Genomic DNA, 72,089 nt, shown 5'->3' with positions numbered 1-72,089 from the left:
GGATGGCTGCTCCCCGCATGCAACAGAGTGTTCCCATTGATGGGTTTCCTCTACAACTCAACCAAAACCTTAAATAGTTCCCTTAAGTGTTACATCCAAATAATTTATCTATGATTCACCATATTCAAAGGTAAATTGTAGATTTACACTATTTCGTTTCAAATATGTCACAAAGTCTATTGCTCTGTCTCTGCCCCCTTTCCAAACTATAAGCAAATCATCTATATAGCAACGATAGTATGCTATGTGGGACTGAAATGTATTACTATCTCCAAAGATGTGGTACAGCTCCCTCAACCCATATACAGGTTGGCATATGAAGGGGCCAACTTGGACCCATGGCTGTGCCACATCTCTGGAGATAGAACATCTGTTCGAACATAAAAAAGTTATGTGTGAGTAAAAACTCTGTCACTCTCAACACAAACTGTATGAACTCTCTGTCAAAGCTAGTGGATCTCCTTGGGAAGAAGGCAACAGCTTCCAAACCTCGATCATGTGGGATCAAAGAGTAAAGTGCTTTCACATCAATCGTAAGCCAACCATTGTGCTCCTCCCAAGGGATCTCCTCTATCTCTTTGAGAGGTTGCTTAGTATCATGCAAATAACTCAAAAGTTCTCCAACCAGTGGCTGGAGTAAAGTGTCCAACTATTTGGAAAGAGGTTCAAGTAGAGAACCAATCCCACTTATAATGGTTCTCCCTTCCACATTTTCTAAGCTTTTGTGGACCTTGGGGAGATGGTTGAAAGTAGGTACCCTAGGACACTGGGCATTTAAAAAGATACATGTTTCCTGATTTAAGAAGCCTGCTTCCCTACCTTCATCGATTAGTGACAGTAATTCCCTTTTAAACCTTGTTGTGGGATCAAAATGTAGTTTGGTGTACTGTTGGGGGTTATCCAATTGTCTGAGGGCTTCATGATAAAATATTCCCTATTCATAACTACTATCGAGCCCCCCTTGTCAGCTGCCCTAATTACCAAATTTTGGTTGTCACTCAATTTTCTAAGTACTGTCTTTTCCTTAGATGTAAGGTTGCCTTTCTCACCTGTCTTTATAGTGTAGGCCAACTTGTTGAGATCCTCCTCAACTCTTTTCTGGAAACTTTCCAGTAGATGGCCTCTAGACTGTATGGTATAAAACCTTGAGGCACCCCTGAGTTTGGGGTAACTAGAATTGATGGGATTCGATGAGTCTCCGTCTTGAGTCTGCCCTTCTCCCTGTAGTTTCTCAAGCTTTACCACATCACAACATTCACTGAATGTTAACCCAAAGTCTCCACCTCCCATATTGTCTCCCAGTGAGAAAATGTCTAAAGGATTGGACTTGAAATGTTTCCTTAATGTAAGTGTTCTAATCAATTTATTCACATCTATTAGTGTTGAAAACAAATCAAAATCATCTGTGGGTACAAAACTGAGTCCTAGACTCAAAACTTTTTCTTCAATGGCATTGAGACTATAATTGGACAAGTTTATGATGGGTGTCAATTGTACTTTCTTTGTTGGCGTCCCCTCTGGACTGGATATCTTTCTCTTGTGTGCGCTCCATCTCTCCCCCCCCTTCTGGTCCTATGGGGGCCCTGGAAAATACCTGTTCTATATTCACTCTTTATTTTTCCACTGTAGAGGCAGGGGTGGTCATCACCACATTGTGAGTGGTCTCAACATCTTGATATTTGGACCATCTGCCTCTACCTCTGGTCTTTGTTTTGAGTATGGGTGTACTAATCTTTGTGAGCACTGTGTTGGTCTGTGTATTCTCCTCCCCTGAGGACATGCCTGTATTGTAATTTTCATCTTGAAATTCCACTTCACTATCTGAGAAAGTGACCACTTTGTGTTTTTGTTTGTTCTTTTTCTCACCCTTATTAACTTTCCCCTTGTTCTGTTTTTTAGACTTATAGGACTGAGATCTTAACTTCCTATTCGATATGTATACTCTGTTACTATCATAGTCACTCTGGTCCCTTAAATATTTCTCATGTTTAACTTCCATAATTTTACCATTGGCTTCTATCAAAGAGCACTGTAAAATGTTATCATATTGTGCATACTTTACACTCATGCTACGTATACGCAATTCAGTTTGTAACAATTCTATTTCTAGGGACATATTAAATAACTGTTTTTCTTAAAGTCAATTAACATGGTAATTAAATGGTTAGAGCAGTCTGTAAGTATTGCATTCCATGCATTAATAAAGTCAGGGTCTTCCACAGGAAATGTGGGAAATTTGTTGACTCTTAGACCCCTTGCTATTATCCCTAATTTCAAATACTTTTGCAATGTCCAAATATCCCATTTCAAATGACATTCTTTAACCATAAGAAATTCAGCTTCCTCAAATAGTTTGCTCAGAGGAAACTTTGCACGATCTGTAACAAACAAAGTCTCAATTTCCAATTCATCCCTCCGTCTGTCCTCCAGACTTGAAAGTGAGTAATAGTTCAAAGGCACATCCAAGCTTTGATTTGTTTCCATGCTATAGTAGTTAACTAGACTATATTATGATGTGCAAAAACAGTGCTCGCAAAAAGAATCGCTGGGATAAGCAGTGAAAACGTACAAATATACACAGAGGTGATTTGCAGAACCTGTAGTTTGCACACAATTTTGCGTTAATGTTGCAAAGTCTTAGGTCCCACAGAGAATGTCAGTCATACTGAGGATCAAAGTCTTTACCCCTGTGAATAACAGTCCAATGTCTCGCTTCCCTCCCCGTATCGTCTGACAACTCTAAAATTCAAAAATGGACACATACAAATATACAAATTAGGAGTAAACAATAGCACTCACAGTTTCGATGCAAGGATCCGTAGCGGTTCTGGGTGAACAGTTCGTGGTTACCTGTTTTGAGGCGTCTCCACTCCAAACTGTGAACTCGTGTAGGTGAATGATCCCTCTAAGGTAGACCACCTAAGTTACACATCCATGTGAGTCCATCCTACTACTGCTTGTCTTTCAATGTTCTGTGACCGGAAGTGTGTGATGTCTGTTGGGGATGGGGGCAAGGGAGGGCTGGCAGCCCGCAACTTCCCAGTGACTCTGTTTCTTCAGGGGCAGTGACGCTGCCTGAGTCTTGGTCTATCTGTGCTCTCAAAGTATCCTTGACGAGTGCAAACAACAAACTTGGTAGAGAGCACCAGGTAGTGACCAAAACTATAGTTAACTATAGCTGCCTATAACATGGAAACAAATCAAAGCTTGGATGTGCCTTTGAACTATTACTCACTTTTAATTCTGGAGGACAGACGGAGGGATGAATTGGAAATTAAGACTTTGTTTGTTACAGATCGTGCAAAGTTTCCTCTGAGCAAACTGTTCGAGAAAGCTGAATTTCTTATGGTTAAAGAATGTCGTTTGAAATGGGATATTTGGACATTGCAAAAGTATTTTAAATTAGGGATAATACCAAGAGGTCAACAAATTTCCCACATTTCCTGTGGAAGACCCTGACTTTATTAATGCATGGAAAGCAATACTTACGGACTGCTCTAACTGTTTAATTACCATGTTAAATGACTTTAAGAAAAAACAGTTATTTAATGTGTCCCTAGAAATAGAATTGCTACAAACTGAATTGAGTATACGTAGCACGAGTGTAAAATATGCACAATATGATAACATTTTACAGTGCTCTTTGATAGAAGCCAATGGTAAAATTATGGAAGTTAAACATGAGAAATATTTAAGGGACCAGAGTGACTATGATAGTAACAGAGTATACATATTGAATAGGAAGTTAAGATCTCAGTCCTATAAGTCTAAAAAACAGAACAAGGGGAAAGTTAATAAGGGTGAGAAAAAGAACAAACAAAAACACAAAGTGGTCACTTTCTCAGATAGTGAAGTGGAATATCAAGATGAAAATTACAATACAGGCATGTCCTCAGGGGAGGAGAATACACAGACTAACACAGTGATCACAAAGATTAGTACACTCATACTCAAAACAAAGACCAAATTTAGAGGCAGAGGCAGATGGTCCAAATATCAAGATGCTGAGACCATTCACAATGTGGTGATGACCACCCCTGCCTCTATGGTGGAAAAAGAAAGAGTGGGTATAGAACAGATTCTTTCCAGGGCCCCCATAGGACCAGAAGGGGGGGGGGAGATGGAGCGCACACAAGAGAAAGATATCCAGTCCAGAGGGGACGCCAACAAAGAAAGTACAATTGACACCCATCATAAACTTGTCCGATTATAGTCTCAATGCCATTGAAGAAAAAGTTTTGAGTCTAGGACTCAGTTTTGTACCCACAGATGATTTTGATTTGTTTTCAACACTAATAGATGTGAATAAATTAATTAGAACACTTACATTAAGGAAACATTTCAAGTCCAATCCTTTAGACACTTTCTCACTAGGAGACAATATGGGAGGTGGAGATTTTGGGTTAACATTCAGTGACTGTTGTGATGTGGAAAAGCTTGAGACACTACAGGGAGAAGGGCAGACTCAAGATGGAGACTCATCGAATCCCATCAATTCTAGTTACCCCAAACTCAGGGGTGCCTCACGGTTTTATCCCATACAGTCTAGAGGCCATCTACTGGAAAGTTTCCAGAAAAGAGTTGAGGAGGATCTCAACAAGTTGGCCTACACTATAAAGACAGGTGAGATAGGCAGCCTTACATCTAAGGAAAAGACAGTACTTAGAAAATTGAGTGACAAACAAAATTTTGTAATTAGGGCAGCGAACAAGGGGGGCTCGATAGTAGTTATGAATAGGGAATATTTTATCAATGAAGCCCTCAGACAATTGGATAACCCCCAACAGAACACCAAACTACATTTTAATCCCACAACAAGGTTTAAAAGGGAATTACTGTCACTAATCGATTAAGGTCTTAGATCAGGAAACATGTATCTTTTTAATACCCAGTGTCCTAGGGTACCTAATTTCAACCATCTCCCCAAGGTCCACAAAAGCTTAGAAAATGTGGAAGGGATACTCATTAGTGGGATTGGTTCTCTACTTGAACCTCTTTCCAAATGGTTGGACACTTTACTCCAGCCACTGGTTGGAGAACTTTTGAGTTATTTGCGTGATACTAAGCAACTTCTCAAAGAGATAGAGGAGATCACTTGGGAGGAGGACAATGGTTGGCTTACGATTGATGTGAAAGCACTTTACTCTTCGATCCCACATGATCGAGGTTTGGAAGCTGTTGCCTTCTTCCTAAGGAGATCCACTAGCTTTGACAGAGAGTTCATACAGTTTGTGTTGAGAGTGACAGAGCTTTCACTCACACATAACTTTTTTAATGTTCGAACAGATGTTCTATCTCCAGAGATGTGGCACAGCCATCGGGGCCAAGTTTGCCCCTTCATATGCCAACCTGTATATGGGTTGGGGGGAGCTGTACCACATCTTTGGAGATAGTAATACATTTCAGTCCCACATAGCATACTATCGTCGCTATATAGACGATTTGCTTATAGTTTGGAAAGGGGGCAGAGACAGAGCAATAGACTTTGTGACATATTTGAACCGAAATAGTGTAAATCTACAATTTACCTTTGAATATGGTGAATCAGAGATAAATTATTTGGATGTAACACTAAAGGGAACTATTGAACAGAAGGTTTTGGTTGAGTTGTACAGGAAACCCATTACAGGGAACACTCTGTTGCATGCAGGGAGCAGCCATCCCAAACAGGTGTTTAGATCTGTACTAAAAGGATAGTTTACTAGAGTAAAACGAAACTGCACTAGGGATGAAGATCATTCCAGGCATGAAAATGAGCTAACTGACAAATTTCTTGAAAGGGGTTATCCCCAGCAAGAGACAGAAAGAATATGCAAAGAGGTAAAAGTAATTGAAAGATCTAGCCTTCTGAAAGACAAAGGTAGAAAAGAGGAGGTGGACAAAGGGTCTATGAGAGTAACTTTTGTTACCCAATACAGTAGACAGTATCACCAAATATGCAATATCTTACGTAAACATCTTGTAATTTTAAAGGCAGATGATGATTTGACAGAGGTTGTTTCAAAAGGTTGCCATTTTTCGTGTAAAAGAGGTAAAACATTAGGGAACTATCTGGCCCCTACTCAGCTAAAAGACAATAATAATCCTCTTGGTTAAGCTTCAAAGGGGTCTACAAATGCAGTTATAAGAACTGCATATCTTGTGAACATGTCAGAGTAGGCAGTGACTTTAAAAACACGCATACAGGAGAGACCTTTGTACACAAAGCCTGCTTTAATTGCAGGTCTACCTATGCATTATACCTGCTTAACTGTGACTTGTGTGATATTCAATATACAGGTTTAACCACACGTGAAGTAAGGACCAGGATATGGGAGCATATCAATAACATCAAACAGGGGGAGCTCACTACACCCTAGTGAACCATTTCAGAGAGGTGCATGCCAAAGACCCTAAATCACTCACTTGGACCATTATTGAAGTGGTCAAGATGGACAGGAGGGGAGGTGACAGAAAAGCGATTCTTTCGAAAAGAGAGGTATTCTAGATACACAGACTAAAAACCAAAGTCCCATATGGCTTTAATTCCGAATTTGACCTCATAAATCATTGGTGTTAGCCTGTGTATCCATAGTATATATAAGCGATCACATGCCATACAAGGCATTAGACAAGTAACAAACATAGTATTACTTACATCTTCACCTGTTAGACCTGATGACAGAATAATCCCTACAGCAATTAAAATATACTAACTAACTAGCCCAATATTGTAACCAATATGGATTATATAAATACACATATGACTGTGAAGGGACATCGCTAGATGATGGAAGAGTTGGTCTCCCATTGAATATTAATTTTCTGAGTTATTAGTTGGCCACAATATCATTGGGATGTATATTAGGGACTAGGGGCCAGTTTGTAACAAATTAATCACTCAGCAGGTCTATGACAGTGTCAGTGTCTTGTAGTGTTTACAGACAATTATTACTATATATGAGACCTCCAAAACATTTGAAATAGAGATCAATGAGATTGAGAATAAATTCAAAGCCATCCTTATGGGCGGAAGTTTCAAATAAAGATGTGGAGGTGTGTTTACCCATGTGGTTTGATTTTACCAATAGAAAAATGTTTTAGCATTTCAAAAGGTGCTAGTACGGTACCCAACAGCTACGAATGCAGCAAAAGCCGAAAACCGTCAGCGTTAGGGTACGTGGATACCCGCACTCTCTACCTTGCATTGAGGTTTACAGCTTTTTAACCTGTTTCCATGTGTTTTTATTCAATAAAGAGTTTTTGGTCACTACCTGGTGCTCTCTACCAAGTTTGTTGTTTGCACTCGTCAAGGATACTTTGAGAGCACAGATAGACCAACACTCAGGCAGTGTCACTGCCCCTGAAGAAACAGAGTCTCTGGGAAGTTGCGGGCTGCCAGCCCTCCCTTGCCCCCACCCCCAACAGACATCAAACATTTCCGGTCACGGAACATTGAAAGACAAGCAGTAGTAGGATGGACTCACACGGATGTGTCGCTTAGGTTGTCTACCTTAGAGGGATCATTCACCTACACGAGTTCACAGTTTGGAGTGGAGACGCCTCGAAACAGGTAACCACGAACTGTTCACCCAGAACCGGTAAGGATCCTTGCATCAAAACTGTGAGTGATATCGTTTACTCCTATTTTGTATATTTGTATGTGTTCATTTTTTAATTTTAGAGTTGTCAGACGATACGGAGAGGGGAGCGAGATGTTGGACTGTTATTCACAGGGGTGAAGACTTTGATCCTCAGTATGACTGACATTCTCTGTGGGACCTAAGACTATAGACTTTGCAACATTAACACGAAATTGTGTGCAAACTACAGGTGCTGCAAATCACCTCTGTGTATGTATGTAATGGAATAGAGACCAATCCAATAGAGAGCGTGTATTATTAATAATATAGGCAATGGGAGTGTGAGATGAAGCAAGAATCCCAAGTGTTCAGATCTATCTGAAGAGTGAGATGGTTCCACACAAACCCCTTAGGGTATATACTCACAGGATCAACCCTCAATTTTAATAAGGTAAGGATAAGGCGTAGACTGAGATCGGATTTAAGATCACACCCCTACGTCAAGGATGGAGCTGTATAGATACGCCCCCTTGAAAAACCTCACGATGAACCAGTTTCGGGCAATATGACCCATGATGAACCAGTCTCGGGCAATATATGAGAGTGGAAAACTAACCAGATACAATAATAGTGCAACACAGTTTAATGTGGTTTATTGAGCTACAAGTAAACATACACTGTGTAAAATTAGCAGAAATGTACACTCACATAGAAACCCTCAATGTAATGAGGCAATGAAAAATCCAGTAATAGTAATAATCACAATAGCAACAAAGCTGCGGTTAGGAAATCGGTAGTGCACTTCAGAATAAACACCTCTAGCGTGTAGATAACCATTTCTGTCGGTTTCTTTTTTCTATAATTTGGTAATAACCTGGTCTCCATCATTACTCAAAACTAGGTCCAAAACTCAATTTCTTTCCTACAGGATTTATGTGTGAATTTCAGATTGAGCTAATTCATATTACCAAACCTATTGAAATCTAGAATAATTCCATCCCCCCCTTTCCATATCATAACTATGTCATCAATATAGCGGCCCCACATAACTATATCTGAAAGAAAAGCGTTGTTGTTCCATATTTTACTATCCTCCCAAAACCCCATATATAGGTTGGCAAAGCTAGGGGAAAATTTTGTGCCCATAGCCATGCAGCTTGTCTGAAGATAATACTGGTTTTCGAAAAGGAAGAAGTTACGTTCCAGGATGAAGTGTATGGACTGTAAAAGAAACAACTGTGTATTATGGGCCAGCGTTTTTCTACATTTTAGGGTTTCTATCCAGTTTCACATAAACCTCTACATCTCCTAAAAGTCTATTTGTCTCTTTCAAATAATCACTTCTATCCTGTATTACAATCCCCTCCACCTTGTTGGCTTCCCTAATCACTATTGTGTTATCATTTTTTAAGAGATCCAAACATACCTTCTCTTTCTTGGTGAGATTACAGTTTTTAATCTTATATGAATCACACATTTTTTCTAGATCGGCTTGAACCAAACTATTAAATACTGGAATAAATTTTCCTTCGGAATGTACAGGGTAAAACACCGAATTTGGTTTGAACGTAGCATGTGAGTCATAAGTCAGCAGCAGATCTGTATCTCCCAGTTCGTACCTGACTCTATTCTGATCTTGCAAAGACTCCAAAACTTGGAGTGAATCTAGGTCATCAAAGTTCAATACATTACCTAACTCTTCAAGTTCCCATTGTGGGCCTTCAATTTTTTTAGCTGCTATTGTTGTGTATATATATATATATATATATATATATATATATATATATATAGAAGAAAGTGAAAAGAAACACTGCTCAGGTGATCCAAGTGCTGTGATAATCAAGATCGTTTATTATTCCACAAAGTAGGACATAGTCAGACAATAAGAGCACCTGACATGTTTCGCGCAGGTGTACCTCCGCTTCATCATATATATATGAACCTATATTAATACAGAGAATAGAGCGCCCTACACTAAGGTACAAAAATATCTATTATAAAAATATCTATATTTATAAAATTTAACCAAAAGGATATGCTGCTTCCAAATGGTAAAGCTTATTCAGAGGTTCAGGGTTGCTGCCTCATGAATTTCACGGTTTTGGGAACCGGATAAAAACTAAATAAAAAACATAAAAAAGAGAGACAGGGCGCAACTCCTCTAAGTGCAGTATATCAAAATAAACAATATATTTATTTACAATCACAATTTAAAACTCATAAGATATGACCTCAAACAAAATGAGGTATGAAAAGGGCACCTGGGAACCATATAGGTCTCTCAAATGATCTCCATCAGAGTTCCGCAATGGCAAAGTCTCTCAGAAGTCGGGTGTAAAAACAAACATACACACTCTATGTTCCAAAGCGCTACTTCTGATTTTCAGCCGGAATCAGGTCCTTCAAATCATCCCCAAGTTGAAGAGTCCAGATAAAATGAGTATGAATACTCAATTAAAAGACGCCGCACAACACTACAAACCAACTGTTTACAAGCATAAGGTGCCAGCGACCTGCAACTGCTGATCGTAGTAGTGTGATAGCGTGGGCGTGGCCTTATGCATTTCATAGGGATTCTCCCTACTTCGTCAGAGGCTGCCCACTTGAACCACCATCCATCATTATATACGTATGTAAGGACTTCCCCTTTAGAACATAATTTATTGCTATTTAACAGTGAAGATTTCACAGTACCTGATACTCATTGTTAAAGGGACACTGAACCCAAATTTTTTCTTTCATGATTAAGATAGAGCATGCACTTTTAAGCAACTTTATAATTTACTTCTATTATCAATTTTTCTTCCTTCTCTTGCTATCTTTATTTGAAAAAGAAGACATCTAAGCTAAGGAGCCAGCAAATGTTTGGTTTCAGAACCATGGACAGCACTGGTTTATTGGTGCTGTCCAATCAGCAAGGACAACCCAGGTTGTTCACCAAAAATGGGCCGGCATCTAAACTTACATTCTTGCTTTTCAAATAAACATACCAAGGGAATGAAGAAAATTTGATAATAGGAGTAAATTAGAAAGTTGCTTAAAATTGTATGCTCTATCCGAATCACAAAAGAAAAAATTTGGGTACAGTGTCCATTTAAGGAATATATTGTGCAAGGAGTAACGGTTGCAGTAACTCTTAATACTAAAACTACCACTTTTAGTTTGTCAGTATGGTTATATATGTCATAAGTTCACCAATATTATATAGCAAACTTAATCTGTGTACATACGTGCTGTCATTTAAAAATAACCAAACAACACTGTAAGTAAAACATCTGATAAAAATTACAAATACAAGTTTTTCATGCTGTTTCAAAAAACTGTGTTCAAATTCACAATAAAAACATTTATTATAAATAAATAAATTGATAAATAATTTGGGTAATAGTAATTAAATAAAGATATACATGAACACAAAAATATGTTTTTCAATATGCACGCTTATACATCTACTTAAAACACCTATACAGATCTAAAAAATGTTTTTGTACCAGATCTAACAAATCATACTAAAGCATTATTATATGTCAACTATAACCCAATCTTAAAAAGTTGATATTAAAAATTAATTTTCGTCACCTGGCAAATGTCTGCTTATACAAACCCATTTACATCAGTGCTAATATATAGGTTTTACAATAACTGTCTATTTGTATACTGTAAATTGTAAAAGAACTAAAAATAAGAGAAGCCTCTCGTTTCATCATTAGAGATGGTAACCCTACAAAGATAAATGCCACTCGGGCAAACTAATGTGAAAACATATGTAAGCTAAGTGGTTTAGATAAATAAGGGACTCCATCTTAACCAATACAGTGTTCATCAGAGCAGTATAAAAAATTGAGGCAGTCAACACCAATTCATCATGTCCTAAATATATCAACCATCCACGGTATTCTAGAACTTATTCATCAACCAGGAATGCAGCCAAATCAATCTCTCTATTCATACCTTTGGGTTCAAGGAATCCAAGTGTTCTGATCCAGTATGTCTCCCTACGCCATAGGGTTAGAGCCTATTGCCTCCTCTTATATCTAACTTTATTCTTTCTATCAACTTTGAGACTACTAGGGTCCTTGTTATGTGTTTCTAAGAAATTAGCTGATACTCCATGGGACAATACCCCTTAATCAAATTAACAAGATGTTCTCTAAAGCGGGTCTTTAACTCCTCTTAGTCCTACCAATGTAAATTCTCCCACAAGAACAAGAGAGGTGATAGACTACATGGGTGCTTTTACAGTTTATAGATTCCTTAATGGGGTATATTTTATTATCCCTTAGGGATTTAAAATCAGAATTCTCCTCGTCCATATGTATACAAATCAAACAATTTTTCCTCCCACATTTAAAGAAGCCAGTAGACTTATTTTGTAACCAATTTGTCTGTTTCACACTTCCTCTCAGTTTACTGGGGGCCAAGATATATATATACTGTATGTGCCTATATTTATATTTTTATGCAAGTTGTTTTATTCACATATATAGTATGTCATTTTGGTGCTATGCTTTGTATTGCATTAATTCATGTTTATGAGACTTTTGATTTATTTTCTCACATATATTAATAGATTTTAACAGTTTTGCCTCTCCCTTGGTGTTCGTGTGTCACCATATATAGCACTTTTCGCAGTTTCCACTTACTTGTTTTTTTATTGTTTTTGATTAGGAATATCTGGAAAAGGATATTCCGCCTTTGTGGTTTTCTAGTGCTTAGCTGCTCATATGGGAACATACTATAACTAAGTTTCCTACAAGGGGCTTTGTTTTCCACATTTTAAGCATACATGTTTAGCACACATTTGTGTGTGTTCATTTATGTACTTTGTCTTGTGCTCTTTAACGTATTTTATATATCTCTGGGTTGTGCCTACCCATTTATTGATTTTTTTATTTATTGGATTTTATATATTATTTATCCATTTATCTATTTATTCGCCTATTTTTTTATTTGCTATTATATTATATATTTTATCCTAGACATTTTTCTGTGATCCATTGCAAATGCGCTCCACTTGCTTCAAAGCTTATATCACTGCATGTCAGTGATATATTTTATTCTGTTTTTAGATAAATAAATAGAAATATGTATTTTGAATAAATAGAACATATTCTGCTATGTGAAGAACATTGGAATGTGAAATATTCATATTTTCAAGTCATGTTAGTGCACTTGAGAATATGCAGTCGTGTTTGGGTGCGAGTAGGGGAGTAGGTTATTGTGCATGCAATATTTTGAGTTCAGTTTTTTACACACGATGGGTTAGCACATGAGCGAAAACAGTTCACTTTTAAATCACAATATGAGTGCAACCCGACGCATGCAAAAAGCTTACTTCTAGTGCAGTTAGAGCTTGACTGGCAGCATTAAATAACGCTCAACTTGTAATCTAGCCCTTTATTAGTAATGTTTGTAGCCACATCTAAACATTTTATCTAGTGTCCTCTTCTAAATAAAGTGGCAAGAAATCAAAAGATGTGTGTACAACTGACAGCGAACGTGAATTTATTCATTCTAAACATAATACAGATTACACTATTGAAGGTAAAAAAGAAGACAGAAAGAATCTAAATACACTGGGTGATATTACATATGCGGCACAAGTTTCAGCGTAAATGCTGAAACCCCCGTCGCCCGTAAATTCACCTCGCACATTGGGTGAATCCCATAAATGGCACCGGCAGATTATATACTACTGTAATGCAATCAAACTTGCGAGGTTAAGAAATGTGCACAACTACACATTTCTGGAGTCGGCACTAATTTACGTCAGTAAATAATCTTGCGGCGCGTAACAAAAAAAATAAAAATGTTGAAATTACCTGTAAATATCTAAACAGGCTAAAAAAAATTAAACTGACACATAAAAACGCCATTCTTAACCCCTAATCTGCCATCGCCCCACATCGCAACCACTAATAAATATTATTAACCCCTAATCTGCCATCCCCACACAACGCAATCCACTATATAAGCCTATTAACCCCTAAACCACCAACCCCCCACACCGAAACTACAAAAATTAACCTATTAACACCCTCCACTATGCAAAGTACTAATCTAATAACTAGCACCAACTAAATTAACCCCAATTAAATTACAATTACAGAAAAATAAAAAAACTAAATTACTTAACCAAAACCTAACATTACACAATATAAAAAATCCAAAAAATTACAGAAAAATAAAAATTCTAACATTAAATAAAAAAACAAAAAAACATTACATTAAAATAAAAATAAATAAAAAAAGCTAACATTACAGAAAAAAAAACTACATTAGCCAAAATAAAAAAAGTTATTCCTAATCTAATACCTGCTTAAAACGGACGATCGCATGAAGAGGACCTCCACAATGGAATCCTTCGCTCCGCGCCACCGTGATGAAGCTTGCAGATGTCTGGAAGAAGATGCATCAACAGACTTCAGTAATGGTGAGTACCTATTTTGGGGTTAGTGTTAGTCTTTTTTTATTTTTTGCAGTGTTTTTTTTTCAAGATTAGGGCTTTTTTTATATTTTTAAGTGCAGTAAAAGAGCTGATCGCCCTTTTAAGGGCAATGCCCATACAAATGCCCGTTTAGGGGCAATGGGTAGATTATTTTTTTTTGTTAGGTTTTTTATTTGGGGTGGTTGGAGGGTTGTAATTTTAGGGGGGACTTTGTATTCATTTTGGTAAAAGAGCTGTTAAACTTATGGCAATGCCCTACAAAAGGCCCTTTTAAGGGATATTGCTAGTTTATTCTTAAATTAGGGTTTTTTATTTTGGAGTGGCTTTTAGTTTTTAAGGGGGTATTAGATTAGGAATATCTTTTATTATTTTGGATAATGTAGGTTTTTTTCTGAAATGTTAGCTTTTTTATTTTAATGTAATAGTTTTTTTTAATGTAATGCTATAATTTTTTATTTTATGTAATGTTAGGTTTTTGTTTAAGTAATTTAGTTTTTTTGCAATTTAATTGGGGTTAATTTAGGGGATGTTAGGTTAGGGGGCTTAGTTATTAGATTAATACTTTGCATTGTGGGGGTTGGCGGTTTAGGGGTTAATATGTTTATTAGGTAGTTTGCGATGTGGGGGGTTGGCGGTTTAGGGGTTAATAGTTTTAATAAGTAGATTGCATTGTGGGGGGTTGGCGGTTTAGAGGTTAATACATTTTATTAGTTATTGCGGTGGGGGGATGGCGGATTAGCGGTGGATATTGCGCATGCGTTAGGTGTTTGATAAGGCTTCCAGGGAGTTACGGTAATAATATACTCAGTGCAAGGCTTGCTGTACCTGCCTATGTTTGGCGAGGTGGATTTGGAGTAAAATGTCTCCATCCTTGGCGCGTAAGTCCTTATGCTGAATATGTGATACTGACTCGCGACGCCGGTTCTATGTTATTTTTTGGGAGTAAAAACTGAGGACGACAGGTAAAATATAAAGGTATAACTGTATGCGGCGCTGTATATGTGATCGTTAGATCCGACTAAAAATTGGCGACGCCAATTATATGTAATTATATGTAATTTCGCTCACTAATTCTGATGCTATAAATAAATATAAAAACTTAGTTAAATAATTCAAACCATTACTCTCTGTAGGTAAACCAAAGCTTCCTTCCCAGAAGACATTGGGGAAAATACAAGAACAGGAGGGCAAATGGCAGGTACTCCAATGACCAGATAAGCGCAACTATAATCGATAAAAAATTCAAAACTTTAATGAAAAAATATTTAAAAATTGTATATAAAATACACAATCAAGCTGGACACAAAGACAGGGGGTGAAAAAAGACAGGCCTGACGCGTTTCGCGCCCCCTAGTGGCGCTTATTCATAGGCTGCAGCACCTAGTGTGTGGTGCCTTTTTAAAGGGCAAGGAAAACCATTAACCCTTAGTGTGCAAATCATTATTAAAAACAGTGACAAAATAAAAACAACAACAAATTTACATTGGGATTACTTACAAAAAATATAGATACAGATTCAGATTCAGACATACCTGAGCCAGTGTGTGGAATAATGTAATACCTAGACATGATAATAAAAAAATTAACATGTACCAATTACCTAGGTTTGGATACTAATAATTAAGAGATATCCTAGTTTTCTTAAATATGTATGGACCAACTACTTTTGGGAGATGACATTCTCAAACCATTTGTAAATAATTTCAGGTACGTCCCTAAAAAACCAAGGACATTAGGGAAAGTACTTGCTCCCAGCTTGGTCACTGATACTGCGAGTGTCCCCTCAGGAGACTGGCTATCAAAGAAGGGGCTATACAAATGTGGTAGCAGGGATTGTTTAACTTGCCCTAACCTCATTAGGGGTACACACTTCTACTCAAGTGTAGATAACAAACAATATGTCATAGATTTCTATGCTAACTGCAAAACCAGATTTGTCATCTACCTTTTAACGTGTAATATCTGTAAAAGTCAATATGTAGGTAAAACCTCACGCGAAGTCAGAACCAGGTTTGGGGAACATGTTAGGGACGTCAAAAACTATTCTAAGGACTCCGCAGTCGCTAGTCACTTTAATGGTTTACATTTCACCCACAAGGCTGACATGTCAGTTCAAATCATTGATATCGCTAAAATTCCAATTAGAGGAGGCAATAGGCAAAAAATCTTAGATAAGAAAGAAATATTTTGGATATTAAAGCTTAATACATGCCAACCACTAGGAATGAATAAAGCATGCAATATTAATTACTTCACGGATAACTGAAATGGCACTGTGTAGCTATGAGACTATTAATTAATTATATATTCCCCTTACAATATTAATATTGTGATATCCCTATAGTGTACAATACTAGTTGGTCCATACATATTTAAGAAAACTAGGATATCTCTTAATTATTAGTATCCAAACCTAGGTAATTGGTACATGTTAATTTTTTTATTATCATGTCTAGGTATTACATTATTCCACACACTGGCTCAGGTATGTCTGAATCTGAATCTGTATCTATATTTTTTGTAAGTAATCCCAATGTAAATTTGTTGTTGTTTTTATTTTGTCACTGTTTTTAATAATGATTTGCACACTAAGGGTTAATGGTTTTCCTTGCCCTTTAAAAAGGCACCACACACTAGGTGCTGCAGCCTATGAATAAGCGCCACTAGGGGGCGCGAAACGCGTCAGGCCTGTCTTTTTTCACCCCCTGTCTTTGTGTCCAGCTTGATTGTGTATTTTATATACAATTTTTAAATATTTTTTCATTAAAGTTTTGAATTTTTTATCAATTATAGTTGCGCTTATCTGGTCATTGGAGTACCTGCCATTTGCCCTCCTGTTCTTGTATATACAGCGATTTTGAGTTGATCGCTGGCTACGGCACTCTGCCAGACCATTCCATTGGAGCATTTTACCTACCATTACCGGTTCCGGTTCCGGACGCCGCTACACCGCGCTTACCCACTGTGTATATTGGGGAAAATACACCCTGCGGCTCAGATGATCCATTCCCCAGTACTTTTTCTAATATTTCTTTTGATTTTTCAGACAATGCAATTTTTGTACATTAATAGATTCCCTTTATTTAACCCAAGTCTAAATACATTGAGAAATAGTTACATAGACCTTTAATTTAAAGAGAGGAATAAATTAAAGGGACACAAAACCCCAAAAATGTATTTTATGATTCAGATAGAGAATCCAATTTTAAACAACTTTTCACAGTACTTCTATTATCTAAATGCTCGGATACATAATACACCAACCCATACTCACACACCTACATTAGACACCAAACACAAACACATTGCACACACAATACTCACACACATATACAGACACACTCACATACACACCAACCCAAACACAAACACCCACACTCTCAAACACACTCACTCATGCTCACACACCCACACTACACACCACACACAAACACAAAACACACACCATAGTCAAATACATGAACACACAAACACCCACACTCAGGCACATACACCACAAAAACACGCTCATATACAAACCCACACTCACATACACAGCAACCCATAGTCATGCACACACAACCCCACCACACACCACACATAAATACAATACACACACAACACACTGAGATACACACTCACTCACGTACATGAACACACACACATCACAATCATATTCACAGGTGCCTACATTCATACACACACATATCCACACTCATTCACACATACACATGCACAATAAACACACACACACATACACACACCACACTAACATGCATGATCACTTACATACATGAACACTCACATACCCACACCACACACAAAGACAATACACACACACCACACTAACATACATGATCACTTACATACATGAACACGCACACAAGCATATACATCACATGTTCACCTACACACAAACCCACATTTATATACACGCACACACCCACACTCATTCGCACACAGACTCACATATCATATACAAACACAACATACACTCCACATTCACAAACACAAATACCCACACTCACAAACACATGCACCCCACATACACATACTCACATACACACAACCACCCTCACACACACACAAGCTCTCACACACATAACACAAAAACACAACACATACCATACACACACATATACACCCACACTCACATACTGAAACACAGTATATACTGATTTTACTGTATTATTGCACTGTCTCAGCATTATATGTTAGAAATGCTGCAGCTTTAAAATCAGCTGACCACACCCTCTGGGCGTGTCTGTGCCTCTGTGACACTATTAGAAGCCATGTTTAGTTTTACTGAGGGACCTGTTTATGAAGGAGCCATATGTTGAAGTGGAATAAAAGTTTTACTAATGTGCATGCTGCAGAGTCCAAGTGATATGTGCAAGACAGCACAGAACTAAATGTTATTATTGTGACTACACAGGGAATAAAACAAATGGCGACAAGCATCTATGGTCTGTCTCTATAATGGCTCTCATTGGCACCTTACCTGTGTTTGCACTAGACACAGACAAATGGGACACATGGATTGAACAATTTGAGCTATATTGTACAGCAAATAGCAAAGGAGCAGATAAGCAAGTGGCAGTGTTTCTGACAACTATAGGCCCAGCTAAACCCCTGTCTGACCTGATCTGTCTGTTATTTGACCACTACCTATCTAAGGGCTCCATGTACTAAGCTGTCTGTGAGGTCTTCATGACTATTTCCGTCTAAATTTCTGCGTGCGGATCGATAATCGTATGTACTATACCATGAATCCATTGAAAACCTTACATTAACATATGTCGAGCGAACTTGTCCGCAACTCTTGAATTCCAGTCTTTTTTGTAGCTCAAAAATACTCGCTCGACATAAATCTCGCACAAAACAGTAATTACTAAACTATCTATTTATACGCTCGTGAATTTTTCCGCACCTACCTTGTGAAAAATCCCTCGCCAGCTAATAGGTGGCGAGCACCATAATAAACAATAGGGTCTATAAGATAAACGCCTACAACTGATTTAAAAGAGGGATAAAATTGAATCATTACTCACTTTTAATCCTGCTAGCCATGGAGACACTTCTTCAACTTTATATTATTCGTCTGATGCAAATCAGGGGTAGAAGGCAAATTCGTCAACCTGATGCCCCAAATCCGGTTAGAAGAAGGAGATTACGAGTACAGCGGGTATTCCTTCCTCGGGTTCCTTTAGATGCCCTTTCCGATAGAGAGGTTATTCAAAGGTTTCCGTCTGGATCGACATTCAATATTGACTTTATATGCTCAAATAGCACATTTTCTAGAGCCTGTGACGGCTCGTTCAAGGGCCATTCCTGGAATCCTCAAGTTTCTTGCTGCCTTGCACTTTTTTGCCACCGGATCATTTCAGGCAGTGTCCAGCGTCATCATTGGTTTCAGTCAGTCTGCCTTTTCTCGTCATCTATCCAAAGTTGTCGATGCACTCATGCATATATTCCCCAAATATGTTTGTCTACCATCTACCACAGAAGAGTGGCAATCGATAAAGTCGCAATTCTACAGTGTGCCGGAATGCCAAATGTTCTTGGGGCAATAGACTGTACACATATTGCAGTTCGACTGCCCCGTTTACGGGAGGAGATTTACCGGAACCGAAAGTCATGCAATTCCTTGAATGTACAGATGGTGTGTGACCCGAAAATGAGAATAATAAGTGTGAGATCAAATTACCCTGGCTCCTGCCATGATGCTTATATCCTTCGGCAGACCGGACTGTATCAAAAATTTGAGAATGGAGAGATGCCAGAGGGATGGTTATTAGGTAAGCTTAAAAGGAACTATAAACCCTTTTTTTCATGATTTAGAAAGAGCATGTCATTTTAAAAAAAATTCTAATTTACTTCTATTATCGAATTAGCTTCATTCTTTTGATATCACTTGCTGAAAAGCATATCTAGATATATGCTCAGTAGCTGCCGATTGGTTGCTGCACATAGAGGCCTTGTGTGATTGGCTCACACATGTGCATTGCTATTTCTTCAACAATGGATATATAAATAATTCTTAAAAATAAATAATACAAGTAAATTGTATAGTTGTTACTATAAATTAATACTAATTTGACGCTAGCCTCGATAAGTAATAAAAATACTTTTTTTGTTTGAACGAAAATTGAAAATTGACTTACTTTAATAATTTTTTTTTTTTTTTTATTACAGGGTATGCCGGTTACCCTTGTTATGAATGGCTTTTGACACCCTATAATAACCCTCAACTTAGGAAACATATTCGTTTTAATGAAGCACACAAGAGCACAAGGGGTGTCATTGAAAGGACTTATGGATTGTTGAAAATGAGGTTCCGATGTCTGGACAGATCTGGCGGTGCAATGCAGTATTCTACTGAAAAAGTAGCAAGAATCATATTAGTTTGCTGTGTTTTGCAAAATATTGCCACAAAAAGAGGATGCCCCATTGCTGAAGATATTGCCATGCCTTTCAATAATTTTCCCGAAGAAATTTGCAGAGAAAACACAAATAGACATGGCATGGCCACAAGGGATATGGTTTCTAACCAATATTTTGATAATTGATCTTTATCAAAGAATTACTTCCTTGTATGCAAATTGTGTGCGGCAGTTATGGTTTTTTTTTTGTTCAAATAAAATTTTTGTGAAACATCATCTTGTTATTTCTTTTTAGTCCTTTTTATAAACAAACATTATTTGCATTGATCACACCCAAAAATACATGAAACAGAAGTTTATTTTTGTAAAAATAATCTAATAACTATTTATTTAAAGAACAAAAAGCAACAATAATAAGAATTATAAATATTTTTATCCTAATAAAACTAATAGATTTACATAACAAAAATAGTACAACATTTATCTTTAAAAAGGTTACATATTAGACATACTATTCTACATTTAACTAGTGATTTTGTAACATAGTAATGGGATGAAATATAAATGAATTACAATCTTTGAGAATCTATATATTAGTAGTGTTAGCTATGGTCAACAACCTTGGATATAGTGATGTTTTAAAAAATCAGTTATCCATGACGATAAGTATTTCACATGTGCTCATTCATCATGCAAAATTTATCATTCCACACAAAATTAAATATAATTGTTGTTAGTAACAGTTAGTCGGATAAACAATATTCTTAATTTTCAATGTATTAAAAAAAATCGAATAAACCAAAAATAGTGCTACATAGTAAAAATTGTCATGCGTCAATTTGATTGACAAGTATAGTTGTGACGTCAGATACTAAAATGTCGCTACAGGAGCCTTTCACTGCTGGAGAAATAGTCATCCTGGTATATGCTATGGAACGCTATTTTCCTCATCGTATGGGAGGAGTTAGATTGGTAAAGCAGGACAGTCGTGATCATATTATATATGAAATGATAAGAAGGATGTATAGAGTATCAAAGATAAAAAGGACAAGACGTCAATGCCTAAGAAAGTACAGCAATTTGAGGCATAGGGAGACTATTATAATTCTATTAAACATCTAATTAGAAACTGTCAGTATAATTGTTTAGCGTTATTGATAGTAAGTTTAAATTAAAAGCGTTATTGATAGTAATCGTAATAACTGCGCCATCTTTTACCTTTCTTCCTTGATTTAATTTCAATAAATTACATTTTAATCAACTTTTTAATTTGTTACTATTATCAGATTTTATTCATTCTCTTGTTAACTTTTTTGAAAATCAATAATGCAATTTTAGATGTTAGAATAATTTTGTTGTCCTTGATGATTGGTGGATAAATGCATCCACCAATGAAAAAAAGTTGTACAGAGTAGTGAATTAAAACAAATAGATTTATGAGTTATTTTTCAAATAAAGATATCAAGAGCATTAATATAAAATGATAATAGGAGTTAATTAGAAAGATGATTAAAATTTAATGTTCTATCTGAACATTGAAGACAAAATTTCTGTTCAGTGTTCCTTTAGGTTTAATAGACTGTATATTTAATTTGTATAACCTTGTTTATAATAGCTTATTGTTTTTCTAAATGTATCCACCAATAAGTAAGCTATATACTTGTTGATTAACCCGAAAATGGACTGTCTACTAAGCTTTAAATTAATTATATTTACATAAAGATATCACAATATCAAATTTTACATTGATAATAGCATTCAATAAGCAATTTAATCATATATTTTTATGATTATTAATCATGAAATGAAATGTTTGTGTTTAGTATACCTTCAACTTGCATATATGAAATGAAAATTAACATGTATTATTCAGTAAAACTATAAAATGTAAGTTAATTTTTACAAACAGATATGAAAAAATCAAAATCAAAGTCCCAAACAATTCCACGTTATTTACGAGAAATAAGGATTGAAACTCCAAACAGTGGGATCACTTCACCACCCCTTCCTTTGACACCTATGGACATACCAATGACTCCAAAAAATAGCAGAGCAGTGAAAAAATTGTCTGTCAACACTCAAAAAGGTACATAACGATAGAACAGGGTTAACAAGGTTTTAGAAATTGACAATAAAAGAAGTAATAATTAAATAATTGCATCACAATAATTTTAAATTAATTAAATCTGTTCTGTTTAATAATCTAATGCACATGTAGATATCCCGGGATGTTCTTATGAAGATAATCCATCGTTTGAACAACAACAAAATTATTACTTTGATCTTGAGGTAGATGACACATGCCCAAACGATGATGATACAAATGTTGGAAGAGGTATTAGATATTTTTCCTTTTTTTTTTTTTTTTTTTTTTTTTAGGAAAGTGAAATATTGAAAAAAATAATGTGATATTAATTTTCATTTTTTCTAAATTTATAAAAAGGTCAATTTTTTGACAAAGCGGTACAAGTGGAAATAGAATTGGATGGCATGGGATCACCAAAAAGTAATATGATGGGACAAAATATGGTTCCTCCTACAAAAAATCTGATAGACAAAGGTATATTATTTATTTACCTTTGTCAAAAATCGAAAATATTTCAAAGCAATTAATGATAACTTAAAAATTATATTTATTTATATTACTATAGCCTCTGGTTCAAACAATGTTTCCATATTAGAGGAAAAAATTGTTCAGACAGAAAATTATATGGATATCATACCTCCAATAGAAAAAGAAGGTATATACAGATATCTATATATTGTTTATATTTTGCTATGTGATTAATATGTAAATTTAATTTATTTTTATTTATTTTAAGGTATTGAAGTTTTTGAAGAAAAAATAGATGAAAGCACACAAACATTTATGGATGATAACTTCAAAATTAAATAATTCAAAAATAAGGTCAACAATGGGAATGTTGATGGAGCAAGTAGATTTTTTGTACAAAAAATATGGCATTTAAAAGCATTTTTTAAAAATAATTTTTTCAATTACTTTGTATATGTTGCAAAAAGTTTTACTTTATGAACCATCAAAAAAAAATTATGTGGATTTTATTTTTGAAAAATCTAAATTTGTTTACCACTTAATAAAAAAGAAATTGTAAAAAATAAAAAAATATTTTTCACAGAAAAAATAAATTGGATTCCTTGTTTTTTTCAAATTTTATTAAAAAAATAAAAAAAATTAGATAAGAAATGTTAATTTTTAAAAAAAATATTATTGGAACTCAAAAATACAAAATTATATTGAACAAAAATATAAAATAAATAAAAAAGTGCAAAATCACTAACAGTGTGAACTAGATGTATAAATCAAAAAAAAATTGAAGGCTATCACTGATGTCCTGGCCTATTGGGGTCCGAAGGAGCCTGTCTTTCACGAATAATGGACAGGAGAGCATTCATTGTGTGTTCTGTGAGGCATAATGAATGATTTATCTGTTCGTTGTGTTCCTCGTCCATTCGCCTCTGCCAATCAAACCTCTCTCTGTCTAATTGCAATTGTCTTTCTGCTAATGATGCACTTTGGTCCAGGTGTGCGATTATAACATTTTGTAACTCTCTATGATCCACCCTATATTGTCTAGCAAGAGAGATCATTTAATTGAGACAGACATCATCAAGTTGTTGTTCAATTTCAGAGTTGCCAGGTACCACTGGTCTTTCGAGAGCTTGTGGTTGTGCTGGCTGTACATTTCCTTGAAGTGTTGGTTCATGAACTTCTGATTAATCAGGAACAGGTTGATGGATTTCCATTGGTTGGGCATCCATGATTTAATCCAAATATTCCGGGGTCTCACTTCCAGGATCCCTGGATTGATGTTCCTCCACCTCTGGTATTTCTGGTTCTACAGCAACCATGTTTAAAATTACCTCCCTTGATGATTCTTCTGTACCTGTGAAAATTACAAATGAAGAAATAAATATATATGAATATATTAAGATATATATATATATATATATATATATATAAATATACTGTATATATATATATATATATTAATAAAAAAATATATATAAAAAAATATATATATACACACATATATATATATATATATATATATATACACACACATCTAACAGAATAGCACTCTAATATGTTTTTTACAATTTTTTAAGTATATTAGTTAATGTTTTTTGGTCATAAACAACCCGTCCTCAGGCTTACACGTGCGTCTTTGTAAGTTTGTGGATGGGTAGTTTGTTCAAAGTGATGGAAAACAGCACACCTTTATCTTCTTTTGTGGGGCATGGAGTAACAGACTTGCCAGGTCTCTGTAGAATCCACAAATTTCAAAAAACTCCAGCCACCAACTTCATTAAAAGACCTTTATTATCTTATTCTGGGTCCAAGTATACAACGTTTCAAGCCAACATTAAGCTCTTAATCATGTACATCTTAATTATACAGGTACCTGCTTTTTATACCCTCACCTGTTAATTATTCATCTGCTGTTCATTAACCCCTTCTATGAAAAACACAACTATTGCAATTGCAACAGTGACATCTTGTGGTTGTAACATATAGTACATCAATTCTTTATTTATTATCGCTTTTTTGTTTTTCAATAGAATGGGTGAACAGTGTCCGTATACCATTAAAAAAACAAACATAAAAACCTATATACAATGTTAAAAGAGGAGCATAAAATCCAAACATCTACAATGCCAAAACAGTCTGCAGAGTACATTTTCATCAATCAGAAATTTATTTCTAAACAGAATGTATTTTTATTGAGAGAATCCTACTTTAAAGGAGAAACTTTTTTTCTTTTTTTCTTCTACTTATTTCTTTATTCTCACATGATAGAACAACCTGCTATCCAAAGCTCTTTTATGTGCCTATAATCAACATATATATAGACAAAGCATATCCTCCTGACCCATCCATGTATGATTCTTATTAAGATTCCTGCAGAGAGGGAGTGAGAGGATACTGGTGCCTCCTTGTTTTTGCACCTTATGTTAGATTTGTGTTCTGTTATCCTCTCCCTTACCTCTCTGCAGGTCTCACCAATGTAGATAAGTCCACATGGACATTTAATCATGTAAATAGCGTAAGTTGCTCTACATGTAAAGTGTTTGTGTATTGTGAACTTTCTTCCACATGTTGGATGACAAAAGTATTTCCCTTTTATCATGGAGCTACAATGGCTACAATTCAAACATGGATAGCATCCATCGTTACTGCTACCTATTGTTGATTGGATATTTCTCTTTCCAGAACCTATGTAAGTATGTACAACCAAATCCCTAATACTTCTGTTCCTCTTATATGCCATCATCGGTTCCTTTTTAAATTCTTCAACCTGTGGATTACATTCCCTTATTATGTGCCAAGGAAGGGGGGGGGGTGATAGAGAGCATCTCCTAAAAATTAGGTAGATGTTCTAGATTTATAAACTAGATTGCCTAATACCCAAGGGTCTTAATAAAGACTTTGATTGGAGCCTGTTTTACTAGGAATCTTAATAAGAATCATACATGGATGGGTCAGGAGGATATGCTTTGTTTATATATATGTTGATTATAGGCACATAAAAGAGCTTTGGATAGCAGGTTGTTCTATCATGTGAGAATAAAGAAATAAGTAGAAGAAAAAAAGAAAAAAGTTTCTCCTTTAAAGTAGGATTTTCTAAATAAAAATACATTCTGTTTAGAAATAAATTTCTGATTGATGAAAATGTACTCTGCAGACTGTTTTGGCATTGTAGATGTTTGGATTATATGCTCCTCTTTTAACATTGTATATTGGTTTTTATGCTTTATGTTTTAAATGGTATACAGACACTGTTCACCCATTCTATTGAAAAACAAAAAAGACATCATAAATAAAGAATTGATGTACGATATGTTACAACCACAAGATGTCACTGTTGCAATTGCAATAGTTGTGTTTTTCATAGAAGGGGTTAATGAACAGCAGATGAATAATTAACAGGTGAGGGTATAAAAAGCAGGTACCTGTATAATTAAGATGTACATGATTAAGAGCCTAATGTTGGCTTGAAACGTTGTATACTTGGACCCAGAATAAGATAATAAAGGTCTTTTAATGAAGTTGGTGGCTGGAGTTTTTTTAAATTGATGGGTAGTTTGTGACACACAAATGTCGAATAACAAACACTTGATATAAAACCTTTGTACTGCTACTCAGTTTGGTGTTTATACTTATGCTTGATCAGCACCCAAGGCATTTTAGCAACATATTATCCAGAGTGCAAATTGTCTGTATATATATATATATATATATATATATATATATATATATATATATATATATATATATATATAAAGCAAAGTCCTGTGTAGGCATGCACACCATATATTTAGGGTGCAATGTCAAAACAGTATGTACTATGCAAAAAAGGCAGCACTCACTGGTCATTTGTAAGTAAAATTTAGCTTTTAATAAGACAAAAATTAAAATTCTATGAGGAAAATTTTTTTTTTTTACAAGATTTTAAGCTTTTGTATTATTAAACTCTAAATTTTAATTACAAATGATGTGTGAGTGCTGCCTTTTTTTAATATATATATATATATATATATATATATATATATATATATATATATATATATATATATAGAATATATATATAGAGAGATATATATATTTTATATTTATTTATATAAATATAAATCTATATATATAAAAAAATTAAAATATATTTGAATATCTTTCATTGTCGATATAGATGGCTATAAAAAAAAAATTGGAAAAAAAAATTATTGTTATGTATTAATAGTAGAGATACTCACCATCAAACAACCGTGGAGAACTTCCCGTCATGGTCCTAAAAAGATGTCCAAGGTCAGCTGTGATTACAAATAAAATAAAAATATATTAACATATAATTTATTTATTTTATAATAAAATAAAAATGAAGTCTGTTATATCAATGTTATCTATATGGCCTTTCTGAGCTAGCTCTACCATGCTTTAAAAAAAAAAAAATTGGCCTTCAAGGAATTAGAATTTTGGATATAAACCTTATTAGGTTTGCTTTCCAATAGAATACCAATAACAGAAAAAAATAATAGAAAACAGGTATTCATATAGTGTCTAGAAAAATAGATTTCAAAACTTAAAATATGTATATACAGCCTTTATAATACACTCCATTTCATGTAATCAAAAAAATATACAAATTTCATGCAAAAATGTTTTCATTATTTCTAGAAATATTTAGTATGACCAGTGGAGAATGAAAAAAATGTTGCAATATTTTTAATTAAAAAAAATATGCACAATTGAAAATTAATGTATTACACACCAACAATTTAAATGGTGGTGTTTTAAATATATATAAAAATTATTAATGTGTCTATAGTTATAGTTAGAAAAATATGTCAATTTAAGAAATTAAGAACTATTTGATTATTTTATTTTTTTACCTGTACCTCTACCAACACTTGTTTCAGGGGTGCTGGTCTTGATATCTAGAAGTGTATGAGCTGATAACAAGGTATGGCTAGTAGATGATGTGCTGCGTATCAATTGTCCAGTAAGGACACCACCACTTGTCATCGACGTTCCAGAGGAGGTTGACGATCATCACCACCCCTAGCCGTCACCGATTGTGGTCGAGCTGTTAACAGATAAATGATAAATAAAATTAAACGTTAATCATGTTTATATAAATACAAGATTAATAAACAAATACAATTTTAAATATTAATAGTGGTTATTGAAAGAAACAGTGTAGCACACACAAAATTATCCAGGTTGACTAATTAGAAATTAATAATAAACAAAGGTTAATATCTTTATAGTAACCAATGTTTAATATTTAACAAACCTTAATCCTAATTTTATTTAAGGACATTAAAACATTTTAGAGACACTCAAGGTTGTTTGTATTGAAAATTTTTTTAAAAGCTTGTTGACACGTAATTGAATTTATTGCCTTGTTAACAATTAACTGTAAACGAAAGAGTCGTCTGCTCATTTGCTAATTAAATGACAAGTTCAAAGACTACTTATAACAGCTTGTTGATACATAATTGAATTTATTCCCTTATTAGGATTCATTGTTAAAGAAAGAGTGATTTCTTCATGTGCTAATGAAATGACAAGTAAAAAGACAGAATTCTATTCACTCGAATTCTTTTGTTCTTTGAAAGATTACATAACCTCAGGACTATTCTTTTATGTAAAGCCAAGTCCTGAGTATTTTTTAAATAATAGCATTTAAACACTGAATAATCCACTTTCACACCAATATCATGTTAAGTCTAGACTATTTATTTAATACTAGCATTGTAGACAAACACTCATTAATCCACTGTAAAACCAATATCATGATAAAATTGTTATCTATGTACGACCCCAAAAAAAAGTGGGTGTGTATATGCATGTATAAGTGTATGCTATGTAGTCAGTGTTTCTACATGTATAATTTTAAGATAATAATTGTGAGTATCTGCATGTATAACTGAGTATCTTCATTTATTGAGAACATCTGCATGTATAGTGTGTGTGTATATGCATGAATTAAGTATACACTACTGTTGTGAGTGTGTATCTGCATGTGTAAGTGTATGATATGTAGTGTTTGTGTATCTGCATGTATAAGTGTATATGTTGTGTGTGTGTATATGCGTGTGTAATGTATACTGTAGCGTTTGTGTTTCTGCATTTGTAGGTTTATACTATGCAGTCTGTGTGTATATGTATTTTAATTGAATTTTAAATAATATATTATTAAAACCTAAATTTGGGTACAAATATCTAGCACTGTATCTGCAAACGTTAATTTAATACAGAGCTCACATAGCAATACCATTGTTTGGAGCTGCTTTTGATTTGATGAATAGGGACATTAAACCACAAAATATTAGTTCATGAATCAGAAAGAAAATAACATTTTAAAATACATTCAAATATACTTCCATTAGAGGCATCTATGTTCAAGCAGCTAGTAAGCATTTCTACATATGCTTTACAGCAAAGGATATCAAGAGAATTAAGTAAATTAGATAACAATTGTTATTTTTAAAGCTATACAAAAATAAAGCAGTAATAGGCCTATATTTTACATAATCAAAATTGACGCCAATAAAAATTGATTTGCCAAAATATCTTTAAATAATAAATATTTTGATAAACCGACTATACTGGATAATTACAATATGATCATCATTCAATTTAAATAATAATAATTAATTAGAGTTAGGTTTTACCTCTTAGGTTGCTATCACAATCATCTGTGATCCTGACGTTTACATAACATAAGTTATTTGGTAAGCTATACAAAAATCTAGCAGTAATAGGCCTAGATTTTACATAATCAAAATTGTCGCCAATAAAAATTGATTTGCCAAAATATCTTTAAATAATCAATATTTTGATAAACCGACTCTACTGGATAATTACAATATGATCATCATTCAATTTAAATAATACTAATTAAATTTATGTTTTACCTCTTAGGTCGCTATCACAATCATCTGGGATCCCGACGATTACATAACATAAGTTATTTGGTAAGCTATACAAAAATCTAGCAGTAATAGGCCTAGATTTTACATAATCAAAATTGTCGCCAATAAAAATTGATTTGCCAAAATATCTTTAAATAATAAATATTTTGATAACCCGACTCTACTGAATAATTACAATATGATCATCATTCAATTTAAATACTACTGATTAGATTAATGTTTTACCTCTTAGGTTGCTATCACAATCATCTGTGATCCAGACGATTACTTCTGGGCCTAGACGCTGCACCAGTCTCTGCTCGTAATCATTCAGATCAGCGACATAAGTTGTTCCACCTCCGGTAGCACGAGTAGAATTTTTTTCTTTTGCCAATTTGGCTTTGGCAAATCTTTTTATGTCGTTGTACCTTTTTTTGATTTGGTCAACGTCCTTTTTCGCAGGTCCCTGAGCACTGACAGCATAGCTTATCCGAGTCCAGATACTTTTTTTACGGATACTCGAAGTTTGCTTCGCACGACAACCAAATAAGTAGTCATGCGAGTCTAGAACCATATCGACAAGAACCAGGTTCTGCTGATGTGAAAAGTGTGGATTCTTCGTTTTGGACTGTGAATCAGATCGAGAAGTAGCCATACTTAATTTATCAATAACAATAAAAGTCAGTAAAGCTTCAAGTTCGGGAACTATGCAGTCTGACAAAATTGACAAAATCTACTTGATATAGTGCTGCAATATGTTCCAGCGACAAATCTGACGTTTCTGACACCTTACAGTCACGTGGGACAAACATGACTGACAAGTTGTAAGCGAATAATAGTACATTCGCAAATAGCGAGGCGTCATATGTATGAATCATTCGCCAGTGCTCGATGCGGATTAGACGCGCAATTTTTTGGGATAGTTTTTAGTACATATGGTGGGCGGGCAACATCTCGCTAGCTGCGAGTTGAGCAGACACGTTGTCGGCGAGAAAATTGACGCTTTAGTACATGGAGCCCTAAGCCTCTAGAGATAGCAGAACTCTTTAAATTGTACGCATGCAAGCAACTGCTGAATGAGAACATTAAAACATATGTGATCAGTTTAAAAAAAACTAGCAAGTACCTGCAGATTTGGGGATTATTTAAACACTGCTTTACATGATATGTTTGTTATTGGACTACTGGAATGTACAGTGCAAAATAGACTATTAACAGAGGAGGATATTAAAGAGTGCTATAGATATAGCTACAGTGACGGAATTTGCTACTAAAGATGCAAATGCTCCAGGCCCCTGCACAGGCAGTGTGTGATAAGGAAAAGAAAATGAAGTAGATGTTTTTCATACAAGTATGCACCACAATAAACAGTTTCCAACTAGATAAGGGCCACAGACAGCATGTTACCGATGTGGTGACAAAAACAACATGGCTAATACCTGCAGGTTTAGGAACAGCACCTGCTATATGTGTCTGAAGATTGACCATACAAAAGAGCATGCAGACGTTCCTTAGAGATAAAACTAAAAAAGACTGCAAGTCACATTCAGCTTTTCATGTCCAAGTAGATAAACAGCTGATGATTCGGACCACCTGGGACTAGAGCAACCAATTGCTCCAACAGCTGTCTCAATGCAAACATATTCAAATGAAATAATAAAACCTATTGGGAGTGCATCACCTAAAGTGACATTAAAGGTATAACTAAAAAGCTATGTCTCTACATTTTACCCAAAAAAGGACCACCTTTGTTTGGTAGATCCTGGATCCAAGCATTGAGCATGCCAATGTTACCACAACAGTTACCACTTAATAAACTATTGGACCAAAGTGGCAGTTCAAATTCTACTTGGATTAATTCAATAAAGCACAAATACAAGACTGTATTTGATGAGACCCTAGGTTTAGTTAAAGTCAAGCAGATTCATCTTTACTTAAAATAAAATGCTATTCTAAAATTTTGTGAACCAAGAGTTTTACCATTCATACTTAAATCTAAAATTTAAGGTATTATTGTTTCAATTTCTAGCAGTGAATGGGGACATTAGAATCTGCAGAGATTTCAAAGTTGCACTAAACCCTCAATTACTTGATGATCAGTATCCTTTGGCACAGATTAAAGAATTGTTTAGTTCTCTGGCAGGTGATGAAAATTTAACAAAAATTGACTTACATCAAGAGTAGTTACAGATAGAGTAAATCCAGACACTTGTTAACTATCATCACTCAGAAAGGACCTTTTCAGTATACGTGGATGGTGTTTGGAATTGTCCCAGTGCCTGCAGTGTGGCAATGGAAAACGGATGAGATTCTGGCAAGTATTCCACATACCCATTGTATGTTAGATAGCATGCTTATAAATGGTGAAAATGATGCTGCTCATAAAGCAAATGTTGAAGCTGTTTTACAGCACCTACAGGAATTCGGACTGAAAAAGTATGAGTTCTTCTGTTGACATGTAGTGGATAAGATTGGTCTCCACATGACTGAGGAAAAGGTGAAAGTGCTAGTTCATGCTTCCACTCATGTTAATGTATCCCTGCTATGTTCTTTTTCTCTTGTTAAGTGTATCCAGTCCACGGATCATCCATTACTTATGGGATATTAACTCCTCCCCAACAGGAAGTGCAAGAGGATTCACCCAGCAGAGCTGCTATATAGCTCCTCCCCTAACTGCCATTACCAGTCATTCTCTTGCACCCAACGAATAGATAGGATGTGTGAGAGGACTGTGGTGATTATACTTAGTTTCATACCTTCAATCAAAAGTTTGTTATTTTATAATAGCACCGGAGTGTGTTATTCCTTCTCTGGTAGAATTTGAAGAAGAATCTACCTGAGTTTTTCTATGATTTTAGCCGGAGTAGTTAAGATCATATTGCTGTTTCTCGGCCATCTGAGGAGAGGTAAACTTCAGATCAGGGGACAGCGGGCAGATTAATCTGCAAAGAGGTATGTAGCAGCTTATTATTTTCTGACAATGGAATTGATGAGAAAATTCTGCCATACCGATATAATGTAAACTCAGCCTTAAATGCAGTAGCAGCAACTGGTATCAAGCTGTCATGTATGTATATTTTACACTTCAGTATTCTGGGGAATGGCACTTCACTGGAATTATACTGTATGCATAACATTTTAGCCTAATTTGCAGGGACTAGCAACAGGCTTTTTAATAACACTCAATTTATTAATGTTAAACGTTTTTTGCTGGCATGTAAAATCGTTTAATTTTCTGAGGTACTGGGTGAAAAAATGTTTTGGGCACTATTTTTTTCCACTTGGCAGTCGTTTTTTTTAATTTATGACAGTTTACTGATCTCTCTCACTCTTATGTGTGAGGGGGAGGGACCTTTTTTGGTGCTTTTGCTACGCATCAAAAAATTCAGTCAGAAGTTTATTGTCTTCCCTGCATGATCCGGTTCATCTCTACAGAACTCAGGGGTCTTCAAAACTTGTTTTGAGGGAGGTAATCACTCACAGCAGAGCTGTGAGATTGTAGTTGACTGTGATAAAAAAACGTTTATTTCTGTATTTTTTTTTTTCTGCTATCAGGGTTAGTTATCCTTTGCTAATGGGAACAATTCTTTGCTAAAATTGTGTTTTTTACAAAGATTTGATGATATAACTTTTCAGTTTATTAATTTTCAACTGTCATAACTTTTTCTGTGCTTCTTATAGGCACAGTACGTTTTCATATTATAGTAAATTACTTGAAAAGTATTTCCAAGTTGCTAGTTTATTTGCTAGTGTGTTAAACATGTCTGATTCAGAGGAAGATATCTGTGCTATATGTGCTAAAGCCAAAGTGGAGCCCAATAGAAATTTATGTACTAACTGTATTGATGCTACTTTAAATAAAAGTCAATCTGTACAAATTGAACATATTTCACCAAACAACGAGGGGAGAGTTATGCCGACTAACTCGCCTCACGTGTCAGTACCTGCATCTCCCGCTCGGGAGGTGCGTGATATTGTAGCGCCGAGTACATCTGGGCGGCCATTACAAATCACATTACAGGATATGGCTACTGTTATGACTGAAGTTTTGGCTAAATTACCAGAACTAAGAGGTAAGCGTGATCACTCTGGGGTGAGAATAGAGTGCGCTGATAATATTAGGGCCATGTCAGACACTGCGTCACAATTTGCAGAACATGAGGACGGAGAGCTTCATTCTGCGGGTGACGGTTCTGATCCAAACAAACTGGATTCAGATATTTCAAATTTTAAATTTAAGCTGGAAAACCTCCGTGTATTACTAGGGGAGGTGTTAGCGGCTCTGAATGATTGTAACACAGTTGCAATACCAGAGAAAATGTGTAGGTTGGATAAATATTTTGCGGTACCGGCGAGTACTGACGTTTTTCCTATACCTAAGAGACTTACTGAAATTGTTACTAAGGAGTGGGATAGACCCGGTGTGCCGTTCTCACCCCCTCCGATATTTAGAAAGATGTTTCCAATAGACGCCACCACACGGGACTTATGGCAAACGGTCCCTAAGGTGGAGGGAGCAGTTTCTACTTTAGCTAAGCGTACCACTATCCCGGTGGAGGATAGCTGTGCCTTTTCAGATCCAATGGATAAAAAGTTAGAGGGTTACCTTAAGAAAATGTTTGTTCAACAAGGTTTTATATTGCAACCTCTTGCATGCATTGCGCCTGTCACGGCTGCAGCAGCATTTTGGTTTGAGTCTCTGGAAGAGACACTTGAATCAGCTCCATTAGATGAGATTACACACAAGCTTAAAGCCCTTAAGTTAGCTAACTCATTTATTTCAGATGCCGTAGTACATTTAACTAAACTTACGGCTAAGAATTCCGGATTCGCCATTCAGGCACGCAGAGCACTGTGGCTAAAATCCTGGTCAGCTGACGTTACTTCTAAATCTAAATTGCTTAATATACCTTTCATAGGGCAGACCTTATTCGGGCCCGGGTTGAAAGAAATTATCGCTGACATTACAGGAGGTAAAGGCCATGCCCTGCCTCAAGACAGAGCCAAACCTAAGGCTAGACAGTCTAATTTTCGTTCCTTTCGTAATTTCAAAGCAGGAGCAGCATCAACTTCCTCTGCACCAAAACAGGAAGGAGCTGTTGCTCGCTACAGACAAGGCTGGAGACCTAACCAGTCCTGGAACAAGGGCAAGCAGGCCAGGAAACCTGCTGCTGCCCCTAAGACAGCATGAATCGAGGGCCCCCGATCCGGGAACGGATCTAGTGGGGGGCAGACTTTCTCTCTTCGCCCAGGCTTGGGCAAGAGATGTCCAGGATCCCTGGGCGTTAGAGATCATATCTCAGGGATACCTTCTAGACTTCAAATTCTCTCCCCCAAGAGGGAGATTTCATCTGTCAAGGTTGTCAACAAACCAAATAAAGAAAGAGGCGTTTCTACGCTGCGTACAAGATCTTTTATTAATGGGAGTGATCCATCCGGTTCCGCGGTCGGAACAAGGACAAGGGTTTTACTCAAATCTGTTTGTGGTTCCCAAAAAAGAGGGAACTTTCAGGCCAATCTTGGATTTAAAGATCCTAAACAAATTCCTAAGAGTTCCATCGTTCAAAATGGAAACTATTCGGACAATTTTACCCATGATCCAAAAGGGTCAGTACATGACCACAGTGGATTTAAAGGATGCTTACCTTCACATACCGATTCACAAAGATCATTACCGGTATCTAAGGTTTGCCTTTCTAGACAGGCATTACCAGTTTGTAGCTCTTCCATTCGGATTGGCTACGGCTCCGAGAATCTTCACAAAGGTTCTGGGTGCTCTTCTGGCGGTACTAAGACCACGAGGAATTGCGGTAGCTCCGTACCTAGACGACATTCTGATACAAGCTTCAAGCTTTCAAACTGCCAAGTCTCATACAGAGTTAGTACTGGCATTTCTAAGGTCGCATGGATGGAAGGTGAACGAAAAGAAGAGTTCTCTCTTTCCACTCACAAGAGTTCCCTTCTTGGGGACTCTTATAGATTCTGTAGAAATGAAGATTTACCTGACAGAAGACAGGTTAACAAAGCTTCAAAATGCATGCCGTGTCCTTCATTCCATTCAACACCCGTCAGTAGCTCAATGCATGGAGGTGATCGGCTTAATGGTAGCAGCAATGGACATAGTACCCTTTGCACGTCTACATCTCAGACCGCTGCAATTGTGCATGCTAAGTCAGTGGAATGGGGATTACTCAGACTTGTCCCCTACTCTGAATCTGGATCAAGAGACCAGAAATTCTCTTCTATGGTGGCTTTCTCGGCCACATCTGTCCAGGGGGATGCCATTCAGCAGGCCGGACTGGACAATTGTAACAACAGACGCCAGCCTACTAGGTTGGGGCACTGTCTGGAATTCTCTGAAGGCTCAGGGACAATGGAATCAGGAGGAGAGTCTCCTACCAATAAACATTCTGGAATTGAGAGCAGTTCTCAATGCCCTTCTGGCTTGGCCCCAGTTAACAACTCGGGGGTTCATCAGGTTTCAGTCGGACAACATCACGACTGTAGCTTACATCAACCATCAGGGAGGGACAAGAAGCTCCCTAGCAATGATGGAAGTATCAAAGATAATTCGCTGGGCAGAGTCTCACTCTTGCCACCTGTCAGCAATCCACATCCCGGGAGTGGAGAACTGGGAGGCGGATTTCTTAAGTCGTCAGACTTTTCATCCGGGGGAGTGGGAACTTCATCCGGAGGTCTTTGCCCAAATATTTCGACGTTGGGGCAAACCAGAGATAGATCTCATGGCGTCTCGACAGAACGCCAAGCTTCCTCGTTACGGGTCCAGATCCAGGGATCCGGGAGCGGTTCTGATAGATGCTTTGACAGCACCTTGGACCTTCGGGATGGCTTATGTGTTTCCACCCTTCCCGATGCTTCCTCGATTGATTGCCAGAATCAAACAGGAGAGAGCATCAGTGATTCTAATAACGCCTGCATGGCCACGCAGGACTTGGTATGCAGATCTAGTGGACATGTCATCCTGTCCACCTTGGTCGCTACCTCTGAAACAGGACCTTCTGATCCAGGGTCCCTTCAAACATCAAAATCTAATTTCTCTGAAGCTGACTGCTTGGAAATTGAATGCTTGATTTTATCAAAACGTGGTTTTTCTGAGTCAGTTATTGATACCTTAATACAGGCTAGGAAGCCTGTTACCAGAAAGATTTACCATAATATATGGCGCAAATACTTATATTGGTGCGAATCCAAGAGTTACTGATGGAGTAAGGTTAGGATTCCGAGGATATTGTCTTTTCTACAAGAAGGTTTAGAAAAGGGTTTATCCGCTAGTTCCTTAAAGGGACAGATTTCAGCTCTGTCCATTCTTTTACACAAACGTCTGTCAGAAGTTCTGGACGTTCAAGCTTTTTGTCAGGCTTTAGCTAGGATCAAGCCTGTGTTTAAAACTGTTGCTCCACCATGGAGTTTGAACTTAGTTCTTAATGTTTTACAGGGGGTTCCGTTTGAACCCCTTCATTCCATTGATATCAAGTTGTTATCTTGGAAAGTTCTGTTTTTAATGGCGATTTCCTCGGCTCGAAGAGTCTCTGAGTTATCTGCCTTACATTGTGATTCTCCTTATCTGATTTTTCATTCAGACAAGGTAGTTCTGCGTACTAAACCTGGGTTCCTACCTAAGGTGGTCACAAACAGGAATATCAATCAAGAGATTGTGGTTACATCTTTGTGTCCTAATCCTTCTTCGAAAAAGGAACGTCTGCTACACAATCTAGATGTAGTCCGTGCCCTGAAATTTTATCTACAGGCAACTAAGGATTTTCGACAAACGTCTTCCCTGTTTGTCGTTTATTCTGGTCAGAGGAGAGGTCAAAAAGCTTCGGCTACCTCTCTCTCCTTTTGGCTTCGTAGCATAATACGGTTAGCCTATGAGACTGCTGGACAGCAGCCTCCTGTAAGAATTACAGCACATTCTACTAGAGCTGTGGCTTCCACTTGGGCCTTTAAGAATGAGGCTTCTGTTGAACAGATTTGCAAGGCTGTAACTTGGTCTTCTCTTCATACTTTTTCCAAATTTTACAAATTTGACACTTTTGCTTCTTCGGAGGCTGTTTTTGGGAGAAAGGTTCTTCAGGCAGTGGTTCCTTCCGTATAAAGAGCCTGCCTGTCCCTCCCGTCATCCGTGTACTTTAGCTTTGGTATTGGTATCCCATAAGTAATGGATGATCCGTGGACTGGATACACTTAACAAGAGAAAACATAATTTATGCTTACCTGATAAATTTATTTCTCTTGTAGTGTATCCAGTCCACGGCCCGCCCTGTCACTTTAAGGCAGGTAATTTTTCCATTAAACTACAGTCACCACTGTACCCTATGGTTTTCCTTTCTCTGCATGTTTTCGGTCGAATGACTGGTAATGGCAGTTAGGGGAGGAGCTATATAGCAGCTCTGCTGGGTGAATCCTCTTGCACTTCCTGTTGGGGAGGAGTTAATATCCCATAAGTAATGGATGATCCGTGGACTGGATACACTACAAGAGAAATAAATTTATCAGGTAAGCATAAATTATGTTTTTTGGGGTTGTTCAATTACTATCACAGATTTGTATCAAATTTGGCTGATTTACTATATCCACTAAACCGCATTTTAGATAGTAAAAAGTGGGGTGCCTGAACTGACATGTGTACACAGGCATTTGAACGCTCTAAGCAACTTCTTCTGGAATCAAGGCTCCTTGTTCACTACAACCTTAAAAAACCTTTGGTTCTAGCCTTTCACATATTATGCCCAATGGTTCTGAATTTCCTGTGACTTTAGCATCCAGATCTCTAACTCCATCTGAGAAAAATTATGCCCAGATTGATCGGGAAGCTCTAGCAAAAATTTGGGTTGTGAAGAAATAAGAAAAAAGCCCTCAATGGTGGGTAAACCGCATCAATAAATTGTGGGCACTTGTGCTACAACATTTCCAAGCATTTGCAAGCTAAAACAAAGCTAATAAACCAAGTTTAAGAGACGATTCTTACATCCAATCATGCCTCCCCCTAGAGGTCACTTCACCTTCTCCTAGCTACACTGAGAGACACAGTGAGGAACATAGCACTGGAACAGTGGGTCCTGTAAGCTGTAAGTAATGCTTTGAAGATCCTTTTGTGGTTGGTAAGGAACAGCGATCTGGAGGGTGGAGAGGAGCTGGAGGTAAAGTGAGTGAGTGTGAGTAATTTGTTTTTGGATTGGGATTTGCCTTTTTCCTATCAACTGGCTTTAAAGATAATAGGTGGTTTTGGAATACATGGACTTGTAAACTCTTTGCTTCCAATGGCATTAATTAAGACTAAGGGGTATATTTATTAATGTGTGAGCGGACATGATACGATGTAGCGTATGATGTCCGCCGCACATCGATAAATGCCGACAGCATACACTGTTGGCATTTATCATTGCACCAGAAGTTCTTGTGAACTGCTGGTGCAATACCGCCCCCTGCAGATTCGCGGAAAATCGTCCGCTAGCAGGGGGTGTCAATCAACCCGATCGTATACGATCGGGTTGATTTCTGTCTGCGGCCTCAGAGCAGGCAGACAAGTTATGGAGCAGCGGCCTTTATGAATACGGAGCTTTTACTGTATCATTGTACTAACACTGTCTCAGCATTACATGTTTGAAGTGCTGCAGCTTTAAGATCAGCTGACCTCACCCTCTAGGTGTGTCTGAGCCTCTGTGACATCATTAGAAGCCATGTTTAGTTTTACTAAGGAACCTGTTAATTAAGGAGCAATGTGTTGTAGCTGAATACAATTTTACTAAAGTGCATGCTTTAGATTCTCAGTGATATGTGCAAAACAGCAACTGAAACAAAGTAACAGCACAGAACTAAATGTTATTATTGTGACTACTCAGGGAACAAAATATATACACATACCCCACACACACAAGAGACACACACCAGAGACATATACTGTACGTATACAACACAAACACACCACACACACACACAAACACACATACAATCACTCACACATACACTCACTTAAACATGCACACTCACACATACACAAACTCATACATGCACACACACAAACACACTCACACATACACTCACTCACACATGCACAAACACAATCACACTCACTCACACATACACTCACACATACAAACACACTCACACATGCACACACACACACACAAACACACTCACACATACACTCACTCACACATACCCCTCACTCACATATGCACACACACATACACACACAAACACACTCACACATACACTCACTCACACATACACTCACTCACACATACACTCACTCACACATGCACACACATACACTCACTCACACATACACTCACTCACACATGCACACACACATGCACACACAGACACATACTATTTTGGAAAGTCAGAAGGGCAGACCTACCTACCCTTTATACCCTTTTACATTCCCCTGCACTTATTAACTTATCATATGGATAGTGCCTTTCACAGGATACAGGGCTTAACACAGAAACTTAGAAGAGAGATAGAAGTGGAACACAAGGTAACCTGGCAAGTACAGAAGAGAAGCAGTTGTGCTGGCGTACAGTGCAAAAAGGAAGAAGTGGCTCCCAAGATGAGGCCTGGGCCTGAATCCAACATACAACCAGGCTTCAGTAATATGGGGTTTTCCACTTTGCAAATGAGCATTTTTATTTATTCAGAAAACCAACATGAAATACATGTTTCTTGCTTCTTTGGGCTCCATTTATCAATCAGCCGATGCCTGAAATGAAAGTTAAAAAGCAGCGGCCATAAGATGATGATTGAAATCATCCCGATCCGATTGATTGACAGGCCCTTCTAGCAGTTGACTACCCATCAGTGAGAGGGGGGGGGGGGGGGGGGCAGCATTGCACAAGTATTTCTGATTAAATGCTTGTGGAATGATAAATACAGACAGAGCATGCTGTCCGCCTGCAGCGATGTCCAGCGGACATGATTCTCTAGAGCAATCATATCCGCTGCACATTTGATAAATCAAGCCCTTTGTCTGTACAATAGTCTTAAGCTACATTGTGTAATTATCAATGAAAATCTGAATTCTGCAAAATCTTTACGTTTTTCTTTCTTCAAAATCTGTAGTTTTTCTTTGCAATGCTAAGCACATTAGCCTTCTGTCACAGCCAGTTGAATAAACTGATTTCCCGAGGCTCTTCTGTCAAGTCTCAGGGAAGTTGCTGAAGTCTGAGCATTAGCCGATGTGGCATGAGTGCTATGGATAAATGATTTGCACCCTGCTTAATCAAATAAAAGCAGCCTAACATTGATATAAGGTGTACTGTTACGTTGTCTGTTTACAGTGAATCATATTTTTCCATTATATTAAGTGACACTGAGCTATATATATATATATATATATATATATATATATATATATATATATATATATATATATATATATATATATGTATTATATAGCTCCATGATCAGTGAATCAATCTCATTACTAAAGATTTTTTATTTTGATTTAAAGCATTTAAACAACAGAAACAAAGTAAGAAGAAGTTTTATTCCATATGTATTACAATTCATTTCTTGTAATTAAAATATTCCAATTTTTATAAACAAACACCACAAAAAAAGATTTGTGCCTTCAAATAGCTTTAATTAGTCGCCAAAAGCTTCTCATTTATTATTTGTAAAGTTTTTCAACAGCTATTCTTCTGAAAGAGATGGGAAAAGGCAAACTGCATGTGAAATTATTTAAAGTGGCATAAAAGAGGATATTTGATATTCAAAGCAGAACCATTAAAATTCCTTTAGAAGCACAATGCAATTAATATGCTTATGTCTGCAAAACAAAATGCTTCTCTGAAAAGCTATAAAGCTATCACTCCTTTAGTGATAGCTTTTCTTGCGCTTGCAAACTGTGGTTGACGCTTGTGCAAGACATCACAATTTTTGTCACTGCCAGCACAAGAGCCATGAGCAAGTAGGAGAAATGCACTTTACATAGTTTAACTTCATCTCAATGACAGTGTTCACACAAAAGTTATCATTAGCATATTTTTTTTATGCATAAATGATCCCAATGGAATCTGAAATGCACTGTTCACCAAAAATATTCCCATCCCTATTATAACACTATTAATATAATTTTCTACATGTTTTTCCTTAAACTGTTTTTCATATGCTTTTACCTCTGGAAATCCGATTTGGGCATTATTATATGGTACAGCTTGACTTTTTTTGGGGGTTGTCAATCTTACTTATGTTCAGTTCATATGTGAATAAATACGACTATTTCCTTTTTTAATTCAAATCTTAAAATAGTTAACATTTTAGTACAACACTTAGAACAACACAAAAAGACATTTTACCATAAAAATAAAATGTCTTTTCCTATAAATGCATAGTCAAAGTTGGAGTCCTGGAATATGTAAGATATGGTCAGTAATTGGACGAAGCAGATGCATGTCTACTTGTCAACTTTGACAATGTATTCAACCACCTTTCATGTGTTAAAAACATAGTTAAAAGAATTTATTTAAAAAAAAATGCCCTAACAAAATAGAGCACATGTTTTTTACATTAAAGTTTTGGACAAAAAAAATTGAAATTATATTTTCACACAAAATGATAAGGGTTAATTACACGCATCATGAATTAATCTTGTCAGGAGACCATAACAACCTGCGAACAAACACCCAAGGCAAAAACTCCTGTTACATACAGGTTTTTTTTCTTCTGAAAATAGCAAATCCAGCTGTTCCATAATTACTGCAGACATGTCTTGGGCAGGCTAACTAATTCAAACAGATGCACTTTGCTTTGATTGGAATACCATTAGCGAGAAAGACATACAAATTAGCCAAAACTGAGAAAGAGGATTTTTCATGGCAAGTTTTAACAGATTGGAAATTAGGCCAGTGTTCCAATCCAATAGCAGCATTCAGCTCTCTCCAGTTCAATATAGCAAAGTTACAATCACTGTTAAGTCTATTAAGAAACAAGAAAACATTTCCTAAATTGCTATATATAAATGTTATCTAGACGCATATAAATAAAAAGTACATATATGTAAGAGTCTTAAACATTATTAAGCAGCCAATGAATAGGTCTATTTAAAAAGGGCATTTATTTGACAAACGTATTGCTTTATACCGTGTATTTAGTACCAGCATTAGCCCTTTGAGTACTAAGCACTTTCCCACCTAGGTGCTAAGCTTTTTTAATGTTTTTTTTATTTATTTTGTTTAACACTTTTTTTTTGTAACTTTTTTTAAAAAAAACTTTTCAGACCCCCAAGACTTACATTTTTGGAAAGGTTAGGCGATTATCTTTCATTACCTTTCCAATGGTGGGTCTTGGGGGTCTGTAGCTGCTTAGATGCCTGAAATACAGGCTTCTAAGCAGCATGCCCCCTGCTCCTATACTTAACATTGTTAAGTATAAATAAAGTTGCGCTGTGACGTCACCACGCAAAACGGGAAGCTCCGGCGATGCCTGTCACTCTACAGGCACGATCCCCGGGGTAGGAGAGGGTGGGAGCCCCCAGATCTCCCTCAAGGTGGGAGAGTGCTAGTGACGGCTCTGAGCCGTCATTAGCACCAGAGTGGGAAACTCTGTGACAGCTTAACTTTAGTTTTCTAGATCAACTGTCTAAGTAAATGGTAATGCAATAAAAAAAACTAGAAAGCACCATTCCGAATTCTTATTCTGCAGAAATGTTTCCAGAGAGGGCACAAAAATTTAATGCCCCAAACATAATATCTGTGCCAACATATATAGTAGGAAAGAGTTGTTTGGTGTACACATGAGCTTTATAGCATTTTTTAAAAAGATGGCATATTAACAGATTTTAAATCTATGGGATGGAACATATTGTAACACATTAATTATGTCCTAGACCTACAGGTGTATAATTAGATTTTTTTTTGTCTGTTTTCAATTTTTTTTTTTTTTTTTAATAAATACAATGAAATGAGAATTTATTTTGAAATTCCATATTTAGTCTACATGTCTATGAGAAGGTCATACTGAATTCTGTTATCTAAAAGAAAATATAAATTTTGATTCTATTTAGCCAAATCCCAAACAAACTTACTTCCTTTCTTACAGTTGTTTTAGAAACGATTTAGAAGATTGGAAATGTTTCCCAGACAGACATTGTGTCTCCAGGATTTCTGCATCTTGTTAATTAAGTTATACGCAAAAGCACCATTTTTTACTCTTCCTCATATAAGAAATATATACATTTTTTGATCCAGGTATAACTTCAGTTCTCAGCAATTTTGTAATGTGCAACCCTTTTTTATTAATTGCACAAAAAATATAACGTGGCATAAATAGTAGGAAAATGATAAGCTAAGCTGCTAACATTGCAGTCAAATGTTTTTTTGTGTGTTAAAAGGACAGTAATGTCATAATTAGACATTCATGATTCAGACAGAGCATACAATATTAAACTACTTTACAATTTACTTCTATTGAAATGTTTATCTAGGTAAGATCAGGAGCAGCAATGAACCTAGGTTCTTGCTGCTGATTGGTGGCTGCATATATATACTGATTGTCATGGGCTCACCCATGTGTTCAGTTAGAAACCAGTAGTGCATTGCTGCTCCTTCAACAAATGATAACCAAGAGAATTACACAAATTTGATAATAGAAGTAAGCTGGAAAGTTGTTTAAAATTGTATGTTCTACCTACATCATGAAAGAAAAAAAGTTGGTTTCATGTCCCTTTAACCCCTTAATGACAACGGATGTACCAGGTACGTCACTCAAAAATGGTCACTTAATGACAATGGACATACCTGGTACGTCCGCAGGTAAAATGAGCGCTGGAAGGGATCCTGATCGCTTCCAGCCACTTTCCGGTTATTGCAGTGATGCCTCGATATCGAGGCATCCTGCAATAACAATACTTAGTCATCCGATGCAGAGAGAGCCACTCTGTGGCCCTCTCTGCATCAGACATCAATGGCCGCAATCGTTGGTGGGTGGGAGCTGATGTGGGAGGCGGGTGGGCGGCCATCGATGCCGTCTAGCGTCAAGAGGGGGGCGGGATAATGGGCGGGGTTGCCAGGGTCACATGGACATGCACATGTGCACAGGGGGTGGCGGGCGCGTGCACGGGGCAGGAGCAGTTGGGAACCCCTACACTATGAAAAATGATGTCCATATTAAGTGGGAGAAAGGGGGGTGGGAATTGGAAATATAAAAAATCTAAGGGATCTGGGAGGGGGTGGGGGTTGGTCTTTGGGGGAGAAGCTACACTACAGAAAAAAAGTTAAAAAAAATATTTTTTTTTATTGTAAACTGGGTACTTGCAGACAGCTGCCAGTACCCAAGATGGCTCCCAATAAGGTAGATGGGGAGGGTTAAAGAGCTGTTTGGGGGGATCATGGAGGTTGGGGACTAAGGGGGGATCCTACACAGCAGAATAATTTAAAAACAAGAAAAACAACAACAAAAAAACTTTTATTTTAGTACTGGCAGACTTTCTGCCAGTACTTAAGATGGCGGGGACAATTGTGGGGTGGGGGAGGGAAGAGAGCTGTTTGGAAGGGATCAGGGGGTCTGATGAGTCAGATGGGAGGCTTAGCTCTACACTAAAGCTAAAATTAACCCTGCAAGCTCCCTATAAGCTCCCTAATTAACCCCTTCACTACTAGACATAACACACTTGTGATGCGCAGCGGCATTTAGCGGCCTTCTAATTACCAAAAAGCAACGCCAAAGTCATATATTTCTGCTATTTCTGAACAAAGGGGATCCCAGAAAAACATTTACAACCATTTGTGCCATAATTTCAGTGAGAAAAAGTTTGTGAAACAGTTTTTATTCTATTGCATTTGGCGGTGAAATGGTGGCATGAAATATACCAAAATGGGCCTAGATCAATACTTTGGGTTGTCTTCTACACTACACTAAAGCTAAAATTAACCCTACAAGCCCCCTAATTAACCCCTTCAGTGCTAGACATAATACACGTGATGTGCAGCAGCATTTAGTAGCCTTCTAATTACCAAAAAGCAACGCCAAAGCTATATATGTCTGCTATTTCTGAACAAAGGGGATCCCAGAGAAGCATTTACAATCATTTGTGCCATAATTGTACAAGCTGTTTGTAAATAATTTCAGTGAGAAACATAAAAATGTGAAAAATTTAACGTTTTTTTAATTTGATCGCATTTAGCGGTGTAATGGTGGCATAATATATCCAAAATGGGCCTAGGTCAATACTTGGGGTTGTCTACTACACTACACTAAAGCTAAAATTAACCCTACAAGCTCCCTACATGCTCCTTAATTAACCCTTCACACTAAAAAAATATACATGTCAAGGAATATTTAGGGATTCCTGAAAGATATCAGTGTCCCAATGTAACTAGCGCTAATTTTGAAAAAAGTGGTTTTGAAATAGCAAAGTGCTACTTGTACTTATTGCCCTATAACTTGCAAAAGAAGCAAATAACATGTAAACATTGGGTATTTCTAAACTCAGGACAAAATTTTAAAACTATTTAGCATGGGTGTTTTTTGGTGGTTGGAGATGTTTAACAGATTTTGGGGGTCAAAGTAAGAAAAAGTTTTTTTTCCATTTTTTCCTCATATTTTATCATTTTTTAATAGTAAATTATAAGATATGATGAAAATAATAGTATCTTTAGAAAGTCCATTTAATGGCGAGAAAAACTGTATATAATATGTGTGAGTACAGTAAATGAGTAAGAGGAAAACTACAGCTAAACACAAACACTGCAGAAATGTAAAAATAGCCCTTGTCCTTAAGGGTAAGAACATTGAAAAATGGTCTGGTCATTAAGGGGTTAATGTCATTACTTAAAGGGATAGAAAGGTCAAAACTGAAATGTGCATGAATGAATTAAAATTTTATATAGGAGCATTTGTACATTATATTTTCATTAGCAGAAATGCTTCTAGTAAAAGTTATTACTGTTTTTCAGTCGCATACAAACATATGCTGTGAGTGCTTTGTGCATAAGCATTCAAACACCACACCTTCTAAGGCAGTAAGCAGTGGCTTGTATAACATAAAGTAGGTCTTCCCCTTTCTCAGCAGGCCTGGTGTTTGAATCCTGATGCTCTAGTCACACATATACAAGGGAGACTTAGGAATTGACAACATTTTACCTAGGAAATAAACAACCTATACAGTAGTTACTCAAAAATATATTTGGACCATGCCAACAGGGTACACGCTCAGTAATTTAGTATACTGTATATTTGCTCACATATTTTTTCAGAAATTGTTCAGCTCTCTACTAAGACAAAAGTAGCTGCTTTGCCTCACGGCAGTGGGTCTTGGCCATTATAGAAGAACACTGCCCTAAGCCAAGATGAATTAAGTTTAGTATTTCATCAAAATTCCACATCTCACACAAGCTAAATTACCATGACTCTACAAAATACCTGTATTTGTGCTTATGTTAAAATATAAACTCATATATACTCGTGTACAGTTGTAAGATACAGCTTTACAGTATGGGATCTAGCCTGGATTATCCAGGCAAGCTACCTACACTTCCATTCTTACAAAGCTAACTAGTGAATGAACACGAATAAAATGTATGCACATATGTTTATAAAGATGTATAGTTAGAGAAAATGCAGATTTGTTAACATAATAAAATATAAGTGCTGATGGTGAATATCAGAACTTGGCATTTAGGTTCAGTTGTTAAGCTCTATCTGTTAGAACTGGACTTGAGTATCACAAACTATTAATAGGAATGTGGATTCTCCGTGTAATCTTACCTCCATGTATCCAGCTGTATGTCAGGTGCATTTTCTGAAAACTTTTCCTTGTCTGTTTCATATAGAGAGACAGAGGGGTCAATTTATCAAAGCGTCAACTGAAAATATGATTGATTCGCCGTAGTTATCAAAGCATCAAGATCGTCAAATGTTGAAATTTGTGACATAATATACGCTCCCGCGATCTCAATCTGAGGCAGATCGATGCTTGCATCATTACAGATGTTCCGAATTCACATTCAACTCTATTTGACCCTTTTCCAAATGTATCAAACATTTAACAGGTACGCTTGCGTCTATTCCGACGCAGCGTAGCTAGTTTTCAGTCCGCCTCCCTTGAGGCCGCGGATTCCATAGAACTCAATGGGAGTCTGAAAACACAGAAAGCTTATGTTCGAAGCTGCAAGACAATGAAGCATATTGCATAATTAAAGTATGTATTATGTTACATCTTTGTCTCTCATTACAAAGCTATTTGTAGTGTTATAGCAGACAGTGAACAATAAACATGCTTAATATTTAAATCTGCTAAACTTTTTGGATGACGAAGGAGGATGTTAATGAACTATCATAATCATTAAGTATAATAAAAATAATTAAATGTTCTTTTACAATACAAAAATATATTAACATGGTTAACTGCTGTTCTAATGGTATAGTAATAGCTTATAGTATACTCTAAATCATGTTTGGAAATGTTTTTAAGCAATTATTATATTTTCTTATTTATAGACTTCTTAATGCACAATCCAACCTAAAAAAAAAAAACACAATCTGATGACGCAGATATAAATCTCATATGTGGCGTCATTGTTGACGCTGATAATATTATATGGATTAAAAATATATACATTATGATTGCCATAGAAATAGGAATAATCACATGATTAATGAAAGCCAATCAAAATATCATATGCTTAGTGATTTGTGGCACAGATATTATTATATAATAGTATATTTGATCCAATATGGTGCGTCCAAGTATTTTTTCTATTGGTGAAATAGTTATCCTCATATATGGGATGAACAAATACTTTCCACTGAGATTTGGAGGAGTTCTTGGAGGGCGACAGGAAAGTCGCAATCATATAATATACAAAATGATGAGGAGAATGTACAGAGTCTCGGGCAGGGCCGGATTTCCCATTAGGCACAGTAGGCATGTGCCTACAGGCACCTTGCAGTGAGGGGCGCCTGCCTGTCAGTAATAAAAAAAAAAGAAGTTTTTTTTTGTTTTTTTTTTTTTATTATGAGGGCATTTATTTTAGTAAGAATTGTGCTGCCAGATGCCTACAAAGTCGAGTGTTTCATTGGGAATATGTTACAGCAGTTGAGGGAGCCATGAAGGAGAGAGGGGCAAAGATTAAAACTAAACCCCTCCCATTTTCGCCAGGCATGTTTAGTTTCACTTTTATTTTATGTACTTCTGTTGCCTCACACAGCCAAGCTCCATGCTGATATGGTGCAGAAACTTTTTGTTGAGGAATGAAAGCTTCAGAACAGGTTAGGACTGTACAAGGCTTCTAATGCTGCCTAGAATGAAAACATAACAAGCAGAGCACTTTAACCCCTTGGCTACCAGAGAGGGTTGAAGTGTATTCACTTGCTATGTGCTGTATTCCTTTTTTATAGCCAGGAGTTTAAATTCTGGATGAATGTTTTTGTTCTATAAAGGCCTTGGAGGTGTGGAGGTTATGTGGGACTAGCTGCTCTGCTCTTTATTACAAATGCCCAATTGTGATTTACAGACTTTAGGGCACTTTGACAACAAAGTTTGTAGACTGTAAGGCTCTAAAATGTGTATGTGTGTAAACCACTCACATGGCATATTTGTTTGTATGTATGTATATGTATGTGTGTATTATATATATATATATATATATATATATATATATATATATATACACATACACACACATCACACACACACACACACATATATACACATACACACACACACATCACACACACACACACATATATATATATATATATATATATATATATATATACACACACATACACACACATCACATTAAAAATTGTTAATCTGTTCTTTTATCAAGTAAGTGTGGTATTTTTGTATTGTGGTAAATTGAATTTCTAATTTTAAACACATTTGTTGACCCCTGGATTACATATAATCTACAACATTCCATGTTTTCCTTTGAGAGCAACATCATATGATATTTATATTTCAGAACAAAATAAATGTAACATCTGTGTGTATTTGTACCAAAAATATCAGAGTTTACAAGATTTTTTTCATGTAGTGGAAAAAATACCTACATTTTATATTTTCTTCCACTGGCTGCACAGGTTGTTGATGGTGATGAGCTTGCATGCTGCTAGTTTTAATATTGCTATTGTTTACACAAAACTGTGTTTAACTCCAACAAAATGTTAAGCACATAGTCAAAGTCATCTCCAGAAAAGCAATACACTAATGGCTTGTCAATAAACATGTCCTATGAGCCCATCTGGGTCTGCACAGATGTGTATTGCTGTCTCAGAACTGACATTGACTATGTGTTTAACTATTTTGCAAGAGACTAACACACTTCTGTGCAAGCACCAGTGCAATAATAGAATGCCCAGCAAACTGTCACATTTTATGTCCATTTAAATAGGGTTTTCTTTAGAATATTTTGCATTAAAAGTTTAACATGATTTGTTTTTGTTATACATAATAGAAATTGGAAAAACACATGTGCAAAGTCCGTGTGTGTAGTTAGGCAAATGGATATAGATATGTAAGTGGGTATACAGCCACCATCCTCTTCACACGGTCAGAGGACGTATCGCTCACCTCTATGGTGTAAACATCAGCTCCGTGGCAATACACCTTTCCACGAGGTCTGAGCGTTCGCTCCTCCTCTGCGTCTCCGGCCAGCATGTACCTTCTCAGCACTTCCGGGTGACGTCAGACGCTGTCCCTTCCAATTCGCTTGCGTAGTACTCCAAATGCTGTGTATACAACCTCTATTGACCGGACAAAACTCCAAAGCTGGGAATAATCTTGTTCCTTCACAGGATAGGAGGGCTCCTCTCCCTCCCAAAGTAGTAGAAAAAACGATCCATAAAAAGTATGGGCATCAAAATAGGGGTAGAGGAAGAAAAGAGACCTGCTCTTTTCTTCCTCTACCCCTATTTTGATGCCCATACTTTTTAAATCTTACAATAAAGAATTGACTTTTTAATATATACTCCTTTGTTCTTTGGATCGTTTTTTCTACATAATAGAAATTGTATGGCCATTTGAGTCAAGTGAATATAGATTTTTGGTGTAGCTTCCATTACAACAAATATTGCAATTGGTGTGTGTATTTGTGTATCTCCATAAAAGGGAAAATGCAATTTTACATCTAATATTTATTTTTAGTTGTCCTAAATAATAATAAAAAAAAGTCCTCATTTTTCCCACTTTTTTTCTGGGGGGGTGGGGGGGGGCGCTTCAGGTTTTTGTGCCTACAGCCACCTGAGATGTAAATCCGGCCCTGGCAGGGCCGGATTTCCCATTAGGCACAGTAGGCATGTGCCTACAGGCGCCTTGCAGTGAGGGGCGCCTGCCTGTCAGTAATAAAATAAAAAAAAATGTTTTTTTTTTTTTTTTTATTATGGGGGCATTTAGTTTAGTAAGAATTGTGCTGCCAGGTGCCTACAAAGTCGAGTGTTTCATTGGGAATATGTTACAGCAGTTGAGGGAGCCATGAAGGAGAGAGGGGCAAAGATTAAAACTAAACCCCTCCCATTTTCGCCAGGCATGTTTAGTTTCACTTTTATTTTATGTACTTCTGTTGCCTCACACAGCCAAGCTCCATGCTGATGTGGTGCAGAAACTTTTTGTTGAGGAATGAAATCTTCAGAACAGGTTAGGACTGTACAAGGCTTCTAATGCTGCCTAGAATGAAAACATAACAAGCAGAGCACTTTAACCCCTTGGCTACCAGAGAGGGTTGAAGTGTATTCACTTGCTATGTGCTGTATTCCTTTTTTATAGCCAGGAGTTTAAATTCTGGATGAATGTTTTTGTTCTATAAAGGCCTTGGAGGTGTGGAGGTTATGTGGGACTAGCTGCTCTGCTCTTTATTACAAGTTGCCAATTGTGATTTACAGACTTTAGGGCACTTTGACAACAAAGTTTGTAGACTGTAAGGCTCTAAAATGTGTAAGTGTGTAAACCACTCACATGGCATATTTGTTTGTATGTATGTATATGTATGTGTGTATTATATATATATATATATATATATATATATATATATATACACATACACACACATCACACACACACACACACACACATATATATATATATATATATATATATATATATATATATATATACACATACACACACATCACATTAAAAATTGTTAATCTGTTCTTTTATCAAGTAAGTGTGGTATTTTTGTATTGTGGTAAATTGAATTTCTAATTTCCAATTTTAAACACATATTTTGACCCCTGGATTACATATAATCTACAACATTCCATGTTTTCCTTTGAGAGCAACATCATATGATATTTATATTTCAGAACAAAATAAATGTAACATCTGTGTGTATTTGTACCAAAAATATCAGAGTTTACAAGATTTTTTTCATGTAGTGGAAAAAAATACCTACATTTTATATTTTCTTCCACTGGCTGCACAGGTAGTTGATGGTGATGAGCTTGCATGCTGCTAGTTTTAATATTGCTATTGTTTACACAAAACTGTGTTTAACTCCAACAAAATGTTAAGCACATAGTCAAAGTCATCTCCAGAAAAGCAATACACTAATGGCTTGTCAATAAACATGTCCTATGAGCCCATCTGGGTCTGCACAGATGTGTATTGCTGTCTCAGAACTGACATTGACTATGTGTTTAACTATTTTGCAAGAGACTAACACACTTCTGTGCAAGCACTAGTGCAATAATAAAATGCCCAGCAAACTGTCACATTTTATGTCCATTTAAATAGGGTTTTGTTTAGAATATTTTGCATTAAAAGTTTAACATGATTTGTTTTTGTTATACATAATAGAAATTGTATGGCCATTTGAGTCAAGTGAATATTGATTTTTGGTGTAGCTTCCATTACAACAAATATTGCAATTGGTGTGTGTATTTGTGTATCTCCATAAAAGGGAAAATGCAATTTTACATCTAATATTTATTTTTAGTTGTCCTAAATAATAATTAAAAAAAGTCCTCATTTTTTCCACTTTTTTTCTGGGGGGGGGGGGCGCTTCAGGTTTTTGTGCCTACAGCCACCTGAGATGTAAATCCGGCCCTGGTCTCCTGCACTAAAAGGACGCAACGACAATGTTTGCGTCATTTTAGTGACTTAACACGACGGGAACTAGACTATTATCAGTCTATAAGATCACTCATCAGGACTCGTAAGTGTCCTTTTTTATATGATGATGACATTAGTCCACACTTTGTCACAACAATATTATGTATGCGCTTACATATAATGGATGCCACTTTCACTTCATGTCAAAATAGTTGACACATTAACATAAAAAAAATATATATAATTATATATATATATATACAAGGTTCTAATCTTGACATACATGGTAATATCTTCACAGATTTAGCACGCAGAAGACACCATATCCCCCACTATGTACGGCAAGTTAATATGAGCACCCCAGTCAGAGATAGGTCATCACCACCGCTCCCACTGTCTCTTCTCCAGGATCCAGTAGGAGATGACTCAGGGAGTAAATCAGAATTCCATGAAGGAATTTTCAATTCTAACACAATGTTTGCAGTCTTTAACACTAAAATGGTAGTTTAAACAAAGTTAATTAATGCTGCAGGATACTGTAGTTAATTGTCTCTTTTTTTGGTAAAAATGTTTATGCGAGTTTTTCATCATGTGGTCAAAACAGTCTACAACAATTATGTCTATAATATAGTCCTTGTCACATATTCTTCATCCTAACAATGATTTGTGTTTGTGCTTCATGTTTGACAGCTGACAGGCAGGAATCAATTCCTGACGATCCTGCCACAGCCGTATTGCCAGCCATGGCAGAGGATGAGGTGGCTGCAAGAGAATGTAAGCATATATTTGTTTTAACACTTGTATCTTGATAATGAATTAGTAAAACATATTTTATTTTTTATAGATGCTGACCAGGGGATACAGAAAGATCCAATTCTTCCAGAATTGTTTGGCCAACTGTCTGAGGCCTTACAATATGTTGTTGTGACAAATTGAAACCTTAGGGACACACTTGGGGGATATCTTTACATTTATTTTATTTATTTTTTTAAATTTTTGCTCTGATATATTTTCTGTTTTTCTGTTTCTGGTTTAAACAATTTTTTTACATATGTGTACAATAAAACAATTATGAAAAAAAAACATAGTGTAACAGTATGCAGTTAAGTATTATCTTCAAGGGACATAAAAAAAACAAAATATATGTTGAATGAAGTATAATTATGCAATGTAAATAAACTATGTAGCTGCAGATTAATGGATGCACATATATGACTCGTGATTGGCTTGCATATGCAAATTGATATTTTTACAAATTGTACACTTTTTCTAAATCAAACGATATTATTGCTCCAAACTTGGTGCAAAATATTGCTCCAAACATGGTGCACTAGTAGGTATAGAGAGAAAAATTAAATAAATACATAACATAATATAGGTAACTTCCTTTTTGTTTTTGGGATAAATCTATTTGCACTTTTAATGCATCTAATATAAGTCCCACTCTCCACTTCACACCCAATTTGACGCAACACTTTTCGTACCATATTTGATGCAATACTTTCAAATAACCCTCAAAAAGTGTAATTTTCAACCACTATTGATTGGGAAATGCATAATCACATGATTTATGACACCAGCCAATCTGATTTAAATATACATTTTATACTATCACTAACAAATCAAATTGCTTGTTAGTGCCATTTGTTACATTGTGTTTTATACTTTGAAAATATGTTTATGAGAAATTAGTATTAAAGTTAAACATTGATGATGACATTAGGACACACATTATAATATTTTAGACAATGATTTTAAAATTTGAATGATGTTTGATTTAATATAATCTTAAGATGATAGCTCAAAAATATAGCCCACCTAACATTAAACTGTCATGATTCAGATACAGCAGAAATTAAAATCACCTCTTTACTGTCATGCTATTTTCAGTGTATTTCTTCATTCTCTTGAATTTCTTTTTCAGTAAGAAATGTCATCTTATATGCCAGCCCATTTTATAACACCTATGTAGGGGTGGATTTTAACACTAGATTGCAATCAGGAGGGGTTACACAGGTACAGAGAGAAAACTGTCCCAGCTTTTAAAATATCCATTAATTGCAAATAAATACATATGATACCCTGATGACATGCTATATTCGCAATTATTCCAGCTCATAAAAATAATACATTTACACTATATACATATAGTGGTATAAACACAGAGATATGACAGACAACATTGTTTAGAGCAAAAAAAGGAACTTAGGGACATGTCAATATGTTTGCAAAAGATTTCTGACATAACGCACACATACATATATATATATATATACAGTATATATATATATATATATATATATACAGTCAGTATATATATATATATACTGTATATATAAAAGTATGTGCAAAGATATATGTGCAAATTCTAGCATTAATAATCTTTAAAAAAAAAACATGAGTTAAAAGCATATCATGGGGTCTATTTATCAAGCTCTGAACGGAGCTTGATGCCCCGTGTTTCTGGTGAGCCTTAAGGCCCGCCAGAAACACAAGTTATGAAGCAGCGGTCTAAAGACCGCTGCTCCATAACCTATCTGTCTGCTCTGAGGCGGCGGACAGAAATCAACCCGATCGGATACGATTAGATTGATTGACACTCCCTGCTAGCGGCCGATTGGCCGAAAATCTGCAGGGGGCGGTATTGCACCAGCAGTTCACAATAACTGCTGGTGCAATGATAAATGTCAACAGCGTATGCTGTCAGCATTTATCGATGTGCGACGGACATGGTTTGCAATAGCGGATCATGTCCATCCGCACAATGATAAATGGACCCCCATGACTTCTAGAAATACAAATACACTTTAATTTATGTGAACGTATCATATAACAGATCTTTTTTTGTATAACAAATACATATAAAAATAATTTTCTATGAGATATTGTTTGTTGAGATATCGATCTATCTATTTCTTGGACATTGACAGATGAAAAATAAAAGATTAACTTTAGAGAAATGGGCTTGTTCTTGGACAGTAATAAAATGTTATATCTAAAGTTGGGAAAAACCAGAATAAACGCGTCATCGATGACTGTTAGTTAACAACAGTCCGATGATCATTGTGTTGTACTTGACGCGTGTGTTTTTGAGGGATTTTTTATAAATAAGGAGATCGTAGTGCAAAAGCACTGAGACTGACGCTTTGATAAATTGACACTAGAGTCTATATTGCTGGCAGATAATGTCAGATTGCTCCTTATTACATTAAGGTGGCTCACTCCCCAAAGTGCAGGAAACATGCTGTAAGACAGTGAGCATTTGAAATCTAACTGTGCCCTACCCTCCCTGTTATTGCAGTAGAGATTAAAGAGATAGTAAACATCAAAAATGTTATTGTTTAAAAAGATAGATAATCCCTTTATTTACCATTTCTCAGTTTTTCATAACAACACAGTTATATTAATATTCTTTTTACCTCTGTAATTACCTTGTATCTAAGCTTCTGCAGACTGCCTCCTTATCTCAGATCTTTTGACAGATTTGCATTCCAGGCAATTATTGCTGACTCTTAAATAACTCCACTGGCATGAGCACAATGTTATTTATATGAAACACATGAACTAACGCTCTCTAGCTGTGAAAAACTGTCAAATTCATTCAGATAATAGGTGGCCTTGAAGGGCTTAGAAATTAAAAGGGCTTTTTGTGAGGAATTGCCCCAAAGTAATCAGCTCTTTTACCTGTAAAAAAAAATACAATACCCCCCTAACATTAAAACCCACCACCCACACACCCAACCGTACTCTAAAACCCACCCAATCCCCCCTTAATAAAACCTAACACTAACCCCTTGAAGATCACCCTACCTTGAGATGTCTTCACCCAGCCGGGCACAAGTGGTCCTCCAGAGTGGCAGAAGTCTTCATCCGATCCAGGCAGAAGAGGACCTCCAGACGGGCAGAAGTCTTCATCCAGGCGGCATCTTCTATCTTCATCCATCCGGAGCGGAGCAGGGCCATCTTCTAGCCAGCCGATGCGGAGCATCCTCTTCTTCCGACGACTCCCGGCGAATGAAGGTTCCTTTAAATGATATCATCCAAGATGGTGTCCCTTGAATTCCGATTGGCTGATAGGATTCTATCAGCTAATCGGAATTAAAGTAGGAAAAATCCTATTGCTGATCCAATCAGCCAATAGAATTGAAGTTCAATCCTATTGGCTGATCCAATCAGCCAATAGGATTGAGCTCGCATTCTATTGGCTGTTCCAATCAGCCAATAGAATGCAAGCTCAATTCTATTGGCTGATTGGATCAGCCAATAGGATTTTTCCTACCTTAATTTCGATTGGCTGATAGAATCCTATCAGCCATTCGGAATTCAAGGGTCACCATCTTGGATGACGTCATTTAAAGGAACCTTCATTCATCGGGAGTCGTCGGAAGTAGAGAATGCTCCACGTCGGCTGGCTTGAAGATGAACCCACTCTGTTCCGGATGGATGAAGATAGAAGATGCCGCCTGGATGAAGACGTCTGTCCATCTGGAGGTCCTCTTCTGCCCGGATCGGATGAAGACTTCTGCCCCTCTGGAGGACCACTTGTGCCCGGCTGGGTGAAGACATCTCAAGGTAGGGTGATCTTCAAAGGGTTAGTGTTAGGTTTTATTAAGGGGGGATTGGGTGGGTTTTAGAGTAGGGTTGGGTGTGTGGGTGGTGGGTTTTAATGTTGGGGGGGGGTATTGTATTTTTTTTTACAGGTAAAAGAGCTGATTACTTTGGGGCAATGCCCCGCAAAAGGCCCTTTTAAGGGCTATTCATAATTTAGCATAAGGTAGGGCTTTTTTATTATTTTGGGGGGCTTTTTTATTTTATTAGGGGGATTAGATTAGGTGTAATTAGTTTAAAATTCTTGTAATTATTTTATTATTTTCTGTAATTTAGTGTTTGTTTTTTTCGTACTTTAGTTTATTTAATTTAATTTTAGTTAATTGTAGTTAATTTAGGAAATTATTTTAATTATAGTGTAGTGTTAGGTGTAATTGTAATTTAGCTTAGGTTTTATTTTACAGGTAAATTTGTTTTTATTTTAACTAAGAAGTTATTAAATAGTTAATAACTATTTAATAACTGTTCTACCTAGTTAAAATAAATACAAACTTGCCTGTAAAATAAAAATAAACCCTAAGCTAGCTACAGTGTAATTATTAGTTATATTGTAGCTAGTTTAGGGTTTATTTTATAGGTATTTAGTTTTAAATAGGAACAATTTATTTAATTGTAGTCATTTTATTACGTTTTATTTAAATTATATTTAAGTTAGGGGGTGTTATGGTTAGGGTTAGATTCAGGTTTAGGGGTTAATACATTTAATATAGTGGCGGCGATGTTGTGGGTGGCAGATTAGGGGTTAATAAATGTAGGTAGGTGTCGGCGATGTTAGGGACGGCAGATTAGGGGTTAATAAAATTTAACTAGTGTTTGTGAGGAGGGAGTGCGGCAGTTTAGGGGTTAATATAATTTTTGAAGTGGCGGCGATGTCTGGTCGGCAGATTAGGGGTTAAAAACTTTAGTTAACTGTTTGCTATGTGAGGGGGGCCTCGGTTTAGGGGTTAATAGGTAGTTTATGAGTGTTAGTGTACTTTTTAGCACTTTAGTTAAGAGTTTTATGTTACGGCGTTAGCCCATAAAACTCTTAACTACTGACTTTTAAATGCGGTAGGAGTCTTGACAGGAGAGGGTCTACCGCACACTTTCTCCAAGACTCGTAATCCCGGCGTTAGGAAAATCCCATTAAAAAGATAGGATACGCAATTGACGTAAGGGGATTTGCGGTATGCTCGAGTCGCGGAGAAAAAGTGAGCGGTACACCTGTACCTGCCAGACTCGTAATACCAGCGGGCATTAAAAAGCAGCATTGGGACCTCTCAACGCTGCTTTTTAACCCTAACGCAATTTAGCCGATAGTGTTTATACAAATAATAGCACTAAAAATGTATGCATGCTTACAAACCTAAAGTAAAGAGTTATACTAGAATAAATGCATAACAAAACACAAGCATAATATATTAAAATAAAGTAATTCACACACACACACACACATGCTGATCTTCATCCTAATAGTAACCTGTTTTTATTATTCACATATTTGACTTTCAAGAAACTTTCTTATGATAACTATAAAGGGAGGATAAAAGCAAGTGTAATTTAATATATGCTACAGTAAATTTCCCTATATGGAAAGTATTAACGGGTAATTGTTACATTACCTTTAATATATCATTGTGTTGCCAGAAACCTGTTTTGAATCAAAGTTTGTTCGCACTGGCTTCCCACCAAATGGAAATAAGGCTATTTTTGTAAACTAATTCAGTAAAATGACCATAATGAGAAAATAGTTTAAAAATGCTCTTTGCAAGTTATAAAAAAATAATAAAATAAAATAAATAAAAAATAAAATAAACAAATGAATCTTTCTATAATCTTTGATCCCACGGGCAAAAATATGTTTTAATGCTTTTTTAAAAAGATATTAATGAAAATGTGCTATTATGGGATGTGATATGATTCATTAAAGTATTTTTAATATATGAATCATTCATTAAAAATGACCTATTATATGTCAATTTCCTTCATATCCTTTGCTGAAGGAGCAGCAATGTACTACTGAGAGTTAGCTGAACAGATCTAGTCAGCCAATCAGATGTGAAAAAGGTGTACATCCCCCAGTCATCAGCTAGCTCCCTCTAGTGTAAGGATATGTACATATTCTTTTTCAACAATGGATACCAAAAGTACAAAATCATTTTAAAAATAGAAGTGAATTTAAAAGTGTCTTAACATTACATGTTCTATCAGAATCACGCAAGTTTAATTTTAACATTCATTTCCCTTTAATACTGCATAGCCAGAAATCATGTTTGAATTGCACAGATGTTCAGCATTTCAAACACTGCAACAACACCTAACAGTATGTAAGCCATGCTTAAACCTCAGCTTTTAGGCAGCATATTTTTGATGCAGATAAACAAAAATAAATTATCTTCTGTACAGAGTTAAACACCTCAATAAATATTTTGACAACCCCAGTATTACCATAATAAACCCATCCATGACTTCCTCATACCTCAATTAATCCATAGAACCTGACACATCACAGTTTATCTTAAATGCAATCCTTCTACATTCCAATTAACGCTTACTGTGAAATCCCTAAACTACAATTAAGAATAAGGCTATCCTTATACATCTAATTAATCCTCAGGCTTCAGCACAATACTTCCACTGGAAGTTATTACCTCCAATATCTATTTTTCCAGACTATTCTCCTTTACTAAATTATTAATCCACATTTGCAAAATATCACATTTAACTCTAAAACCCCAATCCACATATCACACTCTTGAAACTCTGATCCTCCAAGCAGAATTCCCCTTCAGAATTCTCCAGCATTTCAACCCAGAAAATAGTTTTTTTCTAGTTGTTTTTTTTAAAGTAACAAAATAAAAACACCATAATTAACTCTATCAAGGTTTTACATGAGGTCTGGCAAAATAATCATATAAATCAGAAAAAAAAAATAGCTAATTTTTAACAGTGGGCTCTATGTCACATTCCTGAATGAATAGTCTGATCAACTGATCGTAGTTTACAAAAAAATTTAATTCTTGTAAAGGACGTGGTCATGACAAAGATGAAGAAGTGGGAACTGTTGCTAGATAACTATAAGGGTCTAAAGGCAGAAATTTCCTTTGACACTTATTATTTAAGTAATTAATAACTTGGTGCTAGATTACGAGTTTTGCGTTATAAGTAAAAAAGCAGCGTTAAGGCTCATAACGCTGCTTTTTCACTACCACTGCTATTACGAGTCTTGTAGGTACAGCTGTCCCGCACACTTTTTTGGCCGTACCGCAAATTAACTTACGCAATTTGCGTAAAGTCTTTTTTCAATGAGATTTCCATAGCACCGGTATTACAAGCTTTTTTTGAAGGCCAAAAAGTGAGCGGTACAAACTATCCCGCAAGATTCGTAACACATTCTAAAGTCAGTAGTTATGAGTTTTACACTACAAAGCTGTAGCATAAAACTTATAACTAAAGTGCTAAAAAGTACACTAACACCCATAAACTACATATCAACCCCTAAACTGAGGCCCTCCCGCATCGCAAACACTAAAATAAAATTATTAACCCCTAATCTGCCACTCCCAACATTGCCGCCACTATAATAAACATATTAACCCCTAAACCGCCGTACTCCCGCATCGCAAACACAAGTTAAATATTATTAACCCCCAATCTGCCGCCCCCAACGTCGCCGCCACTATACTAAATTTATTAACCCATAAACCTAAGTCTAACCCTAACCCTAACACCCACTAACTTAAATATAATTAAAATAAATCTAAATAAAACCTACTATTAATAACTAAATAATTCCTATTTAAAATTAAATACTTACCTGTAAAATAAACCCTAAGCTATCTACAACATAACTAATAGTTACATTGTATCTAGCTTAGGGTTTATTTTTATTTAACAGGCAAGTTTGTATTTATTTTAACTAGGTAGAATAGTTACTAAATAGTTATTAACTATTTAATAACTACCTAGCTAAAATAAATACACATTTACCTGTAAAATAAAACCTAACCTGTCTTACACTAACACCTAACCTTACACTACAATTAAATACATTACCTAAATTAAATACAATTACCTAAAGTAAATACAAATACATAAATTACAAAAAACAAACAAACACTAAATTACACAAAATAAAAAACAAATTGCAAGATATTTAAACTAATTACACCTAATCTAATAGCCATATCAAAATAACCCCCTCCCCCAAAATAAAAAAAATCCTAGCCTAAACTAAACTACCAATAGCCCTTAAAAGGGCCTTTTGTGGTTCATTGCCCCAAAGAAATCAGCTCTTTTATCTGTAAAAAAAAATACAAACAACCCCCAACAATAAAACCCACCACCCACATAACCAATTCCCCCAAATAAAACCCTAACTAAAAAAACCTAAGATCCCCATTGCCCTGAAAATGGCATTTGGATGGGCATTGCCCTTAACAGGGCATTTAGCTCTATTTCTGCCCAAACCCAATCTAAAACTAAAACCCACCCAATAAACCCTTAAAAAAAACTAACACTAACCCCTGAAGATCCACTTACAGTTTTGAAGACCGGAAATCCATCGTCAACGAAGCCGGGGGAAGTCCTCAACAAAGCTGGGAGAAGTCTTCATCCAAGCCGGGAGAAGTAGTCCTCCAGACGGGCAGAAGTCTTCATCCAGATAGCATCTTCTATCTTCACCCGGCGCGGACCGGGTCCATCTTCAAGACATCCGGCGCGGAGCATCCTCTTCTTCCATGGGGAAGTTACAGTATGAAGAGGGTTTTATTTACTCTGGGAACTTTATGGTCTGTGTAGGTGGATATTGCTAATGAATGTATTTTCTTTCCATTTTAGCTTCACGCTTTATTTTTCAAATTCTTAGCAGAAATTTGAATATCTTGTGAATTATCAGGTATTTAATATGTAGATTTAATTTAGAAATTTAGTGGTTAGTTGTCATACTAGCAAGATAGGCAGACTTGTCAGTTTTGTTATCAACAACACTAATTTGTCAGCTCTGTCTTTGTGGTAAGTCCGCACTTATTACAGCAGCTGCAGCTGGAGTGTCCACACACAGAACATTGCTGCAATCTAACCAGCACAACATCCAATTCTAGTAGTTTTCCAGGTAACAGTTTCAGTTAACTGAATATTGAAACACAGTTTATGAAAAAGGGTATCAAGGAGTAGATTCTGTTTCCACTGAAAAAATAATAATAAAAAAAATATATATATATATATATATATATATATACACACACACCCTTGCAGCCTGGCCAGGGTCATATATCCACTGCAGCTGGTCTGGTATATTATGTATTTTTTCTTCGAGAGACTGAGTACTTACAAATATATTTATATAAGTGATAAGAATATAATGGCATGCACTATACTTTTATCTTTAGTAATCTGAGGTTTTTGTTTTTTAGGGTACTTATTCAAGTATGTAAGACCCATACGAATTGAAACATTTTTTCAAAGGGCACAACAAAATTCAAATGGCCTAAGTATATCAGAGTACACTGATTACTCTAGTAATTTACTGTCCAATTAATCTTTAATACTTCTGGGCTTTATCAATATATGAAGCTAATTTTATAAAACTTGGAAAGAAAACAGAAGAAAAGATCAGAGAGGGAGATGAAAATTAGGAATGTTAAGAGTGATATAAGAGAAGGAATACCAGGGAAAGACAAAAAGAGAATGTATAAAGTAAGAAGAGAGAAAGAAAAGAGAGAGAAAGTGATAGATACATGATAAGACTGAAGGAAGTGTTAGAATTAAATTAATGTTCACAAAAAGAAATACAAAGTCAAAAAGGTTAAAAACATGGATCCATGCATAATATAATTGTACAAACAGTATGAAAAGGAATCTAAGATAAAAATGTATATGATTATGAACAAGAGTATCTGATCTCTATGATGTTAGAGAATACTGGTTTTAATCCTCCAAAGTAAATAGTGGATAAACTTGTAGGAAAGTGCTCATCTAGTCATGTGTAACATTGTTAGAATGTTGTATATACTGTAAGTGAATTGTCCCAATCTTGAAGACTAAACAGTATCCAAAACTGTCAATGAAAATGTGTGCAGAAAAAATGTGTAACACAAATAAGAATTGGAAATAGCGATCAATCAAAAATAAAATATAATGTGATGACCATGATCCATAGTCTTGAGAAAGGCCTAACTATAGGCCAAAACACGTTGACAAATACGGCTCTTATCTGGTAAGCCTCCACTTTAGGAGACACCTTATACACCTTTTATTTCTTGTAGTGCACTATTTGATTTCTTTCCACATGTACACGTGGATCATTTTTTTTGCCACGTTTGTCACGAAGTCCCAAATCTACTATTTTTATTTAATCTTTAATTTTAATTTTTGATTGATTTCTATTCTCAATTCTTATTTTTGTCACACATTTTGTCTGCGCAACTTTTCATCAACTGTTTTGGATACTGTACTGTTTAGTCTTCAAGTTTGGAACAATTCACTTACATTACAACATTCTATCACTGTTACACATCACTGGATGGACACTTTCCTACAAGTTTATCCACTATTTACTTTGGAGGATTAAAACCAGTATTCTCTAACACCATAGAGATCAAATAATCTTGTTCATAATCATAGCCTTTTTCATGTTAAATCCTTTTTCATACTGTTTGCTCATTCAATTATGTTATGCACAGATCTGTGTTTTTAACCTTTTTAACTTTGTATTAATACATTATTTTTGTGAACATTAAATTCATTTTATACCCACCCTTAATGTTTCAGTTTAGACACCATTGCCTACATGCGCTCCAGGTTTCCGCTTTTCTTTAATTTAGTATCTATCTAATAGGTCAGCTAGGATACTGATTTACCAGGAGCTAGGAGGCATATGACATAAAGCACTGAGTATATTTACATTTTCATAGTAATAAGGGGATACATGGCCTGGGAAGAAGAGAGATGGGCCTCTATTTATCAAGCTGTCAACCTCAAATACGCTGGTATTCCACAGCGTATTTGTGGCGAACCTGATTCGCCTTAGTTATCAAACCCTACAGACCTGCAAAAGTAGAATTTTGTGAGGTAACATACGATCCGCCGGACACAGTCCGACACAGATCGATGCTTACGTCACTACAGATGTTCCAAACGCAAGTTCGGCACTATCTGACTACTTTTGGAATTTATCAAATTCCTACCAGGTATGCTCAGCACTTTTCCGGCCCAGCGTACCTGGTTTTCAATCCCTGGTGGCGGCGGACACCATAGGAATCAATGGGAGTCTGAAAGCAGCGAAAGCTTATGTTTGCTGCTGCCCGATATCCCATTGATTTCTATGGGAAATGTTTACACCTAACACCCTTACATGTACCCGGAGTCTAAACACCCCTAATCTTTCCCCCCCCTACACCGCCGCAACTAAATAAAGTGTTTAACCCCCTAAACTGCTGCTCCCGGAGCCCACCATCACCTACATTATACTTATTAACCCCTAATCTGCCCCCCCTACACTGCCGCCACAATATTAAATGTATTAACCCCTAAACCTAAATCTAACACTAACCCTAACACCCCCTAACTTAAATATAATTTAACTAAATCCAAATAAAGTATTCCTATTTAAAACTAAATACTTACCTATAAAATAAACCCTAAACTAGCTACAATATATCTAATAGTTACATTGTAGCTAGCTTAGGGTTTATTTTTATTTTATAGGCAACTTTGTATTTATTTTAACTAGGTAGTATAGTTACTAAATAGTTATTAACTATTTAATAACTTCCTAGTTAAAATAAATACAAATATACCTGTAAAATAAAACCTAACCTAAGTTACAATTACACCTAGCACTACACTATAATTAAATAAATTCCCTAAACTAAATACAATTAAATACAATTACAAACAATTATCTAAAGAACAAAAAAACAAACACTAAATTACAGAAAATAATAAAATAATTACAATTTTTTAAAACTAATTACACCTAATCTAATCCCCCTAATAAAATAAAAAAGCCCCCCAAAATAATAAAAAAGCCCTACCTTATGCTAAATTACTAATAGCCCTTAAAAGGGCCTTTTGCGGGGCATTGCCCCAAAATAATCAGCTCTATAACCTTTAAAAAAAAAGTACAATACCCCTCCAACATTAAAACCCACCACCCACACACCCAACCCTACTCTAAAACCTAAATATAATGTAGGTGGCGGTGGGCTTCGGGAGGGGTGGTTAAGGGGTTAAACACTTTATTTAGTGGCGGCGGGGTCCAGGAGCGACAGGATAGGGGTTAATAACTTTATGTAGGTGGCGGCGTTATAGGGGGCAGAATATTAGAGGTTAATATGTATAATGTAGGTGGCAGTGGGCTCCAGGAGCGGGGGTTAAGGGGTTAATACATTTCTTAGAGTTGCAGTGGGATCCGGGAGCGGCGGTTTAAGGGTTAATACATTTATTAGAGTTGCGGTGGGCTCCGGGAGCGGCGGTTTAGGGGTTAATAACTTTATTTAGTTGTGGCGGGGTCCGGGAGCGGCAGTATAGGGGGTAAACAGTATAGAATAGTGTGGGTGCTTAGTGACAGGGTACCAAGAAAGCTGTAAAAAAGCAGAAGAGCAGCAAGATCAATGACTGTTCGTTAACAACAGTCCACTACTCATCGCACCGTACTTTGTGCGCGGCTTTTTGACAGCTTTTTTGATAATTTTGGAGAACGTATTCAGGTCTGCGGCAGCTATGTTAGGAAAACTTAGGTGAGCGCATTGGTGCCGTTGAATGCAAGAAAGTCGACGGCTTGATAAATAGAGGCCATGGAGTGAAAGAGAAAGAGAGACAGATGTTGAGAAGAAACAAGAGTCATAAAGACAATGTTATAGAGTAAAAAACTGAATAAGGATACAGGGTAAAGAACAGTAACATTTTGTGTATAAGACACAACCTGACCTGTTACTCTGGATTTCTCAACATCCTCAGAACTGTTTCCTGCTGCTTATTTCCTAGGAGGACTGTGTGTTGGTTGTGGCTGGTAGCACAGGGCATCAAATACGTAGATAAGGACTTGTTGACAAAGAGAAAATGAGAATGACAGAGAGAGAAAATGTGTTTATAAAAGTAGAATTAGAATAGATTCCAGCTCAGGCAACTCTTTGCAGGGTTACCCAAGTGCAGCAGTACAGCCTCTGCAATGCTTGTTAGAAACAGATAGTAACTTTGTCTTAATTATCCTGGCCCTTAAAGAGACACAGGACTGTAAAATCGGTTCCCCCTTAAGAAGCTAGATTTCAAGTGGAGCACAAAAAATATAAACATTATTGTGTGAAAAACATTAGTGGAGTTAAAACAATAATGGTTTTATGTTTGCGCTGATATTAGAAGTGGAAAGTATTTTTTATCGTTAAAGTGACATCTGGATGTTGGATAGTGCAAGTTCTCTAAATGCCTCACATAATAGACTTCAATGGGGAAGCGCAGGAAAACACATAAAGATTTTGTTCAAGCACTTGACAGATGGTGTGCTAATTCTCTGAACAATGCACACATACATAAAAATACATACATATATACATAAGTAGAAACATATACATACACATACATACATCTCTAAACACACTGACACATAAATACATCTATAGCAACACATACATGTACATACATACATTTATATCTATAGACACACATAGATACACATACATACATCTATATACACACATACATAAACATAGAAACATCTATAAACACACATACATACACATATAAACACACATACAGTACATACATCTATAGACATACATACACATACATATGTCTATAAACACTCATACATACACACATACATACATCTATAAACATACATACATAGACATACGTTCATCTATAAACATCCACACATAAACATACATACACCTATAAACACACATAAATACGCATACATACATCTATAAACACACATTCATGCACATTATACATCTTTAGACACACATCTTGAAATAAATATTCATACACATATATACATCTATGATATAAACACACATCTATAAACACATGCATACATCTATAAACACACATACAAACACATATACACACCTATACACACATAAACATACATACACCTATAAACACACATAAATACGCATACATACATCTATAAACACACATTCATGCACATTATACATCTATAGACACACATCTTGAAAGACATATTCATACACATATATACATCTATGGTATAGACACACATCTATAAACACATGCATACATCTATAAACACATATACATACACCTATACACACATAAACATACATACACCTATAAACACACATAAATACGCATACATACATCTATAAACACACATTCATGCACATTATACATCTATAGACACACATCTTGAAAGACATATTCATACACATATATACATCTATGGTATAGACACACATCTATAAACACATGCATACATCTATAAACACACATACATACACATATACACACCTATACACACATACACATACATACATCTATAGACACACATCTTGAAAGACACATTCACACACATTTTATCAGAAAAAAACCCTATCTTAATATATATCATAATCATAAATGATAATGTACTTCAATATGTAGTCATTTAAAAGGCTAGTCTAGGAATAAGGGGAGGCAATTTGGAGAAAACACTACTAAAAATTGAATGCAGATGGATTCATCTGCTGAATACAGTTAGACCTTATGGACTCAATGATTTCAACAACTAATATATATGTATATATATATATATATATATATATATATATATATATATATATATATATATATATATCTAAATAAAGATATGCCTTTATCAGTTAAATAAAGAGTGGATTCAAATACATCTATAGGCTACAATGCTCCTTTTACTCTCTCATAAGGTAAATGTCCTATGTAAGATTCACTAACTGATACATTTTTATTTTCCAACTTTTTACTATTATGTTTTGTTTGCACAATCAGTCACTCATCACACACTTTCTTTTTGTGTGATTTACATTCACACACTTATTATTTCCACTTTTAACATAATTCTTAACTTTTCCTTTCGATATGCATCACCCCTGTTAAAGGGACATTAAACCCCAAAATTTTCTTTCATAATTCAGACAGAGAATACAATTTTAAACAACATTCCAATTCACTTCTATTATCTAATTTGCTTTATTCTTTAGATATCTTTAGTTAAAGAAATAGCAATGCACACGGTGAGCCAATCACATGAGGCATCTACGTGCAGCCAGCAATCAGAAGCTACTCAGCCTATCTAGATATGCTTTTCAGGAAAGAATATCAAGAGAATGAAGCAAATTAGATAATAGAAGTTAATTAGAAAGTTGTTTAAAATGGTATTCTCTATCTGAAAAATGAAAGAAAAAATGTGCGTTTAATGTCCCTTTAATTATAATGTCACAGTTATGATAGTTTACATATTTTTGAGTCCACATCACAAAATATTTTAGTCACACAAGTTTACAATATTTTGCACTTTGTGTTTTTTTAGAACACTCTTCACGTTCCTTCTCACTTCTCTTTATTTTACCCACAGCCTATTTATTTTATTTTAGTATTAAAGTAAATGTCAATTTTGATGCTAAAGTGCCCAGTTTTTAAAAATTTGATTAAAAACAGGGGCACTTTAATTCATCAAAATTTACATTTCACTCCTGTTGAGAAAAAAAACTTACCTTTTAATCTTCACAGCAGCTCCAGCTGCCTCCAGTCGTTGCAAGCCATTTCTGACGTCAGAAATGATGGATAGGTCATCCTCCAATCAAGGCTTCCCCCCTGTGGGAATCAGTGTCTGATTCAACGCAGTGATTGGAGGGAGCCGGATTCCTCATTTTAGACCCAGGAAGAGGCTTTGCGACGGGCGGAGGAAACTGGAGCTGCTGTGAAGATTAAAAGGTAAGATTTTTTTCTCAACAGGAATGAAATATACATTTTTTTGAATTAAAGTGCCTCTGTTTCTAATTGAATTTTTAAAAACCGGAAACTTCAGCATCAAAATTGACATTCACTTTAACATAGTTAAATAGTCACAATCATTATTATATATGAGTTAGCATCCTTATGTCAGCGAGGATTTACTCTAGTAATGATTACTACCGGCTACCGCCAAACTCCAAATCTAGGCCATAGTGAATAAAATAAAACCATTTTTTTCGTTTAATATTATAACTTGTGTCTGTCTTAAAGAGACAGATATAGGATTAAATGGTGAGTGTTGTATTAAATACTAAGTTTTGTGGATACTATATCCATAATATATACGTAGTATAAATTCTGGTGTCTAATTTGGGTGATAAAAAAATTAATATTTGGAATGTTTAAGAAAGGTGACTCTATTTTCATAAGGGTTTAAGGTTGTGACCCCTAGTATTTAAGAGTTAGTTTAAATAAAAGCAGCTATTCGAATGTCTTTATTTAACCCCCAATGGTTATAGGTTCTAAGTGTGTGGATCCACCATAATTCTCTCTTTTCGGCCTGTAAAACACTAAAAAACATGATTCTTTTACAATTGTATTGTTTTCACATCATTTGGATATGGTCCCAATGTTGTCTAAAGTTGCTGTAGAAACATCATGTAGAATGTAATTGTTTTATATGCGACCAGAATGGATACTGCCGCTTTCCCTTCTTTTTCTATCTATAGAACACCGGTTCATATTGAGCCCAAATTGTAAAGCATTGACACATTCGAACAGAGTAACTGAAAAAAGGATGGTTCTTAGGATTGGCTAAAAACAACACATGACCAAACAAGCCCACGCAACGTCACACACTAACGGAGAACATTCCAGTGAGATCGGATTGGCTAGAAAAAAACACGTGACATTATGACGGACCTGAAAAGGAACTAAAACAAAAGGAATACTTGAATGGGAACTTAACTTATCAGTGTATTTTCATTGGACGAAATCTTAAAGGAACGTTACCATTGGCTATCATCTATTGTTTGTATGTTTACGCCGAACCACATTACAAAAGTATTTTATTTATTTTCGATATAACGACATAAAAAAGATTTAGCAATGTAAATAATAAGGTTGGGCTTAAACATTCATATAAACTCCTTTATGTATATCTTTCATGTGAGTCCAATTTCCTGTTGGACACAGGAAATTGGAACATCGATACAGCTGTATATAAACCCGGCCTCAATGAGTCACAGTATTATGCAAACTTTTTAATCTGTTTTTACTGCTCTTGAAAAAGACGCTTGAGCGTTGAAACGCGTAGAGCTAAAATAAATATTTTTATCTTTCACATTTGGAATCATTCTTTCCTGTGACGAGCCGGACTTACTATATTGGATAAGTAAGTTACTACTTGATTTATAACAAAAATTACTACTTTACTGCTGATGGGGTTTTTAATCCATTTCCAGCCCAGCTGATATCATCTTTGAAATTTGCCTTCCTATCCTTTGGAGAAAGACACACCTTAGAAGCTGAACTCACATTATTAAAGGAGTGAGTATACTGCACATTATTTTGTTGGATCTAAACTTGCACATCAAGTCCATTTCTATGTATCATTAGAAAAATTAACTACACACCAAGACCAGCGCCATCCATTTCGATTTGCCTATTGTTTGTACAGTCCCTGGGGAGAGACTGAAGGAAGGCAGCGGTCATCTTTATATAATTTTAATAAGGAGAGTATTGTTTTTTAGCACATTGTGTTGAGCATATTTGTTTGTTAACATCTGACTTGTTTGCCACACACACATTTTCTGCATACTTTAATTTGTGCACAAACTACATATCCGTATGATCACCTATCAGGACTCTGGGCAACATATAGTTAATGCTTGAAGAATATCCGGAATACGGCTTAGATTGACAACCGAACACACCAATAGTAAATTTCCTCCATTACGCCACTTACCAATCAGAATTTAGTAGGCGGGCTCTTTCAACCCGATAACCAGTGCTGTCAATCGGTTCGCCTGACCCCTCTGAGGAAACTTAAAGTGAAACACGACCATGTCAGGGGCATTTTCCTTAATTTTTAATAGCACTCTGTTGTTGCAAACTCTAATATAAAAAGTATTAACTTTAAAAATTGCATCTCTATATATTGCCGTCTTGGAATGGGGGGGAAGGATGGGAAGGGTATTATAATAATATTATTCAAAGAACGGTAACTCTACCCGAATATAGGGGATACAGGGCATTGATCCCAATTCGAGGCTTCTCCTTAATATAGCACATTTATCCTTGTCTCCTATTACATTAGCCCTCCGTCCCAAAGATTTTAGCTACATTATAAAACAGTATCAAGTTTCTACAGCGGAGTTGTGTTTTTAATGTTTTTTCTGGCTAGCTACAATAGCTCATTTGCACTCTATTATTAAAGCTGTCATTTTAAAGAATTACAAGTAAAAGTTATATTTTATTGTGTACTTATTAATCCATGTGCTATAAGATTTATTTATTTTTCTCTCTATCTCTCTGATAGGGTTTTTTTCTGATAAAACTTATTGTTATATGCTCAAAGCACACTCCTGACAGTTTACCATTCTCTCAGAATACTACAAGGTAAGTCAGGAGATAATAATCTTTCTTTCATGTAATTAGCAAGAGTCCATGAGCTAGTGACGTATGGGATATACATTCCTTCCAGGAGGGGCAAAGTTTCCCAAACCTCAAAATGCCTATAAATA

The sequence above is a fragment of the Bombina bombina genome, chromosome 1 (genome assembly GCF_027579735.1).
Source record: "Bombina bombina isolate aBomBom1 chromosome 1, aBomBom1.pri, whole genome shotgun sequence".
Taxonomy (NCBI): domain Eukaryota; kingdom Metazoa; phylum Chordata; class Amphibia; order Anura; family Bombinatoridae; genus Bombina; species Bombina bombina.
The sequence above is the reverse complement of the archived record's forward strand: the minus strand, read 5'-3'. Positions refer to the sequence as shown.